The 72,089-nt window shown below is 42.9% G+C and overlaps 1 non-coding gene and 1 pseudogene across 1 annotated transcript; one reads left to right on the top strand and one right to left on the bottom strand.

Annotated features, from left to right (window-relative positions):
* Window positions 1-33,456: 33,456 nt before the first annotated feature.
* LOC135701221 (uncharacterized) lies at window positions 33,457-71,498 on the bottom strand (annotated as a pseudogene).
* TRNAS-GCU (transfer RNA serine (anticodon GCU)) lies at window positions 41,596-41,677 on the top strand. The gene has a single exon. It is a non-coding gene; the product is annotated as a tRNA-Ser (tRNA).
* Window positions 71,499-72,089: the final 591 nt, after the last annotated feature.

Raw genomic sequence — 72,089 nt, 5'->3', positions numbered from 1 at the left:
CAAACACCTGGAAAATCGGGTGGATCGTCAGCAAGATGTTGAGGTCTTTCGACCCGAAATGTGACCAGAAGGTACAACGCCAACTTTCAAACGGTGCGGAAACTCCTTGCCAGGGAAGGATGCAAGTCGTACAAAGCCAGTAAACATCCGAACCGGCACATGAAGCAGAATTCCGTGGCCAAAAAGTAGAAGGGTCTGTGCCTAGGGGCACGAACGGAAACTTGACGTAGGACCGCTAGTGGACGGAATAAATGTGAAGAGCATTAAGTTTTTTAATTGATCAAATCAGGCATAACATTTGATAACGGCACAAAAGCATTTGTAAACAAACATTCTAAGGCCCTTTACACGCGAATGATGTTGTTGGTTTGCGTGGGCGTACTTTGGTTCGCGTGTAAAGGGCCTTAGAAGGTTTGTTTACAAATGCTTTTGTGCCGTTATCAAATGTTATGCCTGAAATATCTATTATCTCAACTCTTTCCGTTTTTGAATTGTAGGCGATCCGAATTTGTAGTAATCTTTTTCAAAAAGAAAGTTGATTACGAGAATCAATCCAAATCAATTGCACCCCTGCTTCCAAGTTTGTGTGGTCGTTGGGGGCTTGTTGTTCTGAATATGGACAAACAAGCACAGATAAATTCTATTCCAACTCTTTACTGATGTAAGCTTGATGGCCCTGAAAAGGGCCGTTTTATTGAAGAGGACATCCATGGCCACTTACGCTTGGCGTGTTTAGAGTAGGTGACAGCATCACGGACCTCATTTTCCACGAACACCTTCAGCACACCTCGTAGATCAGACCGGAGATACGTCAGACACTGCCACAGCGAGCCAGACGACGGATGGTGGTTATCTCGAAGAATTTGCGATGACGATTGGCACCTCCTTTGCCACGACCTACTGCTGCTATTGCTGACCACGCGAAAATGAGCTGATACCAGTTAGTTTAGTTTAGTTTAAATGATCTTTATTTTAGTTTAACTTGGACGATTACCATATAAATTTTTACTAAGTGATTTAATTGCTTTCTTCATCTTTAGGTATGGGCAAAATTCAAAATTTGTTTTACAGAATTAGTCCTAGACTTAGTACACGGTCGACCACCTTGGTGGGATTGGTTTGTTTTGTTTTTAGAATTTGAAGAGAAACTACTTAATACTACTATTTACAGCTTAAAACTAACCTACTCTACTATATACACTTAACCTACTATGTACAAATTGCTTATTAAAGCATGTTCAGAAAGATTGCATTTTTGAATAAATTTAGTTGTCATATCATCAATTTTGGAATCTACTTTGGGAATTTCTGCCTCTTGATGGAGGTCTGCTATTCTTGTGTCGAATGGACGATCTAGGATCATCCTCAACACTCTATTCTGTGCAACCTGGATTTTGTTCCTGTGGGTCTGAGCGCACGATTCCCACACCGGGGCGGCATAGAAGATCGCGGGGGCTATGATCTGTTTGTAAACAGCCAGTTTGTTTTGCCTTGAGAGGCGGGATCTGCGGCAAATGAGCGGATACAAACACCTAACCAAGGCGGAGCACTTAACTAGGGTTTTCTCTATGTGCGAGCGGAACAGGAGCTTCTCATCGAACAACATCCCGAGATAAGTAACATCAGTGGACCACTCGACCCTTGTACCATCCATTATTACGGTACAGGAGGGAGACGGTTTAAGTTTTAATGATTGTCTGTGAAGGAACATGATCGCTTGGGTTTTCGAGGCGTTGATTTTGATTTTCCACGTGGTGGCATAATCAGTAAAGGTGTCAAGGCATCGTTGGAGCTTGTTCGTAATTTCACGAGGCATCCTACCCTTGACGGCAATCGCGGTGTCATCTGCGAACAGGAAGAACACGCAACCGTCTCCTAGAGGAGGGATGTCCGACGTGTAGATGCTGTAAAGCAGTGGTCCCAGCAGACTCCCTTGCGGAACACCTGCTGGGATCGGAAATTGTCCCGAAAGGGAACTATTCAACGACACCCTGAACGACCTTTGCTGGAGATAGTTACGGGTGATTTTCACAAGGTATGGTGGAAAGTTGGAGTTACAAAGCTTGTATATAAGTCCGTCGTGCCAGACATTGTCAAACGCCTTTTCGACGTCTAACAAGGCCATGGCTGTGGACTTGGATACAGCTTTGTTACTCCGGATGTTATTCATCACCCGCACTAGCTGATGATTGGTGGAATGCCCCTTGCGGAACCCGAACTGTTCCGGAAGAAGAATGTCATGTTCCTCCACAAACTTGTTTAGTCGGCTGAGGATCAATTTTTCGAACAGCTTGCTCAGCGCTGAGAGCAGGCTAATCGGTCTGTAGCTTGACGGTAGTGAAGGGTCTTTCCCAGGTTTGCGGATCGGGATGATTTTTGCCACCTTCCAGATGCTTGGAAAGTAGTGCAGCTCCAAGCATCTGTTGAGGATGGCAGCCAGCAGCGAGTGCACCCTCGCGCTGAGATTTTTCAACTCTAGGTTGAATATTCCGTCAAACCCGGGAGCCTTCATGTTCGTACTGTGTTTCAGCGCTGAGCAAATTTGTTCCTCTGTAATCCGTTCTTCTGGAGGGACGGCACAAGGGGAGGCATCTAACGTCTGGACGCACTGCACAACCTGGTTCTCGAGTGGACTTGGGATTGTAGAGCCAAGCAAATGCGACTGGGCAATGTGCTCCCCAATTGCATTGGCCTTCTCTTCGTTGGTGATAAGCCGTTCGTCATTGACTCTAAGTGGTGGAATGGGCTTGGGGTGAGACTTCAGCACCTTGGCAACCTTCCAGAATGGTCTGGAACGGTCGTCCAGGTTCTGAACGAGCCGCCCGAAACTCTCGTTCCGGATTGAGACCATTCTGGAAGCGATCTGCCGATTCAGATCGACCATTTCGTATTTACACTGCAGATCCCCAGTCCGCTGAAACTGGCGTCTACGAACATTTCTGAGCCGAATCAAGAGTTTGGTGTGGGAATCAATTGCTTGAAACTTACCCCTCACAGGAACTCGTCGAACGCACTCTTCGTCAGCCACGGATATGGCTTGATGGAGACCCTCCAGGGCCCGGTCGATGTCATCCACTGTGTCGAGCGGTGGGTTGTCGTCGATGTGGCGGTCGACCACGCGTCGAAACTGGACCCAGTTGACTCGATGGTAGTCCTTCCGCTGGCACGGTGCAGGGGCCACGTTGTAGCCCAGCTCGGTCAGCACCGGTTGGTGGTCCGAACTCAGGTCGTTGACGGCAACCGGCTTGGCTAATCTGGTGTTTGCCAAGAACAGGTCCAGCGTCGATGGGTTGCCCGTCGGTGATGTGAAGGTTGGTTCGTCCGGAAACCAGACGGAATAGAGACCATGCTGGGAATGGTCGAATAGCAGGCGGCCGTTCTGGTTCTGCTGGTAGTTCCGCCAGGCCTCGTGCCGGGCGTTCAGGACCCCTCCGATTACAAAGCGGGCATTGGTGTGGGTTATGATGGCAAGGTCGTTCTTGAACTGCTGTGCTGTACCATTGCTAACGGTACATTGCCGGGGGCAGTAGGCGGCGATGAACCGGACGTTTCCGGTCGATGTTTCCACCTCTACGCCAACGGCCTCGATGATGGAAGTGCGGTAGTGGGGTAGGGTGCAGTACTTGATGCCTTTCTTGATGATGACCGCGACACCGCCCCCCCTGGAGCTGGTGCGATCAAGCCGGACAATGCTGTGGTCGGGCAGCCAGAAGCTGTCACCGGTCTTGAGGTGGGTCTCGGTGAGAAGGCCCACGTCGATGTCGTGCTTGCGGAGGAAGTCTGCAAGCTCAATGTTTTTCGCCCCTACGGAGCGAGCGTTCCAGTTGGCGATCTTTATGGGTTCACGGTCCATAATTAGCGACGAAGGAGATGATAGCTTGGAGCTGTTGTGTTCTTGTTGCGCAGGTGCGCTTGATGATGATGGCCTGGGCCAACAGTGTGACGATCTCATCCGTTGACAGCGGAGAATCGTCTGTAGCTTCACCGGTTGTACCGGCCAATCCCGGAGCAGGGGGATCCGTCGATGGCCCGGAGGCTTGACCGGGTACTGCAGCGGCAGCCAACTGTTGGTTGAGCGGGAGCGGCGGCAACACTGGAATTGGCCGTGATTGGACCGGTGATAACGGAGGAAAGTTCTGCGCGTTGTTTTCTGGAACCTTCTTGCGACCGGGCTGGCTGTTGGACGAGGCCTTCTTCCGGATCTCGGCGTATTCGGCCCGCTTCGGACAGGCCTTACTCGTGGCCTTGTGGGCGGCACCGCAGTTGGCGCATGTGGGAGTGGCTTCCTCGATGCTGTCGCAGTTGTCGATCTTGTGGTTTTTGCCGCATTTGATGCAGCGGCTGGCCATGCGGCAATTCCTGGTGCCGTGCCCGAACAATAGGCAGTTCGAGCACTGAGTGACGCCACGGTGGGTGGGTTTATACCGCTCCCACTTCACTACGATGTGGAACAGTGTGCGTGTCGTCTGGAGATCCTTCACGGTTGTGGAGTTCTTCTCCAGATGGACCAGGTAGAGCTGGTCACGATACTTGATGGCTTTGCTGCGGGTCATCTTGTGGACTTCGACCGGCTTGAGGCCGTTCGCCTTAATCTCGTCCATTAAGGTGGTGGTGTCCATGTCGTGGAGCCCGCGCAGCACCACTTTCAGCGGCTTGGTGGCCTCGATGTCGTGGGAGAAGTACTCCAGCTTCATTCTGTCCAAGAGGGCCTGAACTGCGTTGAAGTGTTTTTCGGCCGGGACCATCAGTTTGTAGCCTTCCGTGCACCGTTGAATGGTGCAGCGAAGGCCCTGCTTAATGTAGAAATCCAGCTGCTCCCATAGCCCGGGAGGGAAGCCCTTCACATAGAAGGGTGGCAACTTAACTTTTTTCGGCACCGTCTCAGGGTCCGACTGCGGCTGCGCTCCGTTCTGCAGGGCGGAGAACGGATTGTTGCTCAGCAGCTTTTTTGCTGCTGATACGGTGGCGCTGCTGTCTTCAGGTCTGGGTCGTTTAGTTCCGGGAGGCCCCGGCTGCGGGTCCGCAACGCCTGTCGGGATGGGCAATGGGGTTTTCTTCTGCTTCTTCTGGGCTGGCTCGGTGGTCGCGCCATCTCCTGGGAGAGTCTGTTTTCCCGGTAAACCGGCACTCGCGTTACCGCGCGATTTCTTACCCATGGCTGGGTCAGCGAGAGCGTCACTACACAACGCGGAGCTAATTCGACTTGCGAACGAACGAACGAAACTAGAGAGAATTCAAATCGACTGAACTGCTCAACAGTCTGGCAGCGAATGTATCCGAGCTGATACCAGACAGCAGCGCTGCTTTATATTTTTTTTAGGTTAAAGCAGAATAATGTGCAACCAAGTGGTATAAAAGCTACAAAGACTCCTCCCATTATGAGTAGTTTGCTATCAAGTAGCGACACTGGCTATTTTCTTTTTGAATGAACGGCGAATGAGAACGACCCAAATTTGAGTTTAGTTCACTCATAATCGCCAAAAGTGTAGGAACTCAGCGATGAGTAAATTTGTCTCATGATTTCGTGTGGAAAACCTAAAAAATCTGCCAGAAAATGAGGAAATTGACGAAAATTTTATTCAGTCTCGGAGTAGTACCAATAGACTGAGTGAATCCAATCTTTACTTTTCTCAAATTCGGGAATTTTTCCCTGGAAAATCCTGGAAAAACCTGGGAAAACATGAGGCAAATTTACTCATCGCTGAGTTCCTGCACTATATTTCTTATTTCTGAGATAACTAAACTCAAATTTTGGTCGATCTCATTCGCCGTGATATCACCTTGAAAGATATCGGCGCCGGTGGTTAGCGTGATTACCTCTCACCCCAGCAGGCCTGGGTCCAATCTCAGTCGGCGCCACCGGCATGTTCTAAGGCATAACATCTCTGGGAGCTGCCTCCCTGGCGTCGGTAGCATTAGAGTTCAGTACGGAAAACAAATCTCGCGTCACTTTTCAATAGGTCCTATCTACATTGATCGATTCTCTTCATCGACACTCTCTTTCGTAAATATTCGGCTTCACAAATCTGGATCAACAATAGAAAAGAGCCCATCAGCATTTGTAAACAAACCGTTCCAAAGCCCTTTACTCACAAAGCGAAGGCCACCCACACAAACCAACACCATCATCGGATAGGGGAAACTTCTACCTACAAGATGTTGGTGTTGGTTTGTGTGGGTGGCCTTCGCTTTGTGAGTAAAGGGCTTTGGAACGGTTTGTTTACAAATGCTGATGGGCCCTATTCTATTGTTGATCTAGAAATGTTTTCTGCCGTCTTCGTCGAATTAGATGCTAGATTGTTGCTTCTTCCATCGAAAATATCCGGCCGTGGCGATTCAAAGTTGATCAAGGTTGATCAAAATAATTTGTATCCCTGCTTCCAGTTTGATAACATGAGCATTTTGTGTGGTCGGTGGTTCTGAATATAGACAAACAGGCAGATGAATTCTATTCCTACTCTTTTCTGTAATAAGATTGGTGGCCCTGAAAAGAGCCGTTTTGTTTCCAATGTTGGTGATGATTTACCTCCGAAACCAAACAGAGTGCGTCTCTGTCACTTCAAAAACGTAGATGACATCCATGGCCGCTTACGCTTGGCGTGTTTAGTGTAGGTGACAGCATCACGGATCTCATTTTTCAGGAACACCTTCAGCACACCTCGTAAATCAAACCGTAGATACGTCAGACACCGCCACGGCGAGCCAGACGACGGATGGTGGTTATCTCGAAGAATTTGCGTTTGGTTCTGAACATGTCTCCCTATTCGCACGCGCCCGAGGATCGGAGGCGAATGCCACTTCGACTTGTTTCGTCTACTTACTACTCTCTGACGACTGTGCTGGGGAAGCAGCATATGCATGTAGGTAATTGGTGGATTTGTTAGTTGATTCGACGCTTTTGGACAATGCTGGACATTTACCAGTTTTTCAATAGTTTCTTGTTGAAAATCAACATTCGGAAGCATTTTTATCAATGCGTAGCCATATTACTGATCGATTGGTGATAAAGTTATTGAAATTGGACCAGGGACAGCTGTGTTATTAACGTTCAAAATCTTTCTTAATTTGTTACATGTTCCATTTTCGGTTTTCACAAAGTGTACCCCCATATAGAAATCAAAGACGTAGTCATACGTCAAAAGTGTGTAAGGCTGTTGTACGACCGTGTTTTGACGAAGCACAAGGGCTGCACTTTGATCGATGACAAAAAATTCGTCAAACTCGATTTAAAGCAGCTTCTCGGTCAAAAGTTTTACATCGCAACTGGACGTGCGGATGTGCCGAGAAGATTCAAGTTCGTGTTTGCCGACAAGTTCGCGAAGAAGGTCATGATTTGGCAAGTGATTTGCAGTTGTGGCCTGAAAACGGAACCATTCGTCACATCCTCGACGATGACATCCCAAGTTTACTTCGAAGAAAGCCTGAAAAGCGTGTTTTGCCGTTCATCCGCAAGCATAGAGGCAAAGTCATCTTTCGGCCCGATTTGGCCAGCTGAAACTACTCCAAGGTGGTTTTGCAGGGGTATGCTGCCAACAAGATCGATGTTGTCCCTAAGCTTATGAATCCTCCGAATTTTTTTTTTTTTTTTTCTTTATTTATTATTCTTTTTTTTTTTGAAGTAGGAAAGTCCACTGGAGGTTTTCTCCTTTCGAGATAATTCATCCAACAGGCACAAAACCTACTCTTCTTTTCAAAATTAACATTACAAAGGCTTTGTTTCACAACATTTTCAGTTTTTGTTTTAGTCGAGGCAGCGGTGGTCGTTGATGGTTGGTGGTGCAGTGGGTGGCGGTATGTTGGGTGGCGGTATGGTGGGTGGCGATGTTGCTAGGCGGTGGGAGGCAGAAGAAAAGAAAATGATTTTCATGGCATTAGTAAACAGCGTAACGGTAGTTTGGAATAGAAGCTCCCAGTGAGAGTGATCTCTTTGAAGGGAGCATAAAGCAGCAGTGAACGATATTACACTGGTACACATCGGTCTAAATTATGTAGTTTGCAATATGATTTTTTATCCATAAGTTTAAATGATCTTTATTTTAGTTTAACTTGGACGATTACCATATAAATTTTTACTAAGTGATTTAATTGCTTTCTTCATCTTTAGGTATGGGCAAAATTCAAAATTTGTTTTACAGAATTAGTCCTAGACTTAGTACACGGTCGACCACCTTGGTGGGATTGGTTTGTTTTGTTTTTAGAATTTGAAGAGAAACTACTTAATACTACTATTTACAGCTTAAAACTAACCTACTCTACTATATACACTTAACCTACTATGTACAAATTGCTTATTAAAGCATGTTCAGAAAGATTGCATTTTTGAATAAATTTAGTTGTCATATCATCAATTTTGGAATCTACTTTGGGAATTTCTGCCTCTTGATGGAGGTCTGCTATTCTTGTGTCGAATGGACGATCTAGGATCATCCTCAACACTCTATTCTGTGCAACCTGGATTTTGTTCCTGTGGGTCTGAGCGCACGATTCCCACACCGGGGCGGCATAGAAGATCGCGGGGGCTATGATCTGTTTGTAAACAGCCAGTTTGTTTTGCCTTGAGAGGCGGGATCTGCGGCAAATGAGCGGATACAAACACCTAACCAAGGCGGAGCACTTAACTAGGGTTTTCTCTATGTGCGAGCGGAACAGGAGCTTCTCATCGAACAACATCCCGAGATAAGTAACATCAGTGGACCACTCGACCCTTGTACCATCCATTATTACGGTACAGGAGGGAGACGGTTTAAGTTTTAATGATTGTCTGTGAAGGAACATGATCGCTTGGGTTTTCGAGGCGTTGATTTTGATTTTCCACGTGGTGGCATAATCAGTAAAGGTGTCAAGGCATCGTTGGAGCTTGTTCGTAATTTCACGAGGCATCCTACCCTTGACGGCAATCGCGGTGTCATCTGCGAACAGGAAGAACACGCAACCGTCTCCTAGAGGAGGGATGTCCGACGTGTAGATGCTGTAAAGCAGTGGTCCCAGCAGACTCCCTTGCGGAACACCTGCTGGGATCGGAAATTGTCCCGAAAGGGAACTATTCAACGACACCCTGAACGACCTTTGCTGGAGATAGTTACGGGTGATTTTCACAAGGTATGGTGGAAAGTTGGAGTTACAAAGCTTGTATATAAGTCCGTCGTGCCAGACATTGTCAAACGCCTTTTCGACGTCTAACAAGGCCATGGCTGTGGACTTGGATACAGCTTTGTTACTCCGGATGTTATTCATCACCCGCACTAGCTGATGATTGGTGGAATGCCCCTTGCGGAACCCGAACTGTTCCGGAAGAAGAATGTCATGTTCCTCCACAAACTTGTTTAGTCGGCTGAGGATCAATTTTTCGAACAGCTTGCTCAGCGCTGAGAGCAGGCTAATCGGTCTGTAGCTTGACGGTAGTGAAGGGTCTTTCCCAGGTTTGCGGATCGGGATGATTTTTGCCACCTTCCAGATGCTTGGAAAGTAGTGCAGCTCCAAGCATCTGTTGAGGATGGCAGCCAGCAGCGAGTGCACCCTCGCGCTGAGATTTTTCAACTCTAGGTTGAATATTCCGTCAAACCCGGGAGCCTTCATGTTCGTACTGTGTTTCAGCGCTGAGCAAATTTGTTCCTCTGTAATCCGTTCTTCTGGAGGGACGGCACAAGGGGAGGCATCTAACGTCTGGACGCACTGCACAACCTGGTTCTCGAGTGGACTTGGGATTGTAGAGCCAAGCAAATGCGACTGGGCAATGTGCTCCCCAATTGCATTGGCCTTCTCTTCGTTGGTGATAAGCCGTTCGTCATTGACTCTAAGTGGTGGAATGGGCTTGGGGTGAGACTTCAGCACCTTGGCAACCTTCCAGAATGGTCTGGAACGGTCGTCCAGGTTCTGAACGAGCCGCCCGAAACTCTCGTTCCGGATTGAGACCATTCTGGAAGCGATCTGCCGATTCAGATCGACCATTTCGTATTTACACTGCAGATCCCCAGTCCGCTGAAACTGGCGTCTACGAACATTTCTGAGCCGAATCAAGAGTTTGGTGTGGGAATCAATTGCTTGAAACTTACCCCTCACAGGAACTCGTCGAACGCACTCTTCGTCAGCCACGGATATGGCTTGATGGAGACCCTCCAGGGCCCGGTCGATGTCATCCACTGTGTCGAGCGGTGGGTTGTCGTCGATGTGGCGGTCGACCACGCGTCGAAACTGGACCCAGTTGACTCGATGGTAGTCCTTCCGCTGGCACGGTGCAGGGGCCACGTTGTAGCCCAGCTCGGTCAGCACCGGTTGGTGGTCCGAACTCAGGTCGTTGACGGCAACCGGCTTGGCTAATCTGGTGTTTGCCAAGAACAGGTCCAGCGTCGATGGGTTGCCCGTCGGTGATGTGAAGGTTGGTTCGTCCGGAAACCAGACGGAATAGAGACCATGCTGGGAATGGTCGAATAGCAGGCGGCCGTTCTGGTTCTGCTGGTAGTTCCGCCAGGCCTCGTGCCGGGCGTTCAGGACCCCTCCGATTACAAAGCGGGCATTGGTGTGGGTTATGATGGCAAGGTCGTTCTTGAACTGCTGTGCTGTACCATTGCTAACGGTACATTGCCGGGGGCAGTAGGCGGCGATGAACCGGACGTTTCCGGTCGATGTTTCCACCTCTACGCCAACGGCCTCGATGATGGAAGTGCGGTAGTGGGGTAGGGTGCAGTACTTGATGCCTTTCTTGATGATGACCGCGACACCGCCCCCCCTGGAGCTGGTGCGATCAAGCCGGACAATGCTGTGGTCGGGCAGCCAGAAGCTGTCACCGGTCTTGAGGTGGGTCTCGGTGAGAAGGCCCACGTCGATGTCGTGCTTGCGGAGGAAGTCTGCAAGCTCAATGTTTTTCGCCCCTACGGAGCGAGCGTTCCAGTTGGCGATCTTTATGGGTTCACGGTCCATAATTAGCGACGAAGGAGATGATAGCTTGGAGCTGTTGTGTTCTTGTTGCGCAGGTGCGCTTGATGATGATGGCCTGGGCCAACAGTGTGACGATCTCATCCGTTGACAGCGGAGAATCGTCTGTAGCTTCACCGGTTGTACCGGCCAATCCCGGAGCAGGGGGATCCGTCGATGGCCCGGAGGCTTGACCGGGTACTGCAGCGGCAGCCAACTGTTGGTTGAGCGGGAGCGGCGGCAACACTGGAATTGGCCGTGATTGGACCGGTGATAACGGAGGAAAGTTCTGCGCGTTGTTTTCTGGAACCTTCTTGCGACCGGGCTGGCTGTTGGACGAGGCCTTCTTCCGGATCTCGGCGTATTCGGCCCGCTTCGGACAGGCCTTACTCGTGGCCTTGTGGGCGGCACCGCAGTTGGCGCATGTGGGAGTGGCTTCCTCGATGCTGTCGCAGTTGTCGATCTTGTGGTTTTTGCCGCATTTGATGCAGCGGCTGGCCATGCGGCAATTCCTGGTGCCGTGCCCGAACAATAGGCAGTTCGAGCACTGAGTGACGCCACGGTGGGTGGGTTTATACCGCTCCCACTTCACTACGATGTGGAACAGTGTGCGTGTCGTCTGGAGATCCTTCACGGTTGTGGAGTTCTTCTCCAGATGGACCAGGTAGAGCTGGTCACGATACTTGATGGCTTTGCTGCGGGTCATCTTGTGGACTTCGACCGGCTTGAGGCCGTTCGCCTTAATCTCGTCCATTAAGGTGGTGGTGTCCATGTCGTGGAGCCCGCGCAGCACCACTTTCAGCGGCTTGGTGGCCTCGATGTCGTGGGAGAAGTACTCCAGCTTCATTCTGTCCAAGAGGGCCTGAACTGCGTTGAAGTGTTTTTCGGCCGGGACCATCAGTTTGTAGCCTTCCGTGCACCGTTGAATGGTGCAGCGAAGGCCCTGCTTAATGTAGAAATCCAGCTGCTCCCATAGCCCGGGAGGGAAGCCCTTCACATAGAAGGGTGGCAACTTAACTTTTTTCGGCACCGTCTCAGGGTCCGACTGCGGCTGCGCTCCGTTCTGCAGGGCGGAGAACGGATTGTTGCTCAGCAGCTTTTTTGCTGCTGATACGGTGGCGCTGCTGTCTTCAGGTCTGGGTCGTTTAGTTCCGGGAGGCCCCGGCTGCGGGTCCGCAACGCCTGTCGGGATGGGCAATGAGGTTTTCTTCTGCTTCTTCTGGGCTGGCTCGGTGGTCGCGCCATCTCCTGGGAGAGTCTGTTTTCCCGGTAAACCGGCACTCGCGTTACCGCGCGATTTCTTACCCATGGCTGGGTCAGCGAGAGCGTCACTACACAACGCGGAGCTAATTCGACTTGCGAACGAACGAACGAAACTAGAGAGAATTCAAATCGACTGAACTGCTCAACAGTCTGGCAGCGAATGTATCCGAGCTGATACCAGACAGCAGCGCTGCTTTATATTTTTTTTAGGTTAAAGCAGAATAATGTGCAACCAAGTGGTATAAAAGCTACAAAGACTCCTCCCATTATGAGTAGTTTGCTATCAAGTAGCGACACTGGCTATTTTCTTTTTGAATGAACGGCGAATGAGAACGACCCAAATTTGAGTTTAGTTCACTCATAATCGCCAAAAGTGTAGGAACTCAGCGATGAGTAAATTTGTCTCATGATTTCGTGTGGAAAACCTAAAAAATCTGCCAGAAAATGAGGAAATTGACGAAAATTTTATTCAGTCTCGGAGTAGTACCAATAGACTGAGTGAATCCAATCTTTACTTTTCTCAAATTCGGGAATTTTTCCCTGGAAAATCCTGGAAAAACCTGGGAAAACATGAGGCAAATTTACTCATCGCTGAGTTCCTGCACTATATTTCTTATTTCTGAGATAACTAAACTCAAATTTTGGTCGATCTCATTCGCCGTGATATCACCTTGAAAGATATCGGCGCCGGTGGTTAGCGTGATTACCTCTCACCCCAGCAGGCCTGGGTCCAATCTCAGTCGGCGCCACCGGCATGTTCTAAGGCATAACATCTCTGGGAGCTGCCTCCCTGGCGTCGGTAGCATTAGAGTTCAGTACGGAAAACAAATCTCGCGTCACTTTTCAATAGGTCCTATCTACATTGATCGATTCTCTTCATCGACACTCTCTTTCGTAAATATTCGGCTTCACAAATCTGGATCAACAATAGAAAAGAGCCCATCAGCATTTGTAAACAAACCGTTCCAAAGCCCTTTACTCACAAAGCGAAGGCCACCCACACAAACCAACACCATCATCGGATAGGGGAAACTTCTACCTACAAGATGTTGGTGTTGGTTTGTGTGGGTGGCCTTCGCTTTGTGAGTAAAGGGCTTTGGAACGGTTTGTTTACAAATGCTGATGGGCCCTATTCTATTGTTGATCTAGAAATGTTTTCTGCCGTCTTCGTCGAATTAGATGCTAGATTGTTGCTTCTTCCATCGAAAATATCCGGCCGTGGCGATTCAAAGTTGATCAAGGTTGATCAAAATAATTTGTATCCCTGCTTCCAGTTTGATAACATGAGCATTTTGTGTGGTCGGTGGTTCTGAATATAGACAAACAGGCAGATGAATTCTATTCCTACTCTTTTCTGTAATAAGATTGGTGGCCCTGAAAAGAGCCGTTTTGTTTCCAATGTTGGTGATGATTTACCTCCGAAACCAAACAGAGTGCGTCTCTGTCACTTCAAAAACGTAGATGACATCCATGGCCGCTTACGCTTGGCGTGTTTAGTGTAGGTGACAGCATCACGGATCTCATTTTTCAGGAACACCTTCAGCACACCTCGTAAATCAAACCGTAGATACGTCAGACACCGCCACGGCGAGCCAGACGACGGATGGTGGTTATCTCGAAGAATTTGCGTTTGGTTCTGAACATGTCTCCCTATTCGCACGCGCCCGAGGATCGGAGGCGAATGCCACTTCGACTTGTTTCGTCTACTTACTACTCTCTGACGACTGTGCTGGGGAAGCAGCATATGCATGTAGGTAATTGGTGGATTTGTTAGTTGATTCGACGCTTTTGGACAATGCTGGACATTTACCAGTTTTTCAATAGTTTCTTGTTGAAAATCAACATTCGGAAGCATTTTTATCAATGCGTAGCCATATTACTGATCGATTGGTGATAAAGTTATTGAAATTGGACCAGGGACAGCTGTGTTATTAACGTTCAAAATCTTTCTTAATTTGTTACATGTTCCATTTTCGGTTTTCACAAAGTGTACCCCCATATAGAAATCAAAGACGTAGTCATACGTCAAAAGTGTGTAAGGCTGTTGTACGACCGTGTTTTGACGAAGCACAAGGGCTGCACTTTGATCGATGACAAAAAATTCGTCAAACTCGATTTAAAGCAGCTTCTCGGTCAAAAGTTTTACATCGCAACTGGACGTGCGGATGTGCCGAGAAGATTCAAGTTCGTGTTTGCCGACAAGTTCGCGAAGAAGGTCATGATTTGGCAAGTGATTTGCAGTTGTGGCCTGAAAACGGAACCATTCGTCACATCCTCGACGATGACATCCCAAGTTTACTTCGAAGAAAGCCTGAAAAGCGTGTTTTGCCGTTCATCCGCAAGCATAGAGGCAAAGTCATCTTTCGGCCCGATTTGGCCAGCTGAAACTACTCCAAGGTGGTTTTGCAGGGGTATGCTGCCAACAAGATCGATGTTGTCCCTAAGCTTATGAATCCTCCGAATTTTTTTTTTTTTTTTTCTTTATTTATTATTCTTTTTTTTTTTGAAGTAGGAAAGTCCACTGGAGGTTTTCTCCTTTCGAGATAATTCATCCAACAGGCACAAAACCTACTCTTCTTTTCAAAATTAACATTACAAAGGCTTTGTTTCACAACATTTTCAGTTTTTGTTTTAGTCGAGGCAGCGGTGGTCGTTGATGGTTGGTGGTGCAGTGGGTGGCGGTATGTTGGGTGGCGGTATGGTGGGTGGCGATGTTGCTAGGCGGTGGGAGGCAGAAGAAAAGAAAATGATTTTCATGGCATTAGTAAACAGCGTAACGGTAGTTTGGAATAGAAGCTCCCAGTGAGAGTGATCTCTTTGAAGGGAGCATAAAGCAGCAGTGAACGATATTACACTGGTACACATCGGTCTAAATTATGTAGTTTGCAATATGATTTTTTATCCATAAGTTTAAATGATCTTTATTTTAGTTTAACTTGGACGATTACCATATAAATTTTTTACTAAGTGATTTAATTGCTTTCTTCATCTTTAGGTATGGGCAAAATTCAAAATTTGTTTTACAGAATTAGTCCTAGACTTAGTACACGGTCGACCACCTTGGTGGGATTGGTTTGTTTTGTTTTTAGAATTTGAAGAGAAACTACTTAATACTACTATTTACAGCTTAAAACCTACTCTACTATATACACTTAACCTACTATGTACAAATTGCTTATTAAAGCATGTTCAGAAAGATTGCATTTTTGAATAAATTTAGTTGTCATATCATCAATTTTGGAATCTACTTTGGGAATTTCTGCCTCTTGATGGAGGTCTGCTATTCTTGTGTCGAATGGACGATCTAGGATCATCCTCAACACTCTATTCTGTGCAACCTGGATTTTGTTCCTGTGGGTCTGAGCGCACGATTCCCACACCGGGGCGGCATAGAAGATCGCGGGGGCTATGATCTGTTTGTAAACAGCCAGTTTGTTTTGCCTTGAGAGGCGGGATCTGCGGCAAATGAGCGGATACAAACACCTAACCAAGGCGGAGCACTTAACTAGGGTTTTCTCTATGTGCGAGCGGAACAGGAGCTTCTCATCGAACAACATCCCGAGATAAGTAACATCAGTGGACCACTCGACCCTTGTACCATCCATTATTACGGTACAGGAGGGAGACGGTTTAAGTTTTAATGATTGTCTGTGAAGGAACATGATCGCTTGGGTTTTCGAGGCGTTGATTTTGATTTTCCACGTGGTGGCATAATCAGTAAAGGTGTCAAGGCATCGTTGGAGCTTGTTCGTAATTTCACGAGGCATCCTACCTTTGACGGCTATCGCGGTGTCATCTGCAAACAGAAAGAACACGCAACCGTCTCCTAGAGGAGGGATGTCCGACGTGTAGATGCTGTAAAGCAGTGGTCCCAGCAGACTCCCTTGCGGAACACCTGCTGGGATCGGAAATTGTCCCGAAAGGGAACTATTCAACGACACCCTGAACGACCTTTGCTGGAGATAGTTACGGGTGATTTTCACAAGGTATGGTGGAAAGTTGGAGTTACAAAGCTTGTATATAAGTCCGTCGTGCCAGACATTGTCAAACGCCTTTTCGACGTCTAACAAGGCCATGGCTGTGGACTTGGATACAGCTTTGTTACTCCGGATGTTATTCATCACCCGCACTAGCTGATGATTGGTGGAATGCCCCTTACGGAACCCGAACTGTTCCGGAAGAAGAATGTCATGTTCCTCCACAAACTTGTTTAGTCGGCTGAGGATCAATTTTTCGAACAGCTTGCTCAGCGCTGAGAGCAGGCTAATCGGTCTGTAGCTTGACGGTAGTGAAGGGTCTTTCCCAGGTTTGCGGATCGGGATGATTTTTGCCACCTTCCAGATGCTTGGAAAGTAGTGCAGCTCCAAGCATCTGTTGAAGGTGGCAGCTAGCAGCGAGTGCACCCTCGGGCTGAGATTTTTCAACGCTAGGTTGAATATTCCGTCAAACCCGGGAGCCTTCATGTTCTTACTGTATTTCAGCGCTGAGCAAATTTGTTCCTCTGTAATCCGTTCTTCTGGAGGGACGGCACAAGGGGAGGCATCTAACGTCAGGACGCACTGCGCAACCTGGTTCTCGAGTGGACTTGGGATTTTAGAGCCAAGCAAATGCGACTGGGCAATGTGCTCCCCAATCGCATTGGCCTTCTCTTCGTTGGTGATAAGCCGTTCGTCATTGACTCTAAGTGGTGGAATGGGCTTGGGGTGAGACTTCAGCACCTTGGCAACCTTCCAGAATGGTCTGGAACGGTCGTCCAGGTTCTGAACGAGCCGCCCGAAACTCTCGTTCCGGATTGAGACCATTCTGGAAGCGATCTGCCGATTCAGATCGACCATTTTTTATCCATAAAGTCACATGATGTTTGTATCGCTGTGGATTTCGTTCCGATCGTAGAGAAATAGGTAGCGTGTTGTATTTTGTTCTACCATAGTAACTGTAAGACATCTTTCCGTACTCGGTGTTTGGACGACTAATGATAAGTGCTGGGGGATTTCTTGTTTCATAGCGGTGGGACGTACGTGGAAAAGACTGGTTGTGAAGAGCTGACGGATTGTGTAGGAGATTCTGGATTTGTACCAAGGTTTGTAAGTGTACAAGTCTACTGTTGGATACAGCCACGGTTTCTTGAAGATAACTTTCAGACATCTATTTTGAGTCGTCTGGATTGTTTTAAGTTTGGTTTTACTCGCAGCACCCCATATTGACACTAGGTAGCAAATTCTCGATTGCACGAAGGCGTGGTAAAGCAGTAGAGGTTGATTTGAAGGCAGAAACTTGGACACTTTTCACAGCACTCCACATGTAGTAGTGATGGCCTTCTGCAGCGTGTTGATATGGTTGCTCCAAGATAGTGTAGAGTCAAGTGTTAGTCCCAGGTACTTGAAACTATCCACTTCGTCGATCTTCGTCGAGTTCACGACAAGTTCGTGACTTCTTGAAACAGTTAGGCGAGGCGAATGGAATATTATGTATTTGGTCTTGGCGAGGTTCAGCGATAGCAAGTTTTCGGAGAAGAAGTCCTCAAGTTTCTCCAAATCCTGTTTCATGAGATCCACAATTTGATTGGCATCGGTTCCGATGCACGATATTGAGGTGTCATCGGCAAAAAGACGTGGTTTTCCGTGCAAACGTAGGTTCGGCAAATCATTTATGTAGAGCAGAAATAAAAGCGGGCCAAGATTGCTACCCTGCGGTACTCCGACTGACATACGTCTATATGCACTGGTAGTTTTCTGTACAGAAACAGACTGTTTTCTCCCAGATAAATAACTTTGTATCAATGTGTTTGCAGTTCCCCTGATGCCGTAATTATCGAGTTTTTGCAGCATTACAGCGTGGTCAATCATGTCAAACGCTTTCTTTAGGTCAAGAAATAGAACTCCTACTACTTTACGCTTATCCATCGCGTCGTAAATGTCGTCGACTAGCTCACTAGTTGCAGTTAGAGTATTTGAACCAACGCGGAATTCATACTGGTAATGATAAAGAGCATCGGTGACCTCAAGAAATTTGAGCAGTCTACGAACGATGAGCCGTTTTAGTACTTTGTTGAAAACCGAAAGAACAGATATTGGCCTGTAGTTGTTTGGATCCTTTTTTGAGCCAGATTTGTGGATTGGTATCACTCGGGCAATTTTCAGGAAGTCCGGATAAAGTCCGGTGTCAATGATTTCGTTGAAGACATCCGTTAATAATTCGGCAAAAAAATCGTAGTGGGTTTTCAAGAATGTTGCTGGAATACCATCCGGTCCACAACTCTTGGAGCTGTCAAGTTCTTTAATTTCCACAATTACTTCCTGTTTCGTTGTGGGTCTCAAGAAAAAGGAGTTCCTGCTGGGTCTCAAACTTCCAAACTTGGTGATATCTCGACGACTTGTGATGCTGGCGGCGAGCTGGGGTCCGATTCCACTGAAGAACTCGTTGAATATATCAGCTACATCTTTGGGATCCTTAACGCTACGACCGCAATGCTCGAGTTCAATTTGTTGCTGCTCATCAAATGTGTGACCTAGCGCTTGATCCAGGATCTTCCACATGTTTTTTGGATGTGAATCACGGAGTAGGTTACTGTAGTATGATCCCTTGGCTTGTTCTTTTGTTCGCTGAAGCATTTTCGGTACATGGGCAAGTTGTTCCTGGAGGGAGTCTCCTGCTTCTGGATAGAATTTTATCTTTTATTTGAATCATTTTCCACAGATCGAAGGTCATCCATGGACACGACCCTTTTATCTTTGCTTGCACCGTTATTTTACTAGAGCCATTTTCTTTTAATTCCTGATACAGGTTAAGGTGATTCGCTGTGAGATCCTTATTCTAGTTATCACTTCGAACTTTTAAGTGCACAAATATCAGCATCCAGGACACGTACAACAATGAAACTGTTATTCAACGTTTGCTGCGCTGCAGCATACATAAAGTAGCAATTTCAGGTGCAATGAGGCACTAATTTCTGAGATTTGTGTAATTGAAAATTCGAAGTGGAAGTGCATGTATAGCCCTCGTAGCGGCCATTTGTGGACTCTACAGGGAATCACCTTAATGATATACTGCAGTTTTGCTTCTGCGGATCCAGTTGGAAGAGATCTGGTGGCGTCAACAAAATCTTCGTGTAACTTTGCGTGGTTTACTATAGTTTTCTCCAAAACACGCTTGTTCATAATTTTGGGATTCTGGAACGTGGAAAGCACGAAACAATGGTCACTAATATCGGAAAAAAATTGTTTCATTGACTACGTTGTTCAGCAGAGATTCAGAACAAACCACATGGTCTGGAATATTGCTACTGATCGGTCTTGTTGGAAATGTATTCGTTACTTTGAAGTTATAACAACGCAGTGCACTTAGATATTCCTCAACTGCTCTGTTGTTCGGCTGATTAACGGGTAGATTGACATCACCAACCATAATACAAGATGATCCGCTTCTTGCATCTGATAAAACCGTCTCCAAAGTTGAAAGATACTGTGCTACGTCGAATGAAGGTGGTCTGTACATGGCATGCACATCGAAGTGTGAACCGTTCATAACAAGGCGAAGGTGAATGTGGTGGAACCCACAAATGTTTTCATTCAAAATGTCATCGTATATCAACGACTGTCTTACAAAGACAGCTAGACCGCCATCAAGAGATTCAGGACGACAAAAGAAAGTGCTTTTGTATCCATCAATGCTATAAAGTTGTCGGCGATTGTCTTTCACCCAAGTCTCTCCAATTACCACAATGTCAATTTCTCCAGAATAAACTGCCAAAAATTCTTTAATATTATCAAATTTCTCAAGCGAATTCATGCTTCTAATATTGAATTGTAGGACTCTAATCGAAACACGGTCCGATTGTATTGGTAGGTTTTTATTTAGATCAGTAACCGTATTGAAATAATAGTTCTTATAATCGAATTTGGAATTTAAACGTTTACGACTGATTTAAGGCTATATTTAAGCCAAGAACCGTTTTGGTGATGGTCCTTGTGGTGACGGGGTTGAGTTGTTTCCGGATGAGTTGAGTGCCCGCTTCTGAGATGCTTTCGATAGTGATTCGAGATCCTTCTGCGATGAAATTTTCTCCACTTTTGCGCCGTCGTGACGTTTCACCAGTATTTTGCCATCTCTTCCCATCCACACGTATTTGAGGTCTAACGAGTTCTGCAAATCTTTTGGTTTTTGAAGAAGATCTTTCCCGAAGGATGTTATTTCGTCACGTACAGTGATCCGATTTGTTGACCCGATGAAAGCTTCACAAACAGCAGACGCCAGCAGGACTCCATGAGCTCGTTTCTTCTCGAAAAAAGCCTCCTTGGTGTTTTCGTCGACAAACCGTATGATGAGTGGCGCTGTATTACCGCGATCATTCCTCCAAAGCTCCAACGGCGTTCATCACACAACTTACCACTTCCTTGGTGTTTTCATTTTCCAACGCAGGAACCCCCAACATAACTGCATTTTTCGCCAATAGCAAACGATTCAATCTATCGAGGTCGAGCTCTAGGTCGTACACAGTGGAGACAAGTTGTTGATTTCTGTTTTGACACTCCTGTACTTCTTTAGACAACTTAGAGTTATCTCTCTTCAAGCCACATAGCTCCTCTTTGAACATGTTGAAACCAGCCTGTAAGGTGTCGAACTGATTTGCCAGAAAAGCCTGAGACTCCTCAATATGCTTGTTTGTTTCCACCAGAGTAGCCATCGACGCAGCCATTTGAACCCTAGTTTCTTCAAAAGCAGCTCGAGACTGCAACGATTCCTGCTTGATTTCCTGAATCGACTGGTTGAGCGACCGCATCGAGATCATTGGATTGTTTTGGCTGACATGAGCGGCTGTGTATATCAATGCATTCAACAGAGCAGAAAAAGAGTTTTTTCCTTGCCTTAGAAATCGCGTTTCCGTAAATCTTCTTGCAGCGAAAGTGGCAGCTTTTATTGCAATAAAGGCACTCGATCATCCGTGACAGGTCATTCTCACTTTATTTGTGAAAACATATGCAGACATATTCTTCATCTAGATTGGACATTTCGTAAATATGTGCCTGGGCAATCGATACCATCGACAGACCACAACATACAATCTACCAACACAAGGAGCTTCTGGGAACGATAGCACCAACTATAAATCTGATCTCACTGTAGTTTGGCACGATCCGTTTGACAGACGTATATGCAGAGACCAACCGGTTGATGTTGAAACGTTGCGATGGCTTTTGTTGTTCGTTGTATGAATAGATGCCGATGACCACAGTACAATTCCGATATAAGTACCTGACCCCAGTCCGCATCGTGCTCTCTTGCCGTGCGGATCTATTTGCTTTTTGCTTAAGGAAGTGTTTCTATTACCTAAAGCTACAACAAATTTAAAGAGCACTTTTCAGTGCTCAACCTGTAAAAATTTTCTACCTTGTTCAACTCTTATTCCTCTTCGATCTTTGTTTGGACCCTACCCGAGGTAATCCTTCTTGGATATCGATTTGGAAAATTCCTCTTCGATCCTTCAAATTCTTATAGTAATCTGCTTGGAAGTCGATTTGGATAAAAATTTACTGCCGCCATGGCGCCTAAACGCAAAAGAAAGGGGCAAACTCTTGACCCCTCTTCTGATGAAATTAATTTGAGTAATCAATTTGATTTGCTCACGGATGATGAGAATGATTCATCATCCAAGAAAAATTCTAGTAAACTTTCCCGGCTTAATGCCAAGAAGGAAAAGATTCCCCCTATTGTGATAACCACTTCCGATTTCCATGCTCTTCGCATGGAACTTTTGAATTTCGTGAAAGTTAAGTTTTCACTACAAATTGGACGTCGGGGTGAATGCCGTGTATTGGCTGAAACCTTGGACGGATTTAAATGTCTTCTCAAGTATCTTACTGAGAAGAAGCATAATTTTTTTTTACTTACGACACCAAAACTGAACGTGTGTTCAAGGTTGTCATGAAAGGACTGCCCAGTGGTGAATCCCTGGATCAGATCAAAGATGAACTGGCAAAATTACTTGGAGTTGTGCCACTCCAAGTAATCAAAATGAAAATGAAATCCCGTCCTGGCTATTCGCGCAACGGGATTTCTAATGATTTTTATTTAGTTCACTTCAAGTCTAGTGAACTAAACAACCTTAAGGCCTTAGAAAAAGCTAGCCTTATGCTCCATGTCCGAGTGAAGACTGGAGGAAATTCCCAAAACCTCACTCATTGCCGTAAGTGCCAGGGATGGGGTCACGGAACTAAAAATTGCTACATGCCAGCTAAATGCATGAATTGTGGTGATTCCTCTCACGCAAAGGACGACTGTCCTGTGAAGGAAGATCCTAAGAAATTTAAATGTTCAAATTGTGGTGAAAACCACAAATCCAATTTTTGGGCATGTAAGTTTCGCAAAGCGATTCTACAATCTCGTTCTAACCGTCAGGTAGGAAACGCTCCACGTTTCCGACCAGGTACAAATTCCTCTGCTGTTAACAACGGTCAGCGAGGAACAAATTCTACATTCGTACCCGTAGGTATAAATATCACCCCTGCTTCAAATTTTTCATCTGTACCTACTCCCCTCGCTGCTAACAATGTTCAGCGAGTTAATGGAGCTACCTATGCTGCTATTGCACGGGTAGAAATCAAAATACTAACCAACGTTCTAACGGAAATTTTGACAATTTTGACTTAGGAAGCATTACAGAATTCATTAATTGACATGATTTCTGATATGCTTAAATCTAACTCCATGTTTGATGCTATTCAAACTGGAGTAAAATTTGCAAATAATATTGTAATGACTTTAAAATTCAGTAATGGATTTTAAAGCATTAAACATTTTAAATTGGAATGCTCGATCTCTTAAAGATAATGAAGACGAGCTATTTAACTTTTTGAGAGTTCATAACGTGCATATTGCCGTTATAACTGAAACGTTCCTTAAACCTGGCCATAAGGTTAAGATGGACTCAAATTATTTAATTTATAGAAATGATCGTCTTTATGGACCCTGTGGTGACGTTGCCATCATTATTCATAGACGAATCAAACATAAAATACTTTCTTCATTTGAAACCAAAGTTTTTGAAACTTTGGGAGTTTCTGTTGTAACAAAATTTGGACAACTTACGTTTATAGCTGCCTATTTGCCATTCCAATGCGTAGGCCAGAAAAAGAATTTTCTCAAGGGTGACCTCCAGAAACTTACTCGTCATAGGTCTAAATTCTTCATAATTGGTGATTTTAATGCAAAACACCGCTCATGGAATAATGCTCAAAGCAATTCCAATGGTAATATTCTGTTTGATGATTGTTCTGCAGATTATTACACTATTCAATATCCAAACAGCCCAACATGCTTTTCTTCTGCAAGAAATCCCTCCACATTGATTTGGTCTTAACTGATTCATGTCAACTTTGTAGCCAATTGGTTACCCATGCTGACTTCGGTTCTGATCACCTTCCAGAAACTTTTGAAATATCCCAAGAAATAATTTGTAATCCCAACAGCTCTACTTTCAATTACCATAGAGCTGATTGGGAGCAATATCGAACATTTATGGAATATAGCTTCGATCCAAACATTCCTTTGCAAACCAAAGATGAAATTAATTATGCTCTTGAATCTCTGACTACTTCTATAGTTGAAGCAAGAGCTGCCTCAGTACCAAAATGCGAGGTTAAATGCGATTCAATTATAATAGACTACGATCTTCAGCTCTTGATCCGTCTTAAAAATGTCCGTAGGAGACAATATCAAAGAACACGCGATCCTGCCATGAAAGTTATCTGGCGGGATTTGCAAAAATAAATTAAAAAGCGATTCTCTGCCCTGAGGAATAAAAGTTTTGAAAATAATGTTTCTAAATTAGACCCGAGATCCAAGCCCTTTTGGAAACTCACAAAAATTTTGAAAAAACCTCAAAAGCCTATTCCAGCGCTTAAAGAACGTGGTAAAATTTTGATCACAAATTTGGAAAAAACTCAGAAACTTGCTAAGCAATTCGAGAGTTCCCATAATTTCAGTTTGGGTCTTACTAGTCCTATTGAGAATCAGGTTGCTCGGGATTATCTGAATATTTTCTCTCGGGAAAATATTTTTGATGATTCCTGGGGGACTGATTTGGACGAAGTAAGGTCTATAACTAAAAAGTTTCAAAATATGAAAGCTCCAGGTGATGTGGGAATTTTCTATATACTCATCAAAAAACTCCTAGAGAGTACCTTGTCTTTCTTGGGAAAATTATTTAACAGATGTTTCCATTTGACATACTTTCCTGATAAATGGAAAAATGCAAAAGTTGTTCCAATTTTGAAGCCGGATAAAAATCCAGCTGAAGCTTCTAGCTACCGTCCAATAAGTTTGCTTTCTTCAATAAGTAAACTTTTTGAAAAGATAATTTTAAATAGAATGATGCTTCACATCAATACGAACTCAATTTTTGCAGATGAGCAGTTTGGATTTCGCCGTGGGCATTCAACTACTCATCAACTCTTAAGAGTTACCAATTTAATTCGTTCAAACAAATCTGAAGGCCACTCAACTGGAGTTGCTCTTCTAGACATAGAAAAAGCATTCGACAGTGTTTGGCATGAAGGTTTGATTGCTAAATTGTAAAAGTTTAATTTTCCACTTTACATTATGAAATTAGTTCAGAATTATTTAACTGACAGAACTCTGCAGGTAAATTGCCAAAATTCCAAATCCAATCGACTACCTGTTAGTGCAGGAGTTCCTCAGGGTAGCATTCTTGGGCCTATATTGTATAACATTTTCACTTCGGACCTCCCTGATTTGCCTCAGGGTTGCCACAAATCTTTGTTCGCTGATGACACAGGCATTTCCGCTAAAGGAAGAAGTCTTCATGTTATTTGCAGCAGACTGCAGAAAAGTTTAGATATTTTCTCTTCTTATTTACAAAAATGGAAGATTTCTCCCAACGCTTCCAAAACTCAACTTATAATATTTCCACATAAGCCTAGACCTTCGTTTTTGTATCCAAGTAGTAGTCACATAGTCACTATGAACGGAGTTCCAATTTCCTGGTCAAACCAAGTGAAATATCTTGGATTAATACTTGACCAAAAATTAACTTTTAAAGATCACATTGAGGGCATTCAAGCCAAATGTAACAAATATATAAAATGTTTGTATCCTCTTATAAACAGGAAATCCAAACTGTGCCTGACGAATAAAATTTTAACATTTAAACAAGTTTTTAGACCGGCCATGCTTTACGCTGTGCCAATATGGTCTTGTTGTTGCACTACCAGGAAAAAAGCACTTCAAAGGATTCAGAACAAAGTTCTGAAAATGATTTTGAAGTTGCCTCCCTGGTACAGTACTACCGAAGTACATAGAATTTCGAATGTTGAGACTTTAGCACAAATGTCCAACAAAATAATTAATAATTTCAGGCAAAAATCGTTGCAATCCTCAATTGCAACGATTAATTCTCTTTATATTTAGATAAGATTTAGTTTTAGTTTTTAGTTTTAAGATATCAATTGTTATACTGACATGCAGGTTTAAAAAACCTGTTTAAAATACTGAATTTCCAAGACAGGAACAATGTAAAAATACTAAGATATATATCATAACAATTAAGGCTGGTAAGTTACTGTAGTAACTGGAGCACCTAGGTTAAAATGAAATGTAATTTATTTTGAAGTTGGAACAAATAAAGAGTTAAAAAAAAAAGTACCTGACCTGGTGGCTCCTGGCAAACCTCGATCCTCGGAGATAACGTTGGGACCCCAGCTGCCTGTCCGCAAAAATCCTTTGCAACCAGCGGTTGAATTTAAAGATGCAAAATTCCGCGAATAAACTATTTTTTTGATAAGGCTATGTACGAGCCGGCTTGGCTGAGTCCAGTGTTGCCACTTTCGATCAATCGAAAAATACTGGGCAATTTCAAAGCAGCGACTTAGACGAAGCGGCGAGGCAGTCAACGACATTCAGCAAATGCGGGCAAAATGGTAGAAATGCGCTGATTCCGTGTCCTTTTACACTGTGCCGGCGCTGATGGGCTCCATCAAGAGAAAGGTGAGATTTCGTTCGCACTGGAGAAATGTAACCATCTAATACTATAACTTTGTAGTTTTAATAAAAGTTCTATCGAAAACACGATCTCTGCGAAGAGCCCGACTGCACGATGAAAATCCTGGATATTCTTGAGCCATCCGAAGTAAGCATTATAAAGATTGGCGTAGAAGCGCATACTCTGCTGCTAACATGCTGTTTAACTTGCTTATTGGTTAACTGCGGTAATTTCCATTGGCAAAGCAAAGTTGGCACTTGTGGAGAATAGAAGAACTATGAAAGTTATGATGGTTTCAAAATTTTCCACGGGGAGGTATACGCGTGCCATCTTAAAATGCTACAGTGGTAGAAAAGCTGAAATCTATGTCTACACCTAAAAATCTGAAAAGAAAATTATTGTTTCTATATTATATGTCTATTGAGTAGTCCTTAAGTTTTCTACTAACGTAGCATTAACCAGATTTAAATAAAATGCTCCATTTGCAAAATAATAGCATTTTAAGATTGCACTCGTATACCTCACCGTGTAAAATTTTGAAACCATTATCACTCTCATAGTTCTTCTATTCTCCACGAGTGCCAACTTTGATTTGCCAATACAAACAACATGTTTTATGTAACGCTTTGAACGTAGACGACAATGTGGGTGATAAAGTTAAAGTTGAGTCGTAAGTTCCAAAAGAACAAGAAGAAGAATAATAAGAAGAAAATGTCCCTTCAAAATCATGAAAGCTGTGCGAATCTAATGTTAATGTCAAAGTATTAACTTCACTAAATTGGTAAAGCTTTGCATTTCTATTTTACTTTTACCTGCATTGGGTATCAACTTTAGCGCACCATTTGCAAGTAGAACGACCAACAACGTTATTCGCATAATGTTCCGAACCGGAAAGCGAAAACAAATGGCTTCATTTCCGGCTACACTAAGCGGCATCTGTCAGATCGAAAACGATATGGGCTGGGACGGGACTCGTTTGCGTGCAACATTCGGAATTGTTCGTTGAATGCTGATTCTCGTTATAAGTACGGGATCGGGAACTGTCAAAAACATGGTGCCTAAGGGAGCCGTCGGTCGTACATGCACACACACACACACTATGCTAAATACCGTAATCCACTTTTTGGCTGCTCCGAAATTGGAAGAGATGCGTTTTTTTTCACCTCCAGGCGAATCATTGTACACATTCGGGGGTGGAAATTATCATACATGTACACAACGAGTGGAAATTCACATCCATCGTGGTTATCCCGGGGAATAAAAAGTAAACGACCAGGGTAGGGTGAGGGGAGTGAGGAGGGCGCGAGCGAATTTGCGAAGATATTTACCGTGAAAATAACAATTCACTCAAAATGGTTTTATTATGCTAATCAATTAGCCTATGCGCTTGGCACGTTCGGTTCGGAAAGGTGGCGTTGTTATTCGTAAGAGGAAATATAGCAATGTGTGATAAAAACAGCAGAGGAAAACCGTGAGATAAACATAATATTCACATAAATTGCAATAATATTTGCCGGCGTTGTTTGTTCAGCCCTATCCACTCCACTACGATCCAATCCATGCTTACTCGCCGCCACCATGTGTGATAGTCTCAGCTCAGCCATTCGTTTCGGCACGGACCGATGAATGATGCTTTAAAGTCTGCATATCTCCTTATCCAACAACAGCGACGCAGTCTTTCATGTTTTCCTGCTGTTTTTTTAGTGATAGAGAGCCACAGGGGAGAAAAGATGAAAACCACTCACAATCGTTTGAAAACTCACAAATTTTCAAGGGGCGAGGAAAATTATCTCTTCAAAATTCATTTCTCATTTCTCCTGAGAAAACTACATCATCAGACACTCAGACCACGGTCGTCGTCGTCGTCGTCGTCGAAGAGGAAGGCAGGAAGGCGAAAATTTCCTCTCGAGAATTTATGATCATATCTTCCAATTTATATTTTTCAAAATCTTATTTTTTATCAATGCCATTTTCCTCCTCTGAGGTTTCGATTGTGGGTTCCCACATCATGGTGGCGCACAGTAAGCATCGGGAAGAAATGTTGAGTGCGTGTTCGGCAGTATATGGGGAGGGGGGCCTCGACAGTGTGAGAGGAAACAAATGGCACTTATTTATCACCTTTAGTGTTGTGTAAATTTCTTTTCCGCACACAAGTGCCCGAGATAGAGAGGGAGAGAGAATAAAAAAAGCTGAATTGAGGCTGTTGTTCGCCGCCATATGGCGAATTGCAACTCTGCGAATAATGGCGATGATGATGTTCGAGGGGTTGCCAAATTACATAATGCATATTTATTGCTTTATTTGATTTTATAATTTGGCAGTGGTAAATTGCAACCAACGAACTATGCCTGCCTGCTTTCCAAGTCTGCAGGAAGTCAGAGTCAGTTGTACTAATTGGAGAGAATTATGATTGGACGTTGAATGGTGCAAATTTGCGGAAAACTGAAAATTTATGATTTTTACTTTGAAGCGTATGACCATGTTGCATAATGCTCGGCAAACAATCTGGAAACCAAAATAATTTGAATGTACTTTTATCTTTTCTGGCAATAGTTCGACTTACAAATCGTAATATTGTATCAGGTGGTACTGCTTCGGAGGTATTAACTTCGAAGTGATTAGACAATTAAAGCATAGGTCGACTCCAGTTGGTGCAACTATTCATACAAATGAAAGTTTCGGGATTATAGATATAATATTATTATTATTATTATTATTATTATTATTTTTATTATTTAATTTTATTCATCGGACTATTGTCTACATGAAACAACCTTAAAGCTAAAACAATTCAAGTGTTTCTAATCCGTGCCAAAAAGCGAGATGAAGATTCCCCAAATTCGAATAATTCTTCGACAGCCGTAAACGTACGCATCATAGTTGTTAGTGGTTCGTTGTAACCGAACGCCGTTCGATGGTACCGCGGTTGGAGAAGGGTACCACTTCGTAATGTTCTCGGTGGTACTCGGATATCCAACAGCGAGAGAAGCCTCGAGCAGTCGACCTCACCATTCAATAGCTTGGCAACAAAAACTGCTTGCTGATTTTTCCGTCGGCATTCCAGAGTAAATATCCAAGCTCAGCAGATTGCAGCGATCAGAATACGGCGGGAGATTTTGCGGATCACGCCATGGTAGATTACGTAATGCTATCCTGATAAATTTGCGCTGAACACTTTCGATCCTCAAGCTCCAAGTCAACTGATGAGGAAACCAGACCATGGAGGCATTTTCCAGGATTGGTCGCACAAGTGAGCAATAGAGAGCTTTCAGGCAGTGTGGGTCAATGAAGTCCTTCGATATTTTCGACACAAAACCTAGCTGGCGATTCGCCTTTGTGATCAGAGCAGAGTGGTGGAGGTTGAACGTCAACTTATGGTCCAGTAGAACACCAAGATCGCTGAACTGGTCGGTTCTTTGAAGAACCACACCGTTGATGGCATAGTCAAAAACAATCGGCTGCCTAATGCGGTAATACGACATTACCATACATTTAGGAATGCTGAGGGTAAGCTTATTCCGACGACACCAATCAACGAACAGATCCAATACCGATTGAAGACGAATGCAATCCTCAGCAGTCCGCACCACGAAGTACAGCTTTAGGTCATCGGCATACGCAAGCTTACAGCCATCTCCAAGTAGAAGAAGTGCGTCGTTGATGTACAACACAAACAGCAACGGGCCAAGATTGCTACCCTGTGGTACACCTGACGAGTTCGTGAAATACGAGGAAGTACTGGAATCGAGTTTCACTCGCAGAGACCTGTCAGTCAAGTAGGAGCACAACCACGAAGTCAAACGGTCCGACGCACCGAGTTTGGATAGCTTTGCCAACATAATGTCATGGTTGATCGTATCAAACGCTACTTTTTGATCAGTGTAGATGACGTCTATTTGTGCCCCATTTTCCAGTTGCTCAAAACATGTCGTGGTAAAATCTAGAAGATTTGTGGAAACCGATCGTCCAGGCATGAAGCCATGTTGGTCACTAGAGATATAGCATTTGGTGTGCTCAAGAATGAAACCACTCACAATTATCTCAAACAGTTTTGATGCTGCAGAGAGATTAGTAATTCCTCTGTAGTTTTTAACGTCACGTTTATCTCCTTTCTTGTGTACCGGAACCATAAATGACTCTTTCCAGATTGCAGGAAATTTCGACTCTACAAAAGATTTGTTGAAGATTCTGCAAAGCGGTTCAACAAGCGCTCCAGTGGTATGACAATACACTGCAGTAGGAATGCCATCTGGTCCAGGCGAGAAGGTACATTTCATTTTCTTGGCGGCATTAGTTACCATAACGGGCGTTATTTCAAAAGTGTTTATGTCAACAAGGTTTGAAGGCACATCCGAAACGCTTGCAGGCATTGTTGAATTTTTCCTCTTCGAGTTTACATAGCTCCAAAAGCTCTTGGGGTTTCACCTTAAATTAGTTTGCACTCGTAAAACGTACGATGTGTAGAGCGAAGAGTTTAGATTACGGTACTCGTTACACGCCAAGTGAAAACAGGTCGAATCTCACCATCAGCCCAACTCCAGGATATCCCAGGTTGATTGTAGTCACCGCATACCAGCAAGCAATCGCTGTCAGAGCCACTGTTACAAAGCTCTTGGATCGATTCAATATGCCCATTCAAAACGCTGAGATCCTTGCTCTTGTCTGGAGGAACGTAAATTGCACACAGCAATAGTCGCTTGGATCCAATCCTCGTCGATACACACACTTGTTCTATCGTTTCTCCGCTCGTTGCAACGACACTGCTACTGATGAAACGATGATGTACGGCAATTAGAACCCCTCCGAAACGAGATTTGCTGCTGTTTATATGGCTTCGGTCACATCGGTACACATTGTAGTTGCTTCCGAAAAGCTGCGTCGAATTGATAGCCTCGTTAAGCCCCGTCTCGATTAAAATGATGACGTCAAAATTGCACTCCAGGACGTTGCAGTAAAAGTCGTCGATCTTGGTGCGCAGTCCACGTACGTTTTGGTAATAAACCCATAAACGACTAGCGTCACGGGTCGTGTTCTGCAACATGGAAATATTTGGCGCGGGAATATTTGGTGAATGGTACAGATACTCACCTCTGGTGGAAACCCTAGGGTTTCCACCGTCCACAGAATGTCACAAAGAATGATTATTGATAATGGTGCTAACCCTAGGGTTTCCACCGTCCACATGATAGAGCCTTAAGTATTTGTCAGTGGATTGCCGTTGGATCCAGACTGGTTTTTTGAGTAGTCGGTGAATTCACGGAATAATATCCCATCAGGCCACGTAGAAGCGTCGAGAGCTAGTTCTTTCAGCGATGGATCCAAGCCAACTTTGAAGGAAATGAAAGTCAGCTTCGTCATATCCACTTCCTTGGGAACGAGACGCACGACGTCAGCAGGTGTTGTTAGATCCAAGCAGCGAGAAGTAATTTTTTGAATGTCCTCAGCAGTTATTAACGGGTGTAATCCGGACAGGTAGAGCCAGAACTTTGGAGGAGAGATCGGTGGTGTTAGACACGGTACAGACAAGTCACTGAGATCAATTGCATTGGTCCCACGCACAGAAGAAGTGCCAATCGGTCCACCTTCATTACCACGACGACGTTTAACACTAAGTCTGGGCCAGGCATTTCCCTTCCTTGATCGATTCGATGGTCGCTCAGCAGGAATATCCATGGATGCACTTGTCAACTTTATCACTCAGCGATTCCACCAAGTTGAACAGTTGTTGAACCTGAGCCGGTAAGCCATCAGGTGACGGAGTCGTGTCGTGTGCGAGCTCATCAGTAAAATACTGTTTCACACTTCTGCCATTCATTTTATCCCGGCAATTTGAACAAACGAATACAGCCTTGCCTTGCGATAATAGGTCTTTGCTCGCACGACTGAGGTTGAAACCACAACATTGCATGCTGATGTGGAAGTAAACCTCACAAAAGCCGCAGCGCAATGGCTCGATTTCGTTGATTTCCAACTGGTATTCTCCGCATTGTTTTTTCTCCATCCTTACAGCGAACAAAACAAAACTCAGTGAACAGCAACAAATGATAGCGTTAGCCCGAATACAGGAATGTGGTTGAAAATTAAATCCTTCGGAATCGTCCAAAACAGCAAATTCACAAATCAACTCCACAATTTAGCGATGAAAGCAGGTCCAGATAATACCCCTAATAAACGGGCACCATATACCGACGATATCTTAGATGGTGCGACATAAAGTTGGGATGATAACCCGAATTGGTGGTTAGGCGCATCTTATGGTTATTGTTTATGCGGGACGTCAACGTTGAAAAAACGATTAAAAACTACAGTCAAACGAATTAAAAATGACTTTTAGCGGACACAATGTTAACGCGAATGTAACACACAATGGAAGCGTTTGGTTATATTAGGGGAAATGGCTTTAATGTTGGCCTATGGATCTAACATTGGGCCCATCGCTTAAAATCTGGTATTGATCAATTTTATCTAGATGAACGCGTCATTGGGACGGTACTAATGGATATTTTGGTTGCTATTGAAAATTTAGTCGTGTCACGACGAGACCCCCCGTCGCAATTCAACTGTGGTCGGACGAGCTACGATCCCCACAGTGGCCGATCAACCATGAACAAAGAGGGAAAGAGAGGTAGAAAACGACATTGGAGTTCAGAACAATGGTCAATGATAAACAATGATACGTGAATTAGCTTAATCTAGTAATTACAGTTATATCTAACGGTGAAAATTATACAAATAAGCTTAAAAGTAGATTACGCAAATAAAATTTACGCCAGCTATCAGTAGGTTAAGTGATTATCCTGGTTATTTGTAATATATTCGTGCGAGATCATGCTATTTGGTCGCACATAAAGGTAACACATGCATTACGTAAAATGATGAGGATGAATTCATAATCTAATACTAACTATTTCTAAAGATAGGATAAATTCTACATACCTTAAACCTACTTGGCAAAATTAGAAGTTGCTTAAACATATTAGTAAACGGTAAATTAAAGCGTAAGTACGTTGAAATTATTGAATTGTACACCTAACCTATAGGAACATTATTTACTACAGTGCTTTCCACAACTTATCGCCCATTGATTCGTGATAAGATCCCAATATTCAAAGGTTCACCAACAATTGTAAGTTTAATGTAAGAAAGTATCCCAGCTACATACTAATAAAAGTTTATTCTAGCTTAAAGCTTACCACCACGAAAACCTGGTTTGCTATTAAAGATTGTGGAAAATCTATCCCCGCAACAAGCCGATTGGATGATGTAAAAGTATCATATTCTTTTCATCACCGCTGGCCATTGGCCAGCGGGGCAAACGACTGGGTAATGCGTACCACCAGTACCGCGAGTACTTGAAGGATAAAATAGACCCCATTAGTGGTCCATTAGCCTCTTACCCAGTAACTCCTATCCCTACCTCCTCGTGGTGTCTCCTGGGATATGAGCAACCTTAGCGAAGATCGGGTAACCAACCCCGGTGGGAGCTTTGGTCATATGCTGACAGGGAAGGGGGCCCCTAGCGGGTTCGGCCTACACGGCCTGAGCGTCTGTTCACCATGGAGGTGCGGCTCAAACAGCGTCTGACTGGCATCCAGCGGCTGAATAAGAAATGCTGTATTGTGTCAGCTAAATCTAAGATGGCAGCCCCATCTACACAATAACTGAGCGTCTGTCCACCATGGAGGTGCGGCTCAAACAGCGTCTGCCTGGCATCCAGCGGCTGAAACAAGAAATGCTTATCCCCGAAAGCTATACCCAAGATGGCAGCCCCATCACGGCGGATAAGAGACCTTAGGCTAACTACCTACTGTCCCCGAAACTTTACAACTGTTACAGAAACCAATAGAGAAAGATCACGGACTGATATTACGGCAACGACTTTTAGCGCAAAACAACGGACAAGAATTGGAACATGGAATGTACTAACGCTAGCCCAACAGGGGAAGCTGGCACAACTCGCCAGCGAGGCTCGACGCATGAAGCTCGAAATCCTGGGACTAAGCGAAGTCCGTTGGCCAAACTTTGGAGAACACAAGCTGCCGTCGGGACAGGTACTACTCTATTCTGGTATTCGAGGTGAAAACGCTCCCCGCCACCGTGGAGTTGGTTTCCTGCTTAGCGCCCAAGCAAATGCGGCGCTCATCAAGTGGGAACCTATCAATGAGAGGATAATCGTTGCCAGATTCAGAACGCGGGTTCGTAACCTAACCATAATCCAATGTTATGCGCCAACCGATGCTGCCGAGTTACAGGACAAAGAGAACTTTTACAGTCAACTGAATGCAGTCGTGGATAAAATTCCGAGAGGTGACATCAAGATCTACATCGGCGACTTCAATGCGAAGATCGGCTCCGACAACACGGATTATGAGCGTGTCATGGGGCGCCATGGTCTTGGCGAAATGAGCGAAAACGGTGAGCTGTTGGCAGAGTTTTGTGGCAATAACGACATGGTGATCGGGGGTTCGCTCTTCCCCCATCGACCAGTGCACAAAGTCACGTGGGTTTCCCGTGATGGACATACCGAAAATCAAATCGACCACATCTGCATCAGCCGAAAATGGAGAAGGAGCCTTCTTGACGTTCGGAACAAACGCAGTGCCGACATCGCGTCTGACCACCATCTCCTCGTTGGAGAGATCCGCCTTCGTATCGCGCGGGTCCAGCGGCGGGAGGAGCGGCTCGGACGGCGATTCAACACACGCCGATTGGAAGATCCAGCAGTAAAAAGGTCATTCGTCGAGGAACTGGAGACCAGAGCTGCGGATATTCCTGATGGTGGCAGCGTAGAAGAGCAATGGACGGCGATCAAGGATGCCTTTACTGAAACGAGTGAAAACAACCTGGGCGAGCTGCGCGCTCAGAGAAAGGAGTGGATCACGGATGACACCTGGAGGAAGATAGAGGAGCGGAGAAATGCAAAAGCCGCGATAGAGCGGGCGAGAACCAGAGGAGCGAAGAACCAGGCCCGCCAACTGTATTCGGCTCTCGAGAAGGAAGTGAAGCGCTCGTGTAGGCGGGATAAGCGAGCGTGGGTGGACTCCCTAGCCGATGAAGGTGAGAAAGCCGCAGCAACAGGCGATATCCGTCTCCTCTACGATATCTCACGACGCCTGAGTGGAGCAAGGATGAATCCTAGGATGCCAGTGAAGGACGCGACTGGTCAGTTGCTCACCGACCCCACTGATCAGCTGAAACGCTGGTTTGAACACTTCGAACAGCTTCTACAAGTTTCGTCGGTCAACCAGCCATCAACATCTCGGCATGAACCGCCAAGAGTGCGACGCATCACTCGCGTCAATTCTGAGGCGCCATCCCTACCGGAGATCGAAGCTGCTATCCGAACCATGAAATCCAACAAGGCTCCCGGGGTCGATCGCATATCAGCAGAGATGCTCAAAGCTGACCCCATGCTATCTGCACAAATGTTGCATCAACTATTCTGCAATATCTGGGACACCGCGACTTTTCCGGCTGACTGGATGCAGGGCGTCTTAGTGAAGGTCCCAAAGAAGGGGGACCCAACTGTATGCGATAACTGGCGTGGCATTATGTTACTGTGTTGTGTTCTCAAAGTTCTATGCAAAGTTATCCTCAACCGGATACAGGAGAAGATCGACGCGACTCTCCGACGGCAGCAGGCGGGATTCCGTGCTGGAAGATCCTGTGTGGACCATATTGTCTCGCTCCGCATAATCTTGGAGCAGGTCAACGAATTCCAAGAGTCCCTTTACTTGGTTTTCATTGACTACGAAAAAGCTTTCGACCGACTCAACCACGAAAACCTGTGGGGCGCCCTAAGGCGCAAGGGAGTTCCGGATAAAATCGTCAACCTCATCGAAGCTCAGTATGAGGCTTTCACGTGCAGGGTGCTGCACAACGGAGCCCTATCTGACCCTATTCGGGTAGTCGCTGGAGTGAGGTAAGGATGTATTCTATCACCGCTACTGTTCCTCATCGTAATCGACGAGATAATGGTTGGTGCGATCGACCGTGTGCCGAACCGTGGGTTGCTCTGGCAGCCTATTACAATGGAGCATCTAAACGACCTAGATTTGGCGGATGACGTTGCTTTAGTATCACAACGGCGTTCTGACATGCAGAGTAAGCTCGACGATCTCGCCGAACGCTCCTCAGCGGCAGGTCTCAACATCAACGTCAGCAAGACTAAATCGTTGGATATCAACACGGGAAATCCATCCAATTTTACGGTAGCTGGTCAGGAAGTGGAGAAGGTTGAAAGTTTCCAATATCTTGGCAGCCAGATAGCGTCGGACGGCGGAACCAAGAGTGACATAGGTGCACGGATCAAGAAGGCAAGGGCTGCTTTTGCGAGTTTACGAAACATCTGGAAGTCAAATCAGATTAGTCTCCGCACGAAGATCCGAATTTTCAACTCTAACGTGAAATCTGTACTGCTGTACGCTAGCGAAACATGGTGCGTATCAGCGGAGATCACACAGAAGCTGCAGGTGTTCATCAACCGATGCCTGCGGTATATAATTCGTGCTTGGTGGCCTCACAACTGGATTTCGAATGCCGAGCTCCATCGACGGTGTCACCAGAAGCCGATATCGACAGAAATTCGGGAACGTAAGTGGAGGTGGGTTGGCCACACTCTACGGAAGAGCGGAAATGAAATCTGCAAACAAGCGCTGGATTGGAATCCAGCCGGACATCGCAGCAGAGGCAGACCCAGGGGCTCATGGCGGCGAAGCCTAAACAAGGAGATTAAGCAAGTCGACCGGAATTTGACCTGGGCCCAGGTCAAGGCGAAAGCAAACAATCGCCCAGGATGGAGATCTTTCACGTTGGCCCTTTGCGCCAGGGATGGCGCTCAGGACACTTAACTAACTAACTAACAACAAGCCGATTGCTGAATTTGTGTATGGGCCCAAATTAGGGACACTTAGGCCGACATTACATACATTTCCCCTATATGGATTCGGATCCAAAAGCTGTTGAGCGCACTTTTATTTTGACTCCTTCCACAGGAGCATTTCGTTTGTCCACAAGTCGAATTGTAAAACGAGCGATTCGAACTTTCAAACGGGCGATCATATCTGTCAAACGAGGTAAGACGCAAACCAAGGCAATATAAATTATACGAGTTTGTGTCCTTGTTTATGGTGTGACGTATTTTAAATATGGCGTCTTGGGCACGAATTTGAAAGTCCTAGCTTGTATAAGCTGTCACTTTGGTTCGTCGGTGTCAATAAGCCACTTGAAACGAAATTTCGCTGACCGTTGATACTTCTCCACCAAGCTTCTTAAGGTTTCCCTTCACAATTGATCAGGATGTTTCGAATTGTGGACAGTAACGTCACAGACAAACAGACATAACATTTAGAAGAAAATTCTTCAAAAAATATCGTCAAGCGTATTTTGTATGCGCACTAGCACCATCTATCATCCATATTCCCAAGCATTGTTTTTCAACCGTACCATCCCTCGTTCATGCAATTTTTTCACTAGTTACTTTTCCCTTGTTCTTTCAACGCGTCAAATGTGTTGAATAAAAACAAAACAGATGGAAGTCAGTGATGTCGGTTCTACGAAATTTTCCGTAGATCTATAGAATTGATTGAATTTTGCAGAAATACGGATCCGTAGGAAATATTCACAGAAGCTAAGACTTTTTTTTAGGGATCTGTTTTGTTTGTTTATTGTGATTTTTTCTTTTGCTGGAAAGAAGTTTTTAAACGAGGTAATGCATCACTTATTAGTGCCCTTTCTAAATGTAGATGTGTCAATGTAATATGTATCAATCAATGATAGTCATGGTGAACATCAATAACTGGTAAAAGTTGATTACCATTATATTACAGTCATCAACATGATTTGTTCTCGAATTCTGTGTACATCGTACTACGTAATGTTAGGAACGGACTGACTATTGTGCAGCAGTTTTGATGTAATATTCAACAACTTTTTTTGTAATCGTCAGATGTGGTATGTGTCATTTTCAAGCGCTGACATCTACTAACTAGACGTGAAAAAGAACTGGCATCACTGATAAGTTCGAAATGTGGTGGCTTGCTCAATGCTTCAGTGGCGCCACCATGACAAATGCAAGCACATTCCCAACTAAAACATTATTTGCGATGAATGTGATTGTGAGATGTTGTGTCTGTTTGTCTGTGCTTACGTGTTAGACGAATTACAATATTTAGACACTGGGCAAAAATTGACAAAACCGCGACTAAATTGAATATCTCGGCTGCCAAACGGTTTCAGTCAAAATGTTATACATATTCTCAAAGGAAAATTTCTGCTGAATCGATTGGTGGTTGCGTACCGAGATGGAGGGCCGAGATCAACACGAGTTCCTGGAAAAGTAGGAAATGCCACTATCTATCGACATTATTGTACATTTTACTTATCGTATATTGTCCTAGAACCTTGCGATTTTTTCTATATTCTTCAGAATCAAGAGATCAAAGCACATTTAATATGGAAAGTATATTTTGGGGTAAAGTGGCCATATTCTGGTTCTCCGGATAATCTAGATGACCAATAAAGTGGCCACATTATAAAAATAGTCCTAGATCCTTTGCGATGCATCCATATTGTTCAGAATCACGAGATCAAAGCGTATTCAATATGGAAACTTTATTATGGGGTATAGCGGCCATAGGACAATTTTTATAATGTGGCCACTTTATCGGTCAATTCAGATTATCCGAAGAACCAGAATATGGCCACTTTACCCCAAAATATAGTTTCCATATTGAATACGCTTTGATCTCTTGATTCTGAACATCATAGAAAAAATCGCAAGGTTCTCGTACATTTTTTATAATGTGGCCACTTTATCGGTCGTTCCGGATCCTCCTTTAGGCCAGTAAAGTTTCCCTGAGGGCGTATATGGTGTCTTTACACCATATATACTTAGTACTATCAATTTCCAGTAATATACGTTAAGTAAAGTGTAAAATTATGCCGGTAGATAGTGGCATTTCCTACTTTACTGGAAACTCGGATTGATCCCGGCCCTCTATCTCGTTACGCAAATGTCTCCGGCCAATGAGACCACCACCAATCGATTCAGCAAAGTTTTTTTCTTTGAGAATATGCATAGTAAATGGGTCTAATGTTGGCCTATTGATCTAATATTGGGCCCATCGCTTAAAATCTGCTATTTATCAATTTTATCTAGATGAACGCGTCATTCGGACGGTACTAATGGATATTTTTGGTCGCTATTGAAAATTTAGTCGATTGCTCAATGGGCCCAATGTATGGGCCCAAATTAGGGACATTTAGGCCATTTCCAGGTCCATTTCCTCTATAACATGTTGACTGAAACCGTTTGGCAGCCGAGATATTCAATTTAGTCGCAGTTTTGTCAATTTTTGCCCACACAGCAAAAAAATAATTTTGATATCACATCAAAGTGGATGCACTACAATCATGTCGAAAATTTCATGTAATTTTTATGACCACATAAATAAACAAATGCAGTAAAAGCAGCGTAATGTCAGTTCATGCATTGTATTAATGATAATTTTGTCCTTTTTAGCAAGTAATATTACACCATATTTTCGACATGATTGTAGTGCATCCACTTTGACGTGATATCAAAATTATTTTTTTGCTGTGCACTGTGCCATGCGTTGCTATGCGTTACGCTATTTTAGCAACCTCTACTATAACGTAGCAACCGCACCGGGGGTTGCTATTCAATTGCGCGAAATAACAACCTGCCTCTCGGTGAACAGCGGGTTATCAAATTTGGTAACGCGATAGCGACCGACCCAAGCGATGCTATTTGTGACATGTCATTTTTTTTTTCAACAGAAAATTGTTAAAAATCACTTGCAATGATGATACATTTATGAATGAGTTTTAATCTGGGACCAGGGACAGCGAAGCTCTGGCCTCTGGCAGTTTTGTTTATATATTTGTCGATTCATTTTTAGAGTCGGTAAAGTACAAGTCGATAAAGTAGAATATTGTAGAATATTGAACTTTGATGTGCAAAGCTTTTGATTTCACCATATGAGGCACATAGAATCCAAGTGTGTCACAATTCAAATCCATAGTGTTCAGGCATGGTTCATAGCATAAGATTCACACATGAAGTGGACGTGTTTCACAATAAGCGCAAAATTAAGTGTGAGACACATGATGATGAAGTGTTTAATTTTTTGAGTGTACCAACTGAAAAAATACAAATGGTGTAGATCAAAGTATACATAGGATTTTTCGTTATTTTTTAATGTCATTATACGTTATGTTATTTTATGACGAAATACTTTGAGGTTTCATTAAAGACATATGAGTTTGACAATCAATAATTTAAGGTTTGCATAATTTGGTGTGGATCCGTTTTATAAAGTGTACAGTCCTTATAACGAAAGTTTGAGAGCTTGCGACAGGTGTGTTATAGGGATTGATTGAAGGGTTTAACGGCTCTTTCAGTCTTTTTACTGCAGCAAAAACGTTGTATTGCTTCAGAGTTGAAGCAATACAACGTTTTTGCTGCAGTAAAAAGACTGAAAGAGCCGTTAAACCCTTCAATCAGTCCTTATAACTTTACTCAAGCGCATCTGTCAAAAGTTCTCATTTGTGACTTTCATGCATAAAGTTAAAAGCATTTTATTTGCTAAAATAGCAGAACATGTTATTCTATCTACTTAAATTCCGCGATTCAGTGATATTACATGGATTTACTAGCATTGCGTCAAACAGTCCTGAACAAATGAACATTTAGGATTTCTTGTCTTAGCAAAAATTATCATAGTTTCTGAGGATAATTTTTTGATATAGGGGAATTTACGTATTCTCGTCAATCTAAGCAGCGTCTGCACTTCTACTAGCATTTTCTCAGCGTCACGCACATATATGATGTGTCTGTTTGTTTACATTCATCTGCTGCTTGCTTCTCTATCCATTCCAATCGACAGAATTTTTCAAAACGTTTTGAAAGCGTTTTTACAAGGCTCCAAACTTCTCAGGTGAGTGTGACTATTGTCGGCAGCCTCTTTTTCTTCGGCAACCTTCCCATGAGAACTGCGTGTTAACCAGCTGTTCTATTATCGGCAACTCGAAATCAACCCCATTTTGTAGTGCGTATGCTTTATTTGAAGAAAAATGTAGCATTACTGGATTGCTCGATCGTTCAAATATAATCAGATTGAAGCTGAAAGGCTAAACAATCGTTTGGACACATTCAGGGAAGTGCGTTGATGGGAAAACATAGTGAAATTAACGTTTAAATTTTGGTTGCCGAAAACAGTCAATGGGTGCCGAAGCCAACATTTACCCTATTAGAGATATTGAAAAGCTTTAAGAAACATTGTTCTGATAGGTACTTCTCTTTACGCAATAAATTTCAAATTGCCTCAAATGAACTTTCATTTGTGTACAGTTTTTGCAACAAATTGTTTTACTTTCTAGTGCAATGGACCTCTTTCAACAACGACGAGGTGGCCGAGAGGTTAAGGCGTTGGACTGCTAATCCAATGTGCTCTGCACGCGTGGGTTCGAATCCCATCCTCGTCGATATATTTTTGACGAGCTTTTTATCGTGGTACTGGAATGGAAGATGTTGGGAATGTTTGATGAAAGCAAAATAAAATTTGATTAGTACAGGTTATTAGGTGCTGTGACAGAATTCAAGAGGTGCGTTGATATATGCGTCTCAATGATTTTATTAATTCGATTATTACGAAATTTTGCGCGAACGTTGAGCACTCTGTATGGTGAGTGGAGATATCCTAGTGTGAAGTAGAGATACGTTTTGAATGAATATGATTTACAGCAACAGCACTGAACCGTATCTCTGAATTAAAATCCAATATCGATGCATAAATTTAGATTTTCACCATTAAATACAATTTATGGATCAATGTTAATTGCATCAAAAATTCCCAATTGCACTGCCGCATACTATTGGTTCAATCATTCCCGTTCGAACCTAATTATTTATTTAACACTGCCTTTCTGCAGACCCTGCCAGCAGCCGGATAGCAGACAAGCACTGCAGCGTAACACCGGTAGCACAGACTGGCCTGAAGGCAATCGAAAAAAAAATGCATTGCCAATGCAAGCTAGCAACGATAGGAGCAGCAGCAGTAGCAGATTACCCACCTTCCTCCTTCTTTTGTCAGAATGCACCAGCAGCAGAACAAACTCAACCGACCAATCTGCCTGCCTCTCTACCGATGATGCGTGACGTTTTTGTTTGCCTCCGTCCTCCTAAAACTAAACTGTTCACGAGCGTCAGCCGTGTGACAGCGCGCAGGACTTGCATGCAAAATAGTGCAGCATTCAGTAAACAGCCGTTTCATTGAAATGCATCGAGCAGCAACGATACAGCAACTATAGTTTGGGCTCATTGTTGGTGTTGTGCACCGAAAATTGCACCTTCAGCGGTGGTGCATACAGTAGCACCATAATTTGCCCTCATCGCACATTCGTGCCTTTCGTAGACCTACTACACATTGCGTGCTTTGCGACGATTTGGACACGTCCCTGATCCAGCGTCGTGCGAGTGATGAAGTGCAACCGGAATTTGCTGTTTGGCCTGCGGGGTGGAAATTGGTAGTTTTTATTTTCTTCTTCTTCGTTTGATTCAGGATGGCGCAGAGGAAATCAGCTGAGAAATGCGATAGGAAAAAAATGCAGCAATGTTTCAGCTTGAACAAGTGGTAGTGAGTGAAGAACTTGTTGGTATAGAAAGATTTCAAGCTGTTTTAAGACAGAGGTTCGTATATGTGAAATACATATTTTGGACTACTAAATATTCACGCGTTTTAAATTTATTTTTAATCACCATCTTTGGCATAGGATCCACACAGACTGAATTTTCGGGACTTAATTCTATTATTAAAAACTAGTTATTAAAATCAAAAGCATCACACACATCATTGAACAGTCTGCAACATTTGTCGCGTGGATTGTAATAACCAGGGCTGGCAAATATCATTTTCAATGAAAGATCTTACGTGATATTTACACAGATACTTCGGTCACTATCATCGGATGAGAAAACGAATTTTTTGTCATGACAGATCGTAACAGTGGTGTAGTCATCGTAATTACTAGCTCATTTTTTGCTATTAATGTTCCTAGTTCCAAGGAAATCTTAATAATATATTCACTCTTTTGATTACATACAGTTGCTTGCTTAAATTCATCCAAATCGTTTAGAAACGTTGATGTCAAAACCGCATAAGAGTTATTCTGATGAGTGCTTGATCATTGGTAAATGACAAGAAAGCTAATGATAGGTAGTTTCATCTCGTGATAGTGAGAGGGCCTGTTTTCTCCAGAGTCGATGTTATAATAAGAGTCCCGCCAAGAGTGAAGCCAGAAGTACCAATCGAACTGTCAAGCAGGGGTACCAAACGAGCAAAGTAAATAAACATCATTGTTCCCACAGCCAGTGAACTACAAGTATTACATTCATTACTGACAATATTTTAGTAATTTTAGATGAAAAACATTTCTTCACTTTATTTAGTACATTGTGGTATTTATAAGTTATACCAAGCACTTGTTTGAACCTTTTTCAGGTTCTATAATTGTTTTCGTCTCCCAGAAGCTCCGTTATCGACATGAATTTTTTCACTTCTAAATGAAAGTCATCCGATGCTAACGCAAAAAATCTGGTTGCCGTCTACACTGACGAAAAATAAATCACAAGCAGTGCTGCTTGTTCGCAACAATTTCTCTTGGCGGGACTCTTATTATAACATCGACTCTGGTTTTCTCATTGTCAAATGACGGCCGTGATATTTACCAGCTCTGGTTATAACCATAAGCAGTACGGTGTCCAGGAGTCCACTAGAGGTACGTACTGCGGAGATGACGGACTGAACCGTGGAAGTTGATATCCCGGAGCACACTACTGCAGTCAATATGATTACTAATAATGTCAAAAATAAATAATCTTTGCAGGAAGATTCGGTGACTCGAAAGTGTTTGCAGTCCAATAAGCGCTCATCTGTGTTCGTATGGTGGTAGGTTATCGGGATTGGTTCATGCAAGCTGTCGTAAGACAAATCTGACAGAAAGTTTCTGAATGCTTTCGATGCGCGATATGTGTACAGCATGATATGGAGCGCAGATTTGTATTCCATATTCAAGGACGCTACTGTTGCGAACGCGACATTTGCTAATCAAGCAACATCATTAATTATCAAGGAAAGATCAGAGTATGAAAAAACTACAATGGACATGGGGGTTGTACGCAATGGTGACGTAGGACTACGTGGTCTTATTTAATGAATCTTATTTGTTAATTGTAGCAGGAGCTTGTGTTTTGAGTAGGAATAGGAATGTTAACGGGGTTCTCTCTGTTAATACACTTTAGTATGACGCGCTTGACCTAGCTGGCCCACAGTGACTCACAAAGAGCTTCTGATTCCGATCAATAGCTGTGCAGCTTCTTCGTCCTTCCATGGATGGTCATGTGGGCTGCAGCTCGCTGCTTGCAGGCAGCCTTTCGTTGTGTACTGGAGAACAGAGTTGCGACCTATCACAATCACGATCGTCAAACAGCTGATGGTAGTAACGCTTAGTACATTCCTATCAATGTGCTTGTCGAAGCACTCTCCATGACCATCCATCAAGTTGACGAAATAAGTAAAAACTACAAGGGACAGCCCTACGGGGTTGTACGCAATGGTGACGTAGGACTACGTGGTCTTATATAATAATTTTTATTTGTTAACTGTAGCAGGAGCTTGTGTTTTGTGTAAGAATGGGAATTTGAGCGGGTTCTCTCTGTTTATACTCTTTAGTATGACGCGCTTGACATAGATGACCCAATGGCCCCGATCAATAGCTATGCGGCTTCTTCTACCTACAATGGTATGGAGGCGAACCAGCCCAAGTCTGAAAGCCTCCCTAATAAAGATAAATAATAATAATAATACCTACAATGGATGGTCATGAGGACTGCAGCTCGCTACTAGCAGGCAGCCTTTCGTTGTGTATTGGAGAACAACACCACTCACCACGCGGTGATTGAATAAACACCGTTTGATGAAACTGGATGGAATTTAACTTTGAAATCTTTGTTACGGAAACCGCTTTTCGCAGGCAATCGGTGATAATTTTAATTATCATGGCAACAGTTGCACATTCGTGCGATTTTCAATAGTGACATTTTGAAAAATAATAAAGTCTTAAATTTCACAGATGTGTAGAAATATTTCTGTTCGATTGGTGATAAAATTATTGAAATTGGTTCATGGGCAGCTGAGTTATTAACGTTCAAAATCTTTCATAATGTTGTTACATGTTCCATTTTCGGTTTTCACAATGTGAACCCCCATATAGAAATCAAAGATGTAGTCCTACGTCAAAAGCAACTGGTGAATGTCGTCTTCGGTGTTGACCCATCACCGATCTGGTCATTCCCGACAATCACGACACTCATTTGTGCTCGTTTTGAAGCAGTTTCTGATTTACTTGCTTATGTGAGTGTGTTGGTGAGTGAGCCCAACAGCTTCCGTTTAATTTTGCCAGCTTTGTTTGTAACTCACACAGTCACGGGTGCCGAGTCGAACTTGGAATGCGTAGGCATTGTTTTCATTTTCTCCTGTTGTTTCCCATTTTCTCATCATCGTACTGCAGAAGTCTTCACTGTTTTCGTTATGCTTTACATCATCAGCAGCGAGTGTTACGTTTTGCCAGTGAAGAGCGACCATTACTGGTGATTTTTGTTTTCCATGGCTCTACCTCTCATTGCTTGACAAAACGTTCTGTCAGCGATAGTCGGTTGATGCGTTGACGAGTGTCGAGTGAGTGTTTTGATGCCGGCGCCGGTGGTGTAGTGGTAAGCGTGACTGCTTTCTAACACCCCAATGGGTCTGGGTTCAATCCCAGCCGAGGTCGGTGGGATTTTTCTGAGGCATAAAAATCTCTGGTCACGTCTTCCTTCGGAAGGGAAGTAAAGCCGTTGGTCCCGGCCCATGTGTGTTGAATGGGTGCGATATCCTACGCAGGTGTGGAAGCTGCCTTCCTGCACATTCGATTGCCGTCAATGGATGGCAATCGATGTCCGTCGGTGATTGGCACTAGATTGCGGAACAGAGACCGACGTTAAATAAAGGAAATAAGAAGAAGAGTGTTTTGATATTTTGCATCCCTGCTGGAGAACACCACCAGTCATCACGCGGTGATTGAATAATGGTGAGACCGGATGCAATTCAACTTTGAAATCTGTGTTAGGGAAATCGATTTTTGCAGGCAATTGGTGATAATTTCACATTCGTGCAATTTTCAATAGTGACATTTTGAAAAATAATAAAGTTTTAATTTTAACAGATTTGTAGAAAAAATTCTTATCGATTGGCGCATTAAGAATTAAAATCCATCATCTCTGGATCAAAATCAGACCACTTTCATGCCGCGACCAACTTTGGTTTTTGAAATTGCACCCCCAATGTTGCCTTCAAGAACATATATATTTAAAATACTAAGTTATATTTAAACATATCTAGATAGAGCTGGAATTAGGCGTAACAGCTTTTGTGAACAATTACTTCTCTCGATGATTTTAAGGAATTCAAGGCACGCCCACACAAACCACCAATACCGTCGTGTAGGGGATGTCTTATCCTACCTGATGGTGATGTTGATTAGCGTGGGCGAGCCTCGACTTTCAAGACATCATCGAAAGAAATCATTGTTTACAAAAGCTGTTACGCCCTAATTCCAGCTCTATCTTGATATGGGAACTGACATCCGTAAAAAAAACTCGTTTACAAATTTATGGTGATGGTTGAGTAATGTTGAGTTATTAGAGTCTTCAACACAGATGAGGCTGGTGAGCTGTATGTTGTTTGCAAAGAGGGTGACGCGCTTGGTATACCGTATGCGTGATAATGTTTGCACCATTCAACAATGTCAAAATTAAAAAAAATCTCAAAGATTTCGTTTTCGAGTTTTTTTTTTAATTTATTTAAAGGGGGATGTTTCTTAGAGTCTTAAACTATGTTAATCATCGATCGATCTTCGACTTGCTGCAATTACGGCCTCGACACGCTTCCGGAATGCACGGCAGGTTCTAATAATGTAGTCTGGATCCATTTCTCTCCAGGAACGGGTCAATGTTTGTCTGAGGCTTGCTGTACCCTAATAAAAATTGTATGGTTAATTTGCTTAACGACGTGTTCTGAGTATCATCCAAACCATTTGTTGAATAGTTCGATGATTTGGGTTATCGTTCGTTTATGGTTATTTTTTATTAGGGTACTCGGGTGGCGTTTAGAACAGGCCTTGGCCTTCATGACGCGCCATATTGAGTTATCCAGCGGATTAAGATCGGGGCTGGATGGCGGCCACATATCCTTCGCCCAGAACGAAAAATGTTCCTGCAACCACTTCTAAGTGCGGTTCGAGGAGTGGCGCTGAGCCCCATTTTGTTGATATACAACATTTGGCTTCGGACCGCACTGTTCTTTGATCCACGGAAGAACATACTTACTTAAAATCCCGATGTAGACCTCCGTGTTGACCTTGTCGCCTTCTGGAATGAACACCGGGTCCATTTTTTGCCACCAATCCAAACACCATAACGCTAGCAGGATGCTTGGTCAGATACACGTTCTTGTGCTTATCGGCCACGTCTTTTACCGGAAGAGAACTAATATACCGGTCGGTTCTGGAATTTGATACGGGATCGACATGCTCTCGTCGATGAACAGGATTACCGGATTTTTTCGCTTAAGGAAGTTCAAGATTTTCTTGCATCGTTCGAATCGTAGCTCCCGGATGCGATTGGTAATCATGTGAGTTTTTTTCCGTGCCCTCGACTTCGCCCCGCAATCTTCCTTTACCATCTTCCGTGCCGCAAAGTCACTGATCCCGTGTTCCTTTGCCATTTTCCCTATTGAACGCACTGGATTCACCCGAATCTTCCTTTTGATAGCAGTGATAACCCTCGGAACCCGAGCTGACCTTGGACGACCTGTGGCCACCTTCGCGGATAGTTGTCCTTTATTTTCTCGGTCTAAAACCCTTTTGAAAGTCCACCGGGACACTCCCACGGCGATTAAAATGTCTATGAATACGCTGCCGCTTCGTCATGGTGCAACTGTCAAACTAAGTAAATCATTTTCTTTTATACACAGCCTACTACGGTATGAGCTATAGGTTTCGTGCATGCAAAGAAAACCAAGGCATTGCATGCACAGGTGAAACAGGAACCTTATTTATACGATGGTGCAAACATTATCACGCATACGGTAGATGACCCACAGCGACTCACGAAGAGCTACTGATTCCGATCAATAGCGGTGCGGCTTCTTGCTCCTTCTATGGATGCTGCTTGTAGGCAGCCTTTCGTTGTGTACTGGAGAACAGTGTTCAACGCCACGCACCGAAAGCACTGCTGATACTGCTGATGCCGACGACCGGACACCACCACATACGGTGATTGAAACTTAATCCGATCAGCGATTGAGGGCAGCCTTGATATCTAGCTGCTTGCAGGGAACCTTTCGTTGTGTACTGGAGAACACCACCACTCACCATGCGGTGATTGAATAAACACCATTTGGTGAGACCGGATGGAATTCAACTTTGAAATCAGTGTTAGGGAAGTCGCTTTTTGCAGACAATCGGTGGTAATTTTAGTTTTTTTTTTTTTATAATTACTTTATTTGTACAGGCTCAATCGAATAAACTTTACAGAGCCGAGTTATCCTTTGCGTTATACATTATTACTGTCTTAAATTTAAAGTTAAAGGAACTGGACCGAGTACTCGCGGTTGTCTCGAGGTTAGTGGAGATTTACAATTTTTTGGATGGGAAAAGGGAAGAAGGAGGTTTGAAATGTGGTTTACGATACAACTATTTAATTAATCCTAAAGCATGAAATTATTTCTATTCATCTTGAAAACAAACATTGAAAAAAAAAACCCACACGTACAAAATACAAACTAAGCACAAGGTTAATCAAACTTACAATCTAAGGTTAATATCCTTAAAGTAAACATATATGAGTTTCATAAACTCCAGATCGCGTCTAGCCAAAATATCCCGAACTGGAACATTAGGTTGTCTACCTCGAGCCCGAAGGGAATCATAAAAATGTGATCTGACTCCACGATACTCCGCACAAGACCAAAGGATGTGATCAGCGTCCTGGTAACCTTGTCCACATTCACAGAGATTGCTGTCTCCCAACCCCACACGGAACAAGTGAGCGTTTAGACAATAGTGATTGGACATGAGACGAGACATCACGCGTATGAAGTCTCGACTCAAGTCCAACCCTTTGAACCATGCAAACTTCGACACCTTAGGGATAATTGAATGTAGCCATCGTCCCAAGCTCCCTTCACTCCATTGATGTTGCCAGCTAACGAGCGACTGCTGACGATAAATAGAGAAAAATTCACTATAGGCGATCTGTCGATCATAAATGTCGCCTTCCATAGCGCCCACCTTCGCAAGTGAATCCGCCTTCTCATTGCCCAAAATTGAGCAATGCGAAGGGACCCACGCGAAGGTAATGATGAAAGAGCGCACGGATAAAGTACTAAGCAGTTCTCGTATTTTCAAGAGAAAATACGAGAAGTGCTTTACCGGCCTAATGGAACGGATAGCCTCGACAGAACTGAGACTATCCGTAAAAATAAAGTAGTGGTCTGGAAGAAGTGAAGCAATATTTTCCAAGGTGTAGTGAATTGCTGCCAGTTCAGCCACATACACAGAACAAGGAGCTTCAAGTTTTCGAGAGGCGCTATGAAATTCATTAAATACACCAAAACCAGCGGACTCCTCTATTAGAGATCCATCTGTGAAAAACGTTCTTGCAGAATCAACATGGCCAAACTTTGCAGCGTATAATGACGGAGCAATCATAGGACGATGATGCTCTGGAATTCCGCGGATTTCCTGCGTCATAGATAAATCAAAATTCACTGAATTGCCGAAATCGGAGAAGATTACACGATTGGGAATATTTCTTGAAGGGCTGACATCCTGTGTTAAATAAAGGTAGTACAAAGTCATAAAACATGTTTGAGGATTTAGCTCCAGAAGCTTCTCAAAATTTTCGATCACCAGTGGGTTCATTACTTCGCAACGGGTGAGGAGCCTAAGAGATAACTCTGAAAAACGGACGGATAGTGGCAACATGCCCGCCAGCACTTCGAGACTCATAGTATGAGTCGAGTGCATGCATCCTAACGCGATACGAAGACAACGATACTGGATCCGTTCCAGCTTGATGATGTGCTTTTTAGCTGCCGACTGGAAGCAAAAACTACCGTACTCTAAAACCGATAGAATCGTTGTCCGGTACAACGTTAGAAGATCTTGCGGATGGGCTCCCCACCACGTTCCGGTAATTGTTCGGAGAAAATTGATCCTTTGTTGGCATTTTCGTCTCAGATACTCAATGTGGGATCTCCAGGTGCATTTTGAATCGAACCAGACCCCGAGATATTTAAAAGACATGGAATGAGTGATCGGTTTACCCAAAAGTTGAAGCTTCGGTTGTGCTGGGCTATGCTTCCTAGAAAAAACGACCTACTCAGTTTTCTCCGTGGAGAATTCGATACCTAGCTGAATAGCCCAAGTAGACAAATTGTCCAAGGTATCCTGTAAGGGTCCTTGCAGGTCAACCTCTTTTGGCCCTGTGATAGACACTACGCAGTCATCTGCAAGTTGTCTCAACGTGCAATTGTCACTAAGACGTCTAACGTAGAAATTGTACAAAAGGGGGCTTAAACATGAGCCTTGGGGGAGACCCATGTAGCTAAATCGAAAAGCTGTAGAGTTTCCATGAGAAAAGCTCATATGTTTTTCTGACAGCAAATTGTACAAAAAATTATTCATTAATGGAGACAATCCACAAGCGTGGAGTTTCTCTGAAAGAACTTCAACGGATACTGAATCAAAAGCCCCCTTGATATCCAAGAACACAGAAGCCATTTGCTCTTTCTTAGCAAAAGCCAACTGAATTTCCGAGGAAAGCAACGCGAGACAGTCGTTCGTTCCCTTACCCCTACGGAAACCAAATTGAGTATCTGAAAGAAGGTGGTTCGTCTCAACCCATTTGTCGAGGCGAAAAAGGATCATTTTCTCCATCAATTTCCGAATACACGACAGCATCGCGATGGGCCGATACGAATTGTGATCCGACGCGGGTTTATCAGGCTTTTTAATGGCTATCACCCTTACTCGTCTCCAATCGTCGGGAACAATATTGAGCTCCAAGAACTGATTGTACAAGTTCAACATGCGCCTCTTAGCGACGTCTGGGAGGTTTTTCAGCAAGTTGAACTTGATTCTATCAGATCCCGGGGCAGAATTGCCACACGAAAGGAGAGCGAGTGAAAGTTCCACCATTGAAAAAGGCTGACTGATTTCGTCTACCGAATTCGCGGTTTCGCGAGGAATCAACTGCGACGGCACGGAATCCGGACACACTTTTCGCGCGAATTTAAGAATCCATTGATCCGAGCATTCCTCGCTTTCGTTGTTAGTAGACCGGTTACGCATTCTTCGCGCCGTACTCCAAAGCGTATTCATAGACGTTTCGCGCGACAATCCGTCTACAAACTGCCGCCAGTAACCCCGTTTTTTGGCCTTGATGAGGCTCTTGAGTTCGCGTTCAAGAGATGTGTATGCGTTGAAATGCTCGCGTGTTCCGCGTTTCCGAAAAAGTTTAAACGCGTCGGACTTTTTACGGTAAACCTCCGTGCATTGTTGATCCCACCAGAGCGATGGTGTTTTCTTACGAATAGACGATCGCGGCACCGGTCGTGTTTGAGCTTGAAGTGCGCTGTCGACGATGAGATTAGAGAGGAAATTATATTCCTCCAACGGCGGAAGCTCTTCCACTGACGATACTGTATCGCCTATCGCGGATTGGAACTTAGTCCAATCGATGTTACGGGTTAGATCATACGCGACGTTAACGGATTCTGACGAGTTGAACCCACTGGCAATCGAAATTTTGATCGGCAGATGATCACTACCGTGCGGATCCTGGATTACATGCCAAGTGCAATCCAACGATAGTGAATTGGAGCAAAAGGTGAGGTCTAATCTGCTACCATTCGAGGATGGACCAGCCAAACGTGTTACTTCTCCATTGTTAAGGATTGTCATGTTGAAGTTGTCGCAGAGATCATAAATCAAAGTAGAACGGTTATCATCGTACAGCTCCCCCCAGCCTGTACCGTGGGAGTTAAAATCTCCCATGATCAACCATGGAGCGGGAAGTACCGCACATATGTCGAAAAGTTGTTTGCGATTAACAGAGACTCTAGGAGCAATATATACAGAAGCAATACAAAGGCTTTTACCTTTAATGGTAGCCTGACATGCGACAACTTCAATACCGGGGAATTCGGGAAGATTCACTCTATAGAAGGAATGGCACTTTTTGATCCCCAAAAGTACCCCTCCTCCACGTGAATCCTCACGATCCAATCGAATAATGTTAAAATCAAAAAAAGGGAGATCAATTTCTGAAGAGAGCCATGTTTCACAGAGGGCAAATGCATCGCAATTATTGTTATGGACTAAATACTTGAACGAATCTAATTTCGGAATAAGACTTCGACAATTCCACTGTAGAACAGTGATCAAATCCCCGACCTCGTTTGGAAAATTATCCATCGAAGGAGATGATAGCTGCAAGAAGGGGCCATTTTGAAGTCAATTGCTTCAAGAAGGATTTCACAGTCGGAAGCAATGTGAGGACAATGCTTTTCAGAGGATCAGAAATGTTGAGGTATTTGAGAATACCGTCCACAATGTCATCAAATGAGAACAGCCCAGATGAAGAAGGGGTTTCTGTTCTTAAAATTGGGGCATCAGGGGTTTTGGATGTCCCCGGAAGAGGTGGAAAATCCTGGGTATAATCAGTTCTGCGGAATCCAGGAGGAGTAGAAGTCTCCTTTTTTCCACCACTCCTTGATTTGGGCAAGCTGATTTGGGGTTCTTGATCTGCAACTTTCCGCGAACGGATGCGTTTTCGTTTCCGGGCAGAACCTTCCGGAAAACTGAAAGAAACTCCCTCCTCAGCCAAGTCAGAGCCAGACTCGTCATCTGACAAAAGAGCGAAGGGATTTGTCTCGTTGGTCGATGGCTTGGCTGTCTTAAGCATTTCTGCAAAAGACCGCCTGGAACGTTCCTTAAGGGAGCGTTTCATTTTGTCCCCGAGCTGTTTGTACGCCGGGCACGACGAGAGAGCATGAGGAGGAGTTCCATTGCAGTACACGCATTTTGGTGCAGTAGCTGCGCAGGCGCCATCCTCATGCTTCTCCCCGCATGTGGAGCAGCGTGCCTTGTTGCCGCAGTGGGAGGCCGTATGTCCCAACCGCTTACAATTCTGGCAGTTCATGACCCGAGGTACAAACAACCGCACAGGAAGACGAAGTTTTCCCAGCTCGATGTATTGAGGAAGGGCAGATCCAGAAAAGGTCACCCGAAACGAGTCTGTGGGGGTAAAACTCTTTTTACCCTCGCTGAGCGATACTGACTTCATTCTATGAACGGCCAGTATCTTTACCGGAGGAAGCAAGGGGTTCTTGAATCGGCCAACCGCTTGCTTCTCCAGTATCTCGGGGTTCAGGCTCGCCTCAGTGACCACGCCTTCGATCTCCACATCAGAAGCTGGAATGTACACCCTATATTCCAGTGTGAAAAACTGGGAAACAGCAATTTCATTGGCCTGTTTCAGGTTAGCGACGGTCACACGAAGTTTGTTGTGCCTAACCTTCGTTATTTCGGTCACGGCAGAGAATCGCTTTGTCAGATCATCAGATATCTGAACAACATTCAAGGGTTTGTTTTTGGGCTGAAAATAGACAACCCATGGGCCAGTCGAGTCATTCGGGTAGGCCCGCAATCTGGTGCTTTTCTCATCCTGCCCATTGACAGACTGAGACGACGAACCAGGGATGACATCATCATTATTCTGAGATGAATGGTCATCCATGTCGTCTTCTGACAAAACATCCATTTTGTTCAACTAGTGGGAGCGCAAAACGCTCTCCCACTGAACGCACAGACACAATACACAGAAAACACTACAAACACAGAAATACAAAATGAAAATTTAACTAATGGAGGAGGAAAAGAAACAAAAAAAAAAACAAAAACTTATCTGATAATTCTATACTTCTACCACCGAGCGTTATATGTGTAGGCGTGTACACAGATGGCTGGAAGAGACGCGCTGCGTGGATGACCTTCGTTGTGGTGCACTTGATCGAGGCTCGGTACTCAGCGCACACAGGCGCACGATGATTGATGAACGATGTAGATGTAGAAACGGGTGCTCACACTCGATGATGATGATACGTGCGCGGGTATGCGTAAGCGCGTGTGCGTGACCACGCAACGATGATGCCCAAATTGGTTCGCGAATTACCAATAGCACGGATTAATCGTTCCGAAAATGACACTTTCTACTACAAAAAAAACTCACTTTTCGATCAATTTACCGGGAACTATGCCAGGAGTCACTTAGTGAGAAAAAACTGATAATTTATATCAAGCGAATACCGAGAAAACTTCCAAAACAACGGAGCGCGAAACAAGTCGACCGTACTTCTTGCTAGGACGCAGTGAGATGGTAATTTTAGTTATCATAGCAACATTCGTGCAATTTTTAATAATGACATTTTGAAAACTAATAAAGCCTTAAATTAAGACTTTGATTAAATAAGATGCGTAGAAATATTTCTGATCGATTGGTGATAAAATTATTGAAATTGGTCCAGGGGCAGCTGAGTTATTAACATTCAAAATCTTTCATAATTTGGTTACTGGTTCCATTTTTGGTTTTCACAAAGTGTACCCCTATATAGAAATGAAAGACGTAGTCCTACGTCAAAATTGAATTTCAGACAAACCGTGTTTACTCGTAAAGTAATACCCCGTTCACATTACAGCGTATATCACGTGATATACGCTGTCTTGCAATGAGCATTCATACATCTAGTTTCCACTGGAAATCCTATGTATGAGTGCTCATTGCAAGACAGCCTATATTACGTGATATAGATTGTAATGTGAACGGGGTATAAAACAGGTACAGCGTCTTTCAAAGAAAGTGGAGCCAGTACTTTTTTTTTCCTTGATTTGTTTACCGTCGATCTTGTTTTCCGTGCTGAGCACCAATGCTACCGACGCCAGGGAGGCAGCTCCCACACCTGGACCCTACTTATCGACCCATCAACTCATGAACCGGGGACCAAGAGATGTTATGCCTCAGAACATCCCAGCGGCGCCGACTGGGATTGAACCCAGGCCAGAGCCAGTACTTGAATTGATGAAATGAAATTTTTGATGAAAATGAGAATAGCAGCTATCCGCTATTAAACGGGACCTCCTTCGAATGGGTGATATCAGTTGCTTATACTCCGTTCACATTACAACGTATATCACGTGATAAAGGGTGTTCACGATGAAATTGCCACACTATGAAATTGCTCTAACTTTTTAACCGTTGGGTAGAATTTAATGAAAATTTGGGTGGATTTAGTTCATAGTGCATTATTTACATCCTGCAAGTTTTAAAGTCCTGTGATCAAAACTCGCGGAAATGGAGTCGAAAGAACAGCTCGTGCGTGATAAAATCTTGCGCATTCATCACGAGAACAAGGATCTCTCGCATCGTTCCATCGCTAAAACGTTGGGAATCGCGAATTCCACGGTGTCGCGAGTGATTAAGCGGTTCGAGGAACGGTGGACCACCGATCGGAAGCCCAGAAGTGAAGGAAAAAGTATTCCGTACAACACCAAAAATCACAACCGCGTAGTTGGGGCCTTCAACCGAAATCCGAACGCCTCCGTTAGGGATGTGGCTAAGAAGCTGCACCTAAGCCGAAGTTTTGTCCAGAAGGCCAAAACTAAGGCTGGGCTTCGAACGTTCAAGGTACAAAAGGCCCCTAATCGCGACGAGAAGCAGAACAAGTCCGCCAAAACCCGTGCCAGGAAGTTGTACCTCAACATGCTGACGAAAGTTGAATGCTGCATCATGGACGACGAAACATATGTGAAGGCCGACTTCAAACAGATCCCCGGCAACCTGTTTTTCACGGCCAAGGATAAGTTCAGCGTTCCGGAGCATGTCCGCACTCAGAAGATGTCCAAATTTGCGAAGAAATTCCTGGTTTGGCAAGCCATCTGCACGTGCGGGAAGCGGAGTGCACCTTTCGTGACCCAGGACACGATGAACGGACAGGTGTACATAAAAGAGTGCCTCCAGAAGCGGCTGCTTCCTCTCCTGAAGGCCCACAACGTCCCAACAATCTTCTGGCCGGATTTGGCCTCATGCCACTACTCCAAGGACGTGCTGAAGTGGTATGCGGACAATAAGGTCAATTTCGTGCCGAAAATGTTCAACCCTCCCAACACTCCGGAGCTCCGCCCCATCGAGAAGTACTGGGCGATTATGAAGCAGCACCTTCTTAAACGACCTAAGGTAGTGAAGACAGTCGAGGAACTGAAGAAAGTATGGGTTTACATGCAAAAAACGGTTGATTCACAGGTTGTGCAGAATCTTATGGCCGGGGTTAAGGCCAAGGTGCGGGCATTTGCGTATGGACTGTAAATAAAATACGAGTAAAATGGTAAAATGAAGTTTAATAGTTATTTCTCAATCCCTGCAAATTTGATGGCAATCGGATGAAAACTCGAATTTTGCGAATCAATTTTGTGTGTGGCAATTTCATCGTGGACACCCTTTATACGCTGTCTTGCAATGAGCACGCATACATCTAGTTATCACTGGAAATCCTATGTATGAGTGCTCATTGCAAGACAGCGTATATCACGTGATATAAGCGGTAATGTGAACGGGGTATTAGTCATTTGACGAAGGCATGGATTCAATTTTTCAACTGTAGATTAAGTTTTGCAGCATCTCAGATGAATCAAGGAAAAGTAAAAAAAGTGTTTCGCTTCCTATGTCTCAATGCTCACAACACTCTTTTTGACGTTCTCCTATTCACCACCAGAGGTTGAATCGATCGTTTAGTTTCTATTAAAAAGGCCTATTGACAGTGACAATGAGCTTCGAATGAGAAAGGGGCTCTTCAAATGATGGTCATGTGAGAATTCGTTTACACAGAATTGATTGAATGGTTGTATTGGTTCATCTTCAATCTAGTTGTTTAGGTAGGTCTATGTCTGTTGCACTCAGGTCAGTTTAGCTTGGAATAGAGTTGTAGGATATGCGCTGCACGATAGATAAGCGCATGCCGGAAGGCCGTATATGAACACGTCCACATTTATATTTTTTTAACCTGAATTTGAAATCGTTGCAACGTGGATGTTTGTTACGTAAATTAAGAGAGAATGAAGGTGATAAATGCAGGAAGGAATCTAGTTTTTTTTAATGTTGTCCCATTTTCACCTACACACTAGATTAAGGAATTTTTTCTACTCAAGGATCATTTTCAGGATAGAATTTCGCTATATAAAATGGATTGTAGAATAAAGTTAGTTCATAAGTGATACTCATTGCGGCTGTATCGTTGTTTTCATCCGAAAACTCCTTGGTTCAAGAAAAACTTTAGATTCCCAAAGTAGAATAGGATATCACAATCAGTCTTGTAAACAGTCGACACTTTCGGTAGCGTTCACTAAGGGCCCTTATGTGAACATTATTGTTCACTCAGTGTTGTGAATGTGACCATGATTTTATTTCCTCGTCTATAGCTGTCATTTCAGAAATGAATTCGACAGTGAGCATTCATAAGGGCGTATACGCGATGATCGATTCTCTTCATCGATTTTCTCTTTTCTTAATAACTCGCTAGATTTAACGTTTGTCGGTGCGTTTATTGTTGCTTTTGAAAGCCAATACAACCTATTACAACTCTACATTGAACAAATTCTACAAAATTGTTTCGCTTAGCTGTAGCAATGCAAAGAGAAAAACGATGAAGAGAATCGATCTTCGCGTATACGCCCTTATGCATGCTCACTGTCGAATTTTTAGTTCATACTCGAGAATGAATTGAATGCTAATGTTTTCTTTCTTTTTATCGAACGTACACGAAAGAGGAATGAAAACATACTATCATAACTCAAGAGCAAATTTTCATTAGGTCGTAAGTAACATTTCAACTCACTTGAGAAAATCGGCTCCGATGATTTTAGAACTAATTTTTATTCCTATTTAAAAAGAAATCAATTTTATATTAACTAAATACTTCTAAACGATAATTTGTGCTATTTTTTTGCATCGCTGTGGTAAATATTCAAATTAAGTTTGATCATAATATGAGTTTTGTAAAAAATAAGATTATTCGACGTATTGGTTCACCAAACGCGCATACGACCTTTTCATAAGTCACTATGATAGGTTGCACGTTACTTTCATCTAGGCGTTACGCTGTTTTATAAACTGACATGTTGACTTACGTTGAGTGGGTTACGTTATTTTGTAAGCTGTCATGTTGCTTACGTCATGTTGGTTTCGTCGATTCGCTAAACACAAAAAAATTAAATGTTACTTACGTCAAAAGAATTTTAGCATAAAAATTATGCTCATTTTTGTTTTATTTTGTGTTTCCTTCAAGCGACAACTGTTGTGTAACTGTTTTATGTGTTTTTGTGCAGTGAACCAGTAAATATCCATCAGGGACCTTTGTACACATCGTAAGATGCTGCTTGTGATGTTCCTTTTGTAGATTCAATTGAATCTACCCCTAGATCGTTCTGATTCATGCCACGGAGACTGAAAATGGTTCGGTTGATATAGATCTTTTGGTGAGATAGACCATCAGTGGTGTCAGCCGTTCAACTGTTCACAACATAAAACCAGGATCCTGTTGAAGATTCGATGTTATGCTGGGAATTTCGTACACAGCAAAAAAAAAAATGTAATATCGATCAACGTAATTCAAGCTGTTGTATGAAATAATGATGTAATGAAATAATGAATAAAGCAGATACAATATTACATCAAATGGCTGTTTGGAAGTAACAACTTTTTTTTTCTGTGTACGGTATGTTGCAGTTTTTTCTGGCTAAAAACCTAGACCTAATTAAAAACATCTATTTTCAGATAGTACCGATGATATGCTGCACCTAATTGGTGTCTTTGGATCGGGCTTCTATGTGCGTTGGAAAAGATGTTTTGGAAATTGAACCACTTCACTTCTGGGATATGTTGAGCAAGGCGTTTTTCATGGTGCTCCAGTTGGTAGTCAGCTTAGTATCTAGATGGCTATCCACACATTTCGGAAATTGCATGGACTCAAACTTGAATCGGATTGGACGTTCTCAATTTAGCGTTTTTCTTATATTTTATTAGTTTATAACTAGAAAAATATTTATTCCTCCAACGCGAACTTTGCCATGGAACAATTTGTTGAAACATTTCTTTTAGGACCTCAAGAAAGTTTAAGCATGTGCTAGCGAGACTGTTGGCATTCCTATTTATGTTTCGCAGAACCATGAACATCGTGTAGTTGATTGCGACGAAGAAAACTTCTTCGAAACCGGATTTGTCAAAACTGAAACCGGCACGAACCGAAAAATAGCAAAAACGCGATTAAGGAAAATATTGAGCACCACTCGGACGAGTAGTTTAACAACGCGTTGCTGGGGTTAGATGAGGTTGTTCCGGAAATGCCTCCACCGGCAAAAAAGAATTTGAAAGAAGGAGACCAATGGACATTAGAAAAGGGAAAAGAAAAAGAAAGTGATATTGTGCCTTAACTGACTTGGCTTTTCGAGGTCCGTTAGCGCGTCATTGTGCGATTATAGCGCACTACTCTCGACACTATGTTCAACAGACCGAACGAGGCAGACCGAACGCTAGCAGGTTATTCCGGGTTTCAACTGTACCGATAATATATAAAGTTTTTCCTTAATATTCTTTGTGAAAATAACGAGAAATATAAAATGAATGACGTTGTATACATTTTTATCGCATTTCTTTTATTTACTAGATTTCAACAAGCAACTAGGTATGTACTGTTGTAGTAACTTAACGCTAACATCAGTTTTCGGCATCGCTTTCAAAGTCATATAAATCCTAATCAAAATGATCTTCAATGCCGATTTTCTGTTTTCTTCCTCGCTTAGGCTCCTGAAGGCCTGTCAAAAAAGCAGAATAGTAGCGTTTTTGTTTGATGTACGGCATTAAATTTCTTAGATCTGCCAGTTTTGCTACCGGAAGCGGTATTGGCTGTGTTTCGATTGGACTGAGTACAAAATCTTCAGCATTACGGTGATTCTCCTGCGTTGTCAGCTCCATTGAATGATATTGCTCCTCAGATAAGTCATACTTGAATAGAACGACTCTAGGATGGTCAGTGGAGTACTTAAATACCATTATCTGTTTGAATTTTACACTGTCTCCAGCTACAGTTCGCCAAGGAATTCTATAACGGCTAGATAAATCTTTTATTGATTTGAACTCCACTTGATCCATTTCGATAACATTGAAAGGTATGGACCGTCTAACTGAAGCTATGAAAATAGCCCAGTCACGAGGCGTTTCTATGTCTATGGACGTTTTCTTCTTTGATCGTTCAATGGCTGCATGGATTGTGTCCACCTCCATATGCGAATGTCCAGTGCACATGAACTTATGTTCAATAGTAATGGATCGGCCACGCTCGCCAAACAATTCGGCAAAAAAGCTGAACAAAAACACGATGTTTTTGTTCATGTTTTGATCACCACATCGGTCGCTGTAGTAGATTACATGATTTATACAAGATGGCACTGATGTCAAATCCTTTATAAGGCAGGATCCGACTTCCTGCAACCCTCTGCGGGCCTTTGTTTCGTCCCACAAATAACAAAAAGCAGCATTTTCTTCCAGGCAACTCGCGAACATAGTGAGGTTCAATGTGTAAAGTTGTCTGCTATAATACACTCTACCTGATGTTAGGTGGGGTGTTGGAAGCTGCTTTTGTAAGTCAAAAGACACAACTCGAACCGTGGAATCGGTCTTCGATCGTCGTATGTCACATCTCTTCTCCTCGTAGACCCGTTGAGCAGCCTGTTGATGTTCTTCCAGTTTGTTTTCTATCTCCTGTTTCTCAATTTCATCCGTTTTCAATTTAATTTCAATGCGCAGTTTATCGCAAACATCACACGTGTCCTGTTTTGGCTTGCGAAAAGACAGATTCATAGAACTAAATATAATTCTATATGTGTTGTAGGCCACTGGTACATAGCCATCGCTGGAACACTTTTCCTGATACAATTGATGCATCTTTGCCACATTGAGATCACTTGATAGATAATGACGATCAGATCGTGCGCGACCGTAGTGGCTCGTATAAGCCGGGAATGATAATATATGTGTTTTAATATATTGCATATGCTCTGTACTGACGGTCAAGCGTGATCAATTCTTCAACCTACCATCGTCAGCAGATATACCAGCACCGGCGATTTTTTTTTTGCAGCGATTGTACGAATTTTCCTGTCACGAATGTCCAAAGTTGCCATGAATATGTCTTTGCAGACCTTGACTGGTCCTTCGACCGCAGGCAAATAGTATTCTCTAGAATACGCACGTCGTGAATTGACCACCTTTAAATGAAATTAAAAATACGTTATGTTGTGTTGTATAGCATCCAGGGTTGAAAAAATCATCTGCATTCACTATGAAATGAATGTTTCATCCAAAGTGAACTTTGGTGAATTTTAGTGATTTTTTTCAGCCCTGTCAGCATCTATACAAGGAGACGTAGCAGTAAGTTTACTGTATAGGGTGTGTAGGTCATATCTCCTCAACAAAATTTCTGATCGACATGACAATCAATAAATTCAACGGGAGATAGATTCAAACAAAATAAATTTTGTTATGATTACGAGCAACGTTAAAAATAATGCCACTTTTGTCCCAACCATTTCCGATTTCAGGTGTAGGAATAAAGATGGAGGTATTTTGAGGTGGTTGAACACCTGAATTTCTCAGAGGCAGAGAGCCAAGCGAGCAGGAGAAACGGCTTTATCGCTACGGTGGACGAATAAGACATACCAACTCCGAAGAGAACAACAATGCAACTGGGAAGGAACTTATTAAAATTTACCCAAATAAGTTGGTTACTTGTTCTGCACCCACTGACAGTCAGGATCTTGGATACAGAACACTTTTAAGGTTGTTTCAGATCTTCTGGTCCATATTCTGGTCAAATCCTAAGTCAAATCTCTGAATTTATTCTAATGAGTCATCTATAGTGACAAGCAATGCATTAGGTATAGGAAAAACGTGACAAAAGTGGGAGGGGGGGGGGGGGTTAAATTTTCCTCAATTAGGCGTGACATAATGAATGCATGGCCCATAAATGTCTAAACAAACACAGAGCTCTAGGGCCAGTTTCACAAATGGACAATATTTACGGTTGTATTGGATCTGGATCGTCTGGAGGATCTTCCCGTCACAACCAGGGTCCATATTCCGGTATAAACATCGAATTTATTGTAATGAGACATTTATAAGTGGTTTCGAAAAACCGAGGAACTCTAGAAGCAGTTTCATGAATTGCCAACTTTAAGGTTGTTCTATGGCTCCCATGGTCCATATTCCGGTCTAAATTTCAAATTAATATAATGAGAGAGAGAAGGATTAGTAATTTCCATTTAATTCCACTACCTTATTTGCTTATCCTTGACAGATACGCGTATTTCGTCTACAATGTGCAGACTTCTTCAGTGTCTTGTACTAATACTCGAGTATTAGTGTCTTGTAGTAAAACTCGAGTATTAGTACAAGACACTGAAGAAGTCTGCACATTGTAGACGAAATACGCGTATCTGTCAAGGATAAGCAAATAAGGTAGTGGAATTTAATGGAAATTACTAATCCTTCTCTCTCTCATTATACAGGTATTCCACTAAGACGCCCACATTCATCAGGATTCAAATTAATTCTGATGAGACATCTATAAGTGGTTTCGAAAAACCATGGAGCGCTAGGACCAGTTTCACGAGTAGACTTCTTTTACGGTTGTTCTGGATGGGGTGGGTCACTTCTCGGGTCACCTCGTGGCACTCAGCATCCTTATTTGCAGTCAAACCCGGAAGTCATTCTAATGCGACATCTATAAGTGGTTTCGGAAAAAAAAAACGCGGAATTCTAGGACCAAATTCTCGAATTGATCACTTTTACGGTTGTTCCGGATCTTCCAAAGTATCCTCCCTTAAGGTTCATATTCCGGTTAAAAATCGGGGTGCATTCTAATGGGACATTTATATCTTGTTTCAAAAAAAGAAACCGTGGAACTCTAGGCCCAGTTTCACGAATTGACTATTTTTGCGGTTGTTGCGGATCTTCCGGAGGGTTACCCCGTGGTTCCCAGGATCTATATTCCGGTTAAAACTCTGAATTAATTCTGATAAGATATTCTATAAATGGTTTCGAAAAATCCAGTTTCATTAATTGATAAATTCTATGGTTGTTCCGGAAGACCAGCTGGTGCCCTACTAAAAGCTAAACTTTGCCTAAGAGTGGCTAAAAATCCGCTAATCAATTTTCCAAAAGACATCAGGAAGTCATCTCTAGGTTTCCCCACAATCAAAATTGGCCCCAAATTAGCTCCAAATCCCATATGCTACGTGTATTCGGTCCCTATTAACCTTGATTGTATTTGGTCATGTATCTAGAACCAAATGTCGAATCATAATGAATTAATTGTTGCACCTGTTACCAAGATGTTTCAAATAGAAATAGGTATTTCAAAACAAAATCTAGTGGAAATTACCTTTGGACGATCAGTTTTTTTTACTGACATGTGACTTGCAATGAATTGGTTTTGACCTGATGTTTTCAGCTTGAGTAGGTTTCTCAAAAGCTGCGCTCGAATAGTGTCCGGGTATTTTCTGCCGCAATTAAGCTTGCATTTGCAAGAAGGCTTAATCATTCGGGCGGGAACGATCCTACCGTCCTGCCGAGTATACTCGAGGCCTTTCTCTTTTTGACACTTATTTAAGTTTCTGAGTCGAGTATTAGAAACTTTCATTTGAACAGTTTCTTTTTCCATGTTCTCTACCGCCTGAATACTTATATTTCCAGTTAATTTGTCCATTTGTATATCATTTTGTATCGGTTCGATTTTTTTACTCATACGCATACATTTAAATCAAATCATTTCCACTTACTTCGCAATCGCTTTGGTGGCAAATGAATATCTTTGTTGTCAGCCAAGCGTTTACGTGTCTTGTCTACCTCACCATCCGAGTCATCGTCAAGTTCATTATCACTGACAATTGTGTTATAGTTTTGAAAATATTCATATATAGTCAAATCATTGAGCAATGTAGGATCACCATCCGCACTCTCATTAGTATCGAAAGTGTTGTTGTCAGGATTCCAATCAGGATCATCGGAGCTTGTTTTAGAGCAAACATTTTCATCATCACTATGCATCTCGTTGTTGTCAACATGCATCACTTTGTGTTCCAAAGCGATGGGCAATTCAAAGTTTTGATTTTCGAGAGCGCCGTACATCTCTTCATTGTTTTGAGAGCAAAGTGCATGATTGCGGACATCATTCCGCCCATCATTGTTTTCCGAAGGATATTGCTCTTCAGAGATATAGTTTTGAAGATTTCCGTGAACATTTGAAAGATTTGATGATTCTCGGTTCCGTGTACATTCCGGTGCGTTCGGCAAAACAGGGCTGGCTTTGATTAAACGCAAGTCTATCGGAGATAGGGTAAATGTTGGCTTCGGCACCCATTGACTGTTTTCGGCAACCAAAATTTAAACGTTAATTTCACTATGTTTTCCCATCAACGCACTTCCCTGAATGTGTCCAAACGATTGTTTAGCCTTTCAGCTTCAATCTGATTATATTTGAACGATCGAGCAATCCAGTAATGCTACATTTTTCTTCAAATAAAGCAAACGCACTACAAAATGGGGTTGATTTCGAGTTGCCGATAATAGAACAGCTGGTTAACACGCAGTTCTAATGGGAAGGTTGCCGAAGAAAAAGAGGCTGCCGACAATAGTCACACTCACCTGAGAAGTTTGGAGCGTTGTAAAAACGCTTTCAAAACGTTTTGAAAAATTCTGTCGATTGGAATGGATAGAGAAGCAAGCAGCAGATGAATGTAAACAAACAGACACATCATTTATGTGCGTGACGCTGAGAAAATGCTAGTAGAAGTGCAGACGCTGCTTAGATTGACGAGAATACGTAAATTCCCCTATATAGGTTTGTACTTGCTGTGGTGTGTTGTGCAGAGTTGGTAGTACCAAACATAGTGCTTTTGGGCTTGAATTATTTATTGATAGGTCCATTGCTTCAGTGGACGATTTCATAGAGTAATCGATAGGAGCCATATACGGTTTCGGCAAGTGTTTCGGCGTTGATGTGACGATTTGGTTGAAGGAAACATCTAAGCTTGCAGACAAAAAATTATCATGGTCAACATGTTTAGGTGTTGAACCGACTGTACTTTTGTTGGTAGTGAACAGCGCTGAAATATGTTTAATTAATTAATGTGGTTCTAATAATAAAAAGGAGAGTGTTAATAATTACCTCTCCGTACTTTGAAGGCCGGCTGTGATATCGAATATTTCACGATATTCTCTCCAGGCAAGGCAAGGCGACGAGAATTGGATCCATGACGCATTTCAAAGTTCTGCGAACGTACTCTTGCCGAGCGCGTAGATACTGACAAGGATTTGTCGGGTTCTGACGTAAACAAACCATCGAACGACACTGAAATTGGCTACATTAGATATTCTGCCAGATATTAGTAATGTAAAAAAAAAAAAAATTACCTTTCCGACCAGATTCAGTGTTAACCCTACTGAGATTCCTCAATGCAGGTTTAATAGAGGATAACCTGGATTTTTCAAGTTTTGGTTTGAATGAACCACTCGACACTGGAAATGTTTTAGTCAGATTCAAATTTAATATGCAATACTGTATTTATCTTATACCCCGTTCACACAACAACCTATATCACGTAACTTTCGCTGGAAATGATATGTATGACGATTGGTATCAAGATACTCTACATATATCGCATATAGGCTGTACTTTGAACGGGGTATAGAGGCCGAGATAGAGGCTATGCATTAATTATGCCACTCGAAATTGAGAAAATATTTAACACCCTCGTTTTTTTCCAATACCTAGTGCATTTCTTGTCACATCTTTTATCACCCCCGCCCACCTTAGAGCGCGACATAATAAATGTAATTGAAACACTACTCTTACCCTTTTCAACAATGCGACCTGCATATAGTTTCAATTCATTAGCTATTGTTTTACCAGGCCAATTCGACATTGGAGCTTCAATGTTGCTCAAGTCCTGGAATGCCGAGCGCGTAGAATTAGACAGCGATTTTTGAAACTCCGAACTGAATGGATAGTTCAACGACGCTAAAAAAAAATGTATGATTAGGATGATTTGTTACGAGAAATTGAGGAAAGTTTAGGCACGGTGAATGGCGACGAATGTGAAACCGCTATCCTCTTTTAAAGCATGACATGGGTTAAGCACAAAATGTAATATAAAAGTATCAACACTTACCCTTTTGAACAGACTGTGCATTAGAATGATCCTTATTGATGTTTTCTTCGAGTCCGGTTATTGAACGGTTGTAATCCAGCCGGGAACACGATTTCGGGATGATCTTCGAATCAAATGAACCGGTATTGGAAACTAAAATAGGAGCAAATACGACCGCGAACCCGATCTGAGGATGCCGGTTTGTGCTACTGTGCACGAAGGCTTCAATAGAAATTTCTTGAACTCGGCTCCAAATGAACGATTTAACGGCACTAAAATAGGTTTAATGAGTTTGAAAACTAGATAATATATTATTCAAGAGAACACAGTCAAGCTTACCTTTCTGAGCTGACGAATCACCGTCCATTCTTGTTGACGATCAAAAAACAGTTGAATCTATTGATCCGTGTCGTTTCACGGTGGCGGATTTATTCAGCTGGATGACGGCAAAGAGTAGCTGCATCAGCACGAGGAAATTGACATTTTAATTGGATCGACCAGAGTATAGAGATTACCGACGTTTATCGTACATAAACTATGTTGAGCGACGTCGCGTATACGTATATGCACAATGTTTTCATCAGGAAAATTGCTCCCATAGCAAAATATTTTCCTGATGAAAATAAATCACAGACACAATCACACTTCAGCAATCTCTATTTACCTTCTGATTTTGACAGGTGACTTAAGTCGAATTTCGTTTATAAGACGTTTTGACAGAAAATCGTCGAAAACGATGAGACGTTATGAGCGTTACATAAGTCTTTTTACAGGTAAACCGACCAATGTCGCAAAGTAGTATTGTTGTATGGTTGTGTGGCATAAGTCGATTTTTCAATGTGCAAATTTTATGTTTTACTATCAAAACATCACCATGAAAATTTAAATCCACATTAATGTACGCTTGAGCTATCGTATCGCACGTAAATCTCGTTTTTGTTTACATTGTTACTTACGACCTAATGAAAATTTGCTCTTGAACTGTTGTCTCATTCGCGTTCATTTAATTTGTAAACAAAATAGGGGAATTTACGTATTCTCGTCAATCTAAGCAGCGTCCGCACTTCTATTAGCATTTTGTCAGCGTTACGCACATATATCACGTGTCTGTTTGTTAACATTCATCTGCTGCTTGCTTCTCTATCCATTCCAATCGACAGAATTTTTCAAACCGATTTGAAAGCGATTTTACAACGCTCCAAACTTCTCAGGTGAGTGTGACTATTGTCGGCAGCCTCTTTTTCTTCGGCAACCTTCCCATTAGAACTGCGTGTTAACCAGCTGTTCTATTATCGGCAACTCGAAATCAGCCCCATTTTGTAGTGCGTATACTTCATTTGAAGAAAAATCTGACATAATAGGATTGCTCGGTCGTACAAATATAATCAGATTGAAGCTGAAAGACTAAAGAATCGTTTGAATACATTCAGGGAAGTGTGTTGATGGGAAAACATAGTGAAATTATCGTTTAAATTTTGGTTGCCGAAAACAGTCAATGGGTGCCGAAGCCAACATTTACCCTATTTTGAACGTCGTTTGATTATTATTTTTTCTCGTAAATAATAGTAAATGATTAAATTTTTCAAGATTGAGAAGTGCTAGCTGGTAAGAAAGTTTGATTTTATTTAGCGTCGCATTACAGATTAATTTTGTTCTTCACATCTAGGACAGATACATCAGGGTTGCTTCCACTCACTTGCTATAAAAAAATATTTTTCGAAACTATGCAATCATTAGATGTTATAATGCTATGTTGTACTTGTAAGTAACAAGAAGAGGGTGTAAAGTATGTGTTTGACTCATAAAACCTGTCAATTTCGCTTTGAGAGTGTCACAATTAGCGATCTTATGATTCGTGAGCGTTCACTCAGAGTGAGCGCTCACGAGTCGTAAAATTGCTGATTGTGACGCACTGAAAGCAATATTGACAGATTTTATGTGTCAAACATATACTTCATGACCTCTTCTTGTAACTTACAAGTACTAATTAGCATTATACTATATCATGATATCATAATTCCGAAAAACATTTTTTTATAGCAAGTGAGTGGAAGTAACCCTGGATACATACATTTGAAAGCATTGAGAAGAGGACCAGAAGCTTAATTCCGAAGTTTGATAGAAACAAACGATGGACCAGGACGCGATGGAGCTTGAACTACAGGAATCACCAGATACCCGCGCTGGATGGTACCATCCCCAACGTTGGAGGCGAACCAGCCCCAGGCTGAAAGCCTTCCTAATAAAGATAAATTAATTAATTACTATCCCCAACCCCGCACTTGCTCAGCATACCTTATTGAGCTGATTTTCTGTAAGTTTGACTCTCATCACACAATAAATTAGCACAATTGGCTGAAGCACAGTCGAAAAAATTGCTGACACAATTTTTTCGATTCAATACCTTAGCGTTGTGTTGCCAAAATCGAGATCGCACTGTATAAATAAATCGGTTTTTAATGTTAGGTATGATTGTTTATCTTTATTGACCAATAGTAATGACAGATTTAAGGAAAGTAAATTAATAGGAACACAAGTTTAATCGGTATTTTATCAAGAAAATATGAAAAAAACATAAGAAAATCAAACAAATGGTAAATAAATGAATGAATAAATGGCAAATAAAACTTAAACTAAAAACTGAACAAAAAATCCAAAGAATTGGTTTGAAAAACTGCAATGAATATGAAAAAGTTTAAAATCGTAAAGTTCTTCTTCCAGCCAATTATACATATTTGGAATAATTTTGTCAAATAGAGCCTTGTTTAGCTTGATCAATAATATGTTTTTCAGGTTCGCTTCGTTGAGTTTCGTTCGCTTATCAGACAGAACCAGTGCAAGAGCACTAAACGCACGTTCCACAGATACCTGGTTCGAGGGAACCGTCAACAGCAGTGTTGCAATTTCGTGCAACTCAGGATGACTGCACTTCCGGGAAATCCACACATAGGATGAGGTTCGAGATCAAGCGTGTTTAGCTGTCTCAAAAAGCTATCTGAAGTTTGAGATGCTCTAGACCCTGAGTCGGGAAGCATTCCCCCAAACATCTGTGTTAAAAAATAATCCAGTTCGTTGTGCTGGTGTTGATCCGAGGTTGAGGGCCCTTGAGATGGTTGATTTACAATGTTTGGTTTCAATCGTTTGATTCGTTCCCAATACAGAAAAAATACACAATAAATTTAAAAAAACAAAATGATTCAAGGTCAACGAATATGTAGCATAATTACTCGAACTTCCTCTTTTTCATTTGATGTGAATAGTGTAGAGTTTAGATAATTGTATCGTGGATCGATGAGAAGCGCTGACTTAAAAACCATGTTGTCCTTTAACTGTTGAAGACGTTGGGTCAAAGACGTCGTTAATGGCTGTACAAATCGATTGGAATTGATTTTGCTGACGTCCATCACTGTTTTTATCCATGTCAAGTAAAAATCATTCAAAGAAGTATGCTTAGCCTGCATCGTCTTAGTTGCCAAGAAAATTGGTTCGAAAGCTGCAACATATTCTCTTATGAACGCCCAGTATTCTGTAAGGTCTGAAAATTGAAATGTGAAATGAAAAATTTACAAAAAAGTTTTACTAGTTTAAAAAGGTTTACTAACCTAGCTCTGGATACTGTGATCCTAAATTTCTGAAGAATTCCTCATATTTTGAAAAACGCTCCAACATCATAAATATTCCCTCCCACCTGGTCGTAGCATAAAGGGGTGGGAGGGGTTGATTATGCAAGTCAAATGCTGCTTTGAAAGCAATCTTGCGGCATTTTTTTGCAATCGAAGTGCATTGACGGATGTCAGCATCACAGCTCTTGATCACATCGGTGACTGCTAACTGGATTGTGTGCACGGCACACCTCACCAGCATAATGCTATTGAAAAATTCTTTTTCAATTGCTTCGGTCCAGTCCACTTCCGGTAATTCATCGGAGTCATCTTCGTCGTCCTCAGTGGGTAGAATCATCACCTGCAAATAAGACTGCAACTGTTTAACAGTTGCAATCATATTCGCCCCGTTGTCAACGGTGATAGAGAATATCTGGTCAAGGGTAATGCCATACCCTGTGAGAATTTATTCAATCTTCGACTTCAAAAATTTCGCTGTGTGTCTTTCATTCAGCTCAATCATCCCTAAAAAATAAATGGAATGATTTTTAGTATTAATGAATGTAGGGTGAATTACGGAATATCCTATTCCAAACATTAAACTTGTTGAGAAAAGCCCCACTTGGAATATTGTATCATTCCCGGTGAAGACGTAATTCAACTTGTCTGTATATATGTAATAAAGGTGCAATTTTTACCGATTGTCACAATTACAATTTCCTGCTGCTCTGGATCAAAAAATTGGAAATTGACTCCTAGGATGTGTCGTCCATGTCTAGTAGCGCTATCAATTTTAAGGCCCAGTAGCTTACCCTGCACAAGGCTCTTGATCGCGGATTTTATCTTCCCAGCAGCAACTGTTAGGTGGTTCACAAGATTCGGCCGGTTCATGCACACGTTAAGTGCATCACCAATGGGTTTCAACAGAAGTTGAAATCCTTCCCATGCTACGCAGTGCAGCGGAACATGATGCAGAGTCACCAGTTTTAAAATAGATTCGATAAATGTTTGCCTGTCAATGGCAATCATTTGTTTTGATACCTTTTTTTCTTGGATGGTACTTCCGCCTCCTCCTTCAATTGTCCGCGTGACTTGGCCAAGATGGTATGCTCTGTCCGAAGGTGTCTGATGAAATTTCCAGCGTCGAATTTCACAGTTTTCTGCCGGTATTTTCACGCGTTAGTAGTATCGATGGTACACAATACAAATCCATCTTCCGCGGAAGTACAGCCTTCGGCGAGAATCTCCCTATACTTTTTCTTCTCGGTAAATGATGCCGATGCGTCCATTATTGCGATTAACGATATTTAGGATCTATTTTAAAAATCTTTACTTATAACAGCTAAAACGCATGGAGCACGGCACTTTGAACTATTCCACGAATGATTTAGAATAATAACGAGGAAAATAATGAAAACCAAGATTTTCGTGTCCATCCTTTCTTTATCTGAATTCAAATGTAAATACGTCAAGTCTCTACATTTTTTCAACTCTTTTCTTTCATATTAAATCAGAAAGACAGCTTCAGCTAGAATAATTCACAAGCAAATGTTTTGACAGTTTTCTACTTTTTCCTCCCACCCTTCAAGAAAAAGGTTAATTTATTCAAAAGTTTACTGGTTTATTTGCACTTTCTCCACGGTGTTCTGATGGCTCCGCAAGTTTGTTCAAGGCAAATCGTTAAAATCCACCTTGTTTGCAAAACATAAGTCGTCCCGCTCAACGGGGGGCTGACATCATTGCATGCTTCCAAAATGTACGTATTCTGCCTTGTGTGTCTGAAAATGCTATTGATTTCCCATTCAACCGTAACTAAAAGGATCTTCCATCGTCGTCAAATCGTCGAATGGGAAAAATGTTTTCGTATGAAACGTAATTTA

Source organism: Ochlerotatus camptorhynchus, unplaced genomic scaffold (genome assembly GCF_037179485.1).
Source record: "Ochlerotatus camptorhynchus isolate MF236.1 unplaced genomic scaffold, CSIRO-AGI_Acam_v1.1 ptg000151l, whole genome shotgun sequence".
Taxonomy (NCBI): Eukaryota; Metazoa; Arthropoda; class Insecta; order Diptera; family Culicidae; genus Ochlerotatus; species Ochlerotatus camptorhynchus.
This window is presented reverse-complemented; position numbering and strand designations above follow the sequence as displayed.